This window comes from Electrophorus electricus, chromosome 10 (assembly GCF_013358815.1).
Source record: "Electrophorus electricus isolate fEleEle1 chromosome 10, fEleEle1.pri, whole genome shotgun sequence".
Lineage (NCBI taxonomy): Eukaryota > Metazoa > Chordata > Actinopteri > Gymnotiformes > Gymnotidae > Electrophorus > Electrophorus electricus.
In genome coordinates, this window is record NC_049544.1 from 22457633 (window position 1) to 22514341 (window position 56709).

Consider the following 56709-nt stretch of genomic DNA (forward strand, 5'->3'; position numbering starts at 1 on the left):
AATTCTTTGCCAAGAAACATAATAAAAACGTTACATAGTTCACATCCAAACGTTTTGCTATGCCCACGTTCGTTTCGGGTTGCGAATGCTCCAGATCAGATGGATGGTCTCCATCATTTCTGGTGCAATATCAGCGCCGGGCTTGAAAAGATGGGAGATGCATCGTTGCCTGTGATCAGCTTCCGGATCACGTGGCTTGGTGAGAACGCCCTACCAGAATGAGCACGTGACGATTTTACGTCTTTATCGACCACATGCCGTCGGTAATACTGTAATACTGTAATACTGATACCCGTCTGCAGTGCTCTGAGTGATACGTGACTGGGTCCCCGTACGCTCCCTGGTAAATTTATGCCTCGGTTTCCACGCCCCTTCCCGGGATCTGTAGTGATTTACAAGCTGACAGCAATGCAAGTCAGCAATGCAAGTGTATTTGTACACTTGTGGACGTGAAATACTATAGTAGTTGTATGCTACTGTTCGCTGTGGCTGATAATAAGCTTATATATATATATATATATATATATATATATATATATATATATATATATATATATATATATATATATATATATAGCTGGATGGATGCATCCGCCTGCTCCCCTTTCGTGTAGATATTACACACTATATGCCCAAAAGTATTCGCTCGTCTACCTTCGCACGCATATGAACTTGAATGACATCCCAAACTTAATCCATAGGGTTTCATATGATGTCGGCCCACCCTTTGCAGCTATAACAGCTTCAACTCTTATGGGAAGGCTTTCCACAAGGTTTAGCAGTGTGTTGATGGGAACTTTTGACCATTCTTCCAGAAGCGTATTTGTGAGGTCAGACACTGATGTTGGGTGAGACCGTCTCCTGGCTGGCAGTCTCCGCTCTAACTTGTCCCAAAGGTGTTCTTTTGGGTTGAGGTCAGGACCCGATGCAGGCCAGTCAAGTTCTTCCACACCAAACTCTTTCATCCATGTCTTTATGGACCTTGCTTTGTGTGCTGGTGCACAGTTATGTTGGAACAGGAAGGGGCCATCCCCAAACTGTTCCCACCCAGTTGGGAGCATGAAATTGTCCAAAATCTCTTGGTATACTAAAGAATTAACAGTTCTATTCACTAGAACTAAAGGGCCGAGCCCAACTCCTGAAAAACAACCCCACACCATAATCCACCCACCACCAAACTTTACGCTTGACACAATGCAGTCAGACAAGTACCGTTGGTTGACAACCACCAAACACAGACTTGTCCATCGGATTGCCAGACAGAGAATTGTGATTCGTCACTCCAGAGAACATGTCTGTACTGCTCTAGAGTCCAGTGGCAGCATGCTTTACACAACTGCATCTGACACGTTGCATGGTGCTTGGTGATGTAAAGCTTGGATGCAGCTGCTCGGCCATGGAAACTCAATTCCATGAAGCTCTCTACACACTGTTCTTGAGCTAATCTGAAGGCCACATGACGTTTGGAGGTCTGTAGTGATTGGCTCTGCAGAAAGTTGGCAACCTCTGCACACCATGCACCTCAGCATCCACTGACCGACTCTGTCATTTTACCTTACCTACTACTTGGTGGCTGAGTTGCTGTCATTCCAAATAGCTTCCACTTTCTTATAATACCACTTACAGTTGACTGTGGAATATTTAGAAGTGAGGAAATTTCAAGTTCAAGTTCAAAGAGGTTTTATTGTCATTTAGCTATATACAAGTACACAATAAAAATGAGACAATGTTCCTCCAAGACCATGGTGCAACACAAAACAACAGTGCAACAGACAACATGCTACACAAGTGCAAACAGTCCAATATAGTGCAAAATGTCATAAACATTAAATAAACAATAATAAATACAGGACAGGACAAATACAAATTGAGTAGACAGTGCAATTATTTAGTCCAGTACACAGTACTGGGAATATGTAAAGTGAGTTGAGCATAGGAGTCAGTGACATGCTATACTAAACATAGCAGTCACCGGTAGCAGCCAGAACAGTTCAGAGTACAGTGCTGGTTTAGTACAGTACTCTAGCAGCAAGTAGGATAATGTGCAAGACTGCAACAGGAGTGCATAGTTTATTTGTGTGAGGTTTAATTTCAGCACTAATCCAATGCAAAACAATGTGTGAGTGTGTATATGGATATGTATGTATGTATGTGTGTGTGTGTGACTGTGTATAAGCATGTGTATATGTGTGTGTGTATAAAAGTGCCCATTTTTGGAATCTGAATTGGAATTGGAATTAGCCAGAGTTCAGGAGTCTAATGGTTTCTGGAAAGAAGCTGTTGCACAGTCTGGAGGTGCGGGACTGGATGCTGCGGTACCTTCTTCCAGATGGCAGAAGGGTGAACAGCTCATGTGAGGGGTGTGTGGGGTCTTTCACAATGTTGGTGGCTTTCTGGATGCAGCGTGTTATGTAGATGTTCATGATGGAGGGAAGAGAGACCCCAATGATCTTCTCAGCTGTTCTCACTATTCTCTGGAGGGTCTTGCGGTCAAAGGCAGTGCAGTTCCCCAACCAGGTAATGATGCTGCTCAGGATGCTCTCTACAGTACCTCTATAGAAGGTAGTGAGAATGGGTGATGGGAGATGGGCTTTCCTCAGCTTCCGAAGGAAGTAATGACGTTGCTGGGCTCTCTTGATGATGGAACTAGTGTTCAGGGTCCAGGTGAGGTTCTCTGCTAAGTGAACACCAAGAAACTTGATGTTCTTCACGATCTCCACTGAGGAGCCGTTGATGGCAAGCGGGGAGTGATCTCGTCTTGCTCTCCTGAAGTCAACAACTATTTCTTTTGTCTTGTCAATATTCAGATACAGGTTGTTGACCTTACACCAGCTGACCAGTTCTCGCACCTCCTCTCTGTATGCTGACTTGTTGTCTTTGTTGATGAGACCCACCACGGTCGTGTCATCAGTGAACTTGGTGATGTGATTCAAACTGTGCATCGTTGCACAGTCATGAGTCAGCAGTGTGAACAGCAGAGGGCTGAGTACGCTGCCCTGGGGAGCACCAGTACTCAGTATGGTCAAGAAATCCAGGATCCAGTCGCAGAGGAAGGTGTTCAATCCCAGTAAGCTCAACTTTCCAATCAGATGCTGAGGAACAATGGTGTTGAATGCTGAACTGAAGTCTATTAACAGCATTCTTACATAGGTGCCCTTTTTTTCCAGATGTGTGAGTGCCAGATGAAGTGTGGTAGAGATGGCATCATCTGTAGAGCAGTTGGACCGGTACGCGAACTGCAGGGAGTCCATAGAAGGGGGAAGCTGGGTCTTGATGTGTCTCATGACGAGTCTCTCGAAGCACTTCATGATGATGGATGTGAGTGCGACGGGATGGTAGTCGTTGAGACACGACACCATGGGCTTCTTAGGCACGGGGACGATGGTGGTGGTCTTGAAGCATGTTGGGACCACGGCGCAGCTCAGAGAGATATTGAAGATATCTGTCAGGACATCTGCAAGCTGGTCAGCACATTCTCTGAGCACACAACCTGGGATGTTGTCTGGTCCAGCAACTTTCCATGGGTTAACTCCACGCAGAGTACGCCTCACATCAGCCGCAGTCAGGCACAGCACCTGGTCATTTTGCGGAAGGATGGACTTTTCCGCTGCAATGTTGTTCTGTGTTTCAAACCGTGCATAGAAGTCATTCAGTGCATCTGGGAGGGTGGCATCATTGTCACAGGAAGGTGATGTTTTCCTGTAGTTAGTAATGGCCTGAATGCCCTCCCACATGCGCTGTGTGTCACTAGTGCCTTTGAAGTGTCCATGGATCCTCTGTGCGTGTGCACGCTTTGCTTCCCTGATCGCACAAGATTTCACGACTGGACTTGTTGCACAGGTGGCACAATATCACGGTACCACCCTGGAATTCACTGAGCTCCTGAGAGTGACCCATTCTTTCACGAATGTTTGTAGAAACAGTCTGCATGCCTGGGTGCTTGGTTTTATACACCTGCAATATAGTCTATGTAATGAACTTGTGCCCTTGCATGTTGATGTTATTGATGCCAGGTTTCCTCTCACTCCATATCTTTCATTCTCTGCGTTTGTAGTGCACTACTAGTCATAAGCTGATCAATATACACTGCCTGGCCAAAAAAAAGGTCACATATTCTAATATTTTGTTGGACCGCCTTTAGCTTTGATTACGGCACGCATTCGCTGTGGCATCGTTTCCACAAGCTTCTGCAATGTCACAACATTTATTTCTGTCCAGAGTTGCATTAATTTTGCCCCAAGATCTTGTACTGATGATGGGAGATTTGGACCACCTCCCAAAGATTCTCAATGGGGTTCGGCTCTGGATTGTGATGGCTGATCCATGTGTGAAAATAATGTCTCATGCTCCCTGAACCACCTACGCACAACTTCAGCCCAATGAATCCTGGCATTATCATCTTGGAATATGCCCATGCCCTGAGGGAAGAAAAAAAAAATCCATTGATGGAATAACGTGGTTGCTCAGTATATTCAGGTAGTCAGCCGCCCTCATGCTTTGGGCACATAATGTTGCTGAACCTAGACCTCACCAACTGCAGCAACCCCAGATCATAGCACTGCTCCCACAGATTTGTACGGTAGGCACTAGGTATGATGGGTGCATCACTTCAGCCAGTTCTCTTCTTACCCTGATGCGCCCATCATTCTGGAACAGGGTAAATCTGGACTCATCAGACCATATGACCTTCCATTGCTCCAGAGTCCATTCTTTATGCTCCCTAGCAAATCGAAGCCATTTTTGCCAGTTAACCTCATTGACAAGTGGTTTTCTTACGGCTACACAGCCATCTGGTACCACTCCCTTGAGTTCCCTTCGCATTGTGCGTGTAGAAATGCTTACTTTCACTATTAAACATATCCCCGAGTTCTACTGTTGTTTTTCTACAAACAGTCACCACACGTTTAAGTGACTGCCAATCACGGTCATTCAAGATTTTTTTCCCCACCACATTCCTTCCTTGAAGATTATTTTTAATAATGCGTTGGACAGTTCTTAACCCCATTTTAGTAGTTTCAGCAATCTCCTTAGATGTTTTCTCTACTTGATGCATGCCACTAATTTGACCCTTCTGAAACAGATTAACATCTTTTCCATGACCACAGGATGCGTCTTTCGAGATGGTTGTTTAACAAATGGGAAGCTACTCCCTGCATCAGTTAGGGTTAAATAATTTGTTGCCAGCTGAAAACATACTCACCCAGGCAGTAATTATCCCATGGGGGGGCTCTTACCTGTTTGCTTAGTTAAATCCAGGTGGTGACCTTTTTTGGCCAGGCCCTATCTTTAGCATAATATTGTTCGGGATTATGCGAGCGATTGGCAATGCTCTCAGCTCGTGTCTTTTTAACAACTCACACGTAATAAGATGGCGCCGATTTCCGAACCACGAAATAACACCAATTTGCTCACACTCTGGAGTTTTTCCTCGGCGACCTCCAAACCCTGTCGACAAGAAAAATTTAGGGCCAAAAATCATAGCGTGAACTTGCCATAATAGAATTACTTTAAGCGAAGTGTTGAAAGGACAGGCTCGAGCAAACTGGTCTCCGTTCTGTATAGAGCGATCACATCTATTCTCAGACACACGAGTAATGGATGCTGTAGATGGAAGGATTGATTACTGTCTGACAAAAAGGTAGCACATTTAACCATAAAATTAAAATCCCACTACAAGAATTGGACTCTGAACTCCAGCACTTTGTGTCAAATCAACAAAATCATGTCTTTATTGAATATTCCACTCATTTTAGTGTTCAAAATTACAGTGATTAAAAACCCAGAAGCCAAATCTAATTCAGACCTGATCTACAGGTTTATAATACAAAAGCCCAAGAAACCAATAAGTAAATCAAATATAAAATATACCACACAGAGCAACATGCACCAGCACTCAGACACAGCATAAAAAGGTCCAGGATCAGACTGTATCATGGCTTGATTTGGTTTTAAGATGCAGAAGCTGCATGCTGACTACCTGTTTTGGTCCAGTAGCATTACACAGCACAGCAGGTGACTGGAATCTCTGATTCAGATTAAACTAATTTAACTACTCCAGAGCTGTGCTGCAGAGGAGCCTTTGGCACTCTGGGTGGGGCTCACATCTAGACTTTGTGCAACAGGGCTTTGGCTGCACAGGAGGTCACTTGCAGGTTTTTTTTGGTTTTTTTTTAAGGCCTGGGTATTAATGCACTCTGAGTGCAGTTTGTCCCATCAGTTGGCAGCTGGTTCAGTACACCTGGAGCATGGAAGTGCAGACACTGATAAGTGACCCTCCTTTTCCTGTTTGGACATGTGTATGCTTCCTGCTTCCCAGCAATCCACTTCCTTGTTCAACACCGTGGTTTGGATTGAGAGTTCGCATAGTCCACAGAGAGCTTATGACATGTTTGCCCTTTCTGTGGTTGGGGTGAACATTAACCTAAACATGCATGTGCTGCTCTTTGGTTCAAAATTGAGACCCTCTGCCCTCACCCTTCAGATTAAGGTCCCTTATTGATGGGTCCTGTTCCTCATTTATTAAGCATCTGATCCAGGACCATCCCCCCCCCCAAAAAAACCCCCCATTATTTTGTTTGTTTTTAAATCACTAGTTGCCCCAGTTACAAACTCTGTCTTAAGATTATTTTATCTGAAAGTCCACAGTTTACACTTTAATTTTGGACCATGGTCTCCAATCTTAGTAAGGAAAATAAACTACAGACTTGCGTATAGATTAGAGCATGCCGACTGACGTTAGTAGGTGCAGAGATATTACTGATCAGCAGCAATGAACTGAGTTTTTGCAGCAGTATAGTCATTTTTGTTTATAAACTAAGAAGCACGCACATGCCTCCTGCTCTAAAGGCACTAACTCATGCCCAGGATCCGCAATTAAACTCCTGGGGCCTTGGGCTGAACCCCTGTAAGACATTCAGTGAGTGACTGGCTGGCGTGCGTGCATACGCACGCACAGATCAGCATGAACCACTAAAGATCATCATGCTTTATGAGCCAAGCCTGGACTCTGCCAAATCCAATGCAGACAGTGTTCAACTATAGTTACTTTGGTTTCAGCTTAAAACAAACCACTACAAGCAGGTCAATTGAATAGTTCAGGACCACAGTCTCTCCACAGAACACCAATACTCCCAATCTGTGCAAATATAGGATAGACATAGGTGTTATCCTACAAGAAGGACCCTTCTGAGCACTGTTAACTTTATAGTCACCACACTCACTTCTCCTTGGTATACAAACAACAAACTGATGAGTCAGCAAGCTAGTTTCATCCAGCAACACACAACTGCATGATTGTACTTTTTCCACTTTATGGTGAAAAGTAAATGGAAGGAATATGGAAAATGATTAGGTTTACTGGGACTGGACAAATGAAAGCAAATCAAAGTAAACTTGAAGAGGATGATTAGAGTCATTACCAGGAAAACAGCAGGGTATACATGAGAGAAGCTCATCAGCACAACTAGTTTCACACAGCCAAAATCAATCATTCTGTACCGCTTAAAAACAACGTTAAACAGATCCAAACACAATCAGCACTGCTAGCAGTCGCCCAGGCAAAGCCACTGGAACGGACCGACTGCGCACACTGCACAGTTACGACTGCAATGCAGTGCTGCGCTCTAGCGTCTCACTGGGAACAACCTTAAAAAAACAAAAGCACTCTACAGAAGGGCAGAAAATGAAATTGAATAAAATATTCATAAATGATGAAGCAGGGCCAACTATATATGGTCCTAGTACATGATTAGATGTGTATAGTATATAACAGTTACAGTGTTCCATACGTTTCAGAAGGCAAAAGATTCTGGTTATTTCAGCACAGAACCCAGCACCACAGACCCAGGCACTGTATTCAAGCCTTGCACTGCAGAAACATACTGGCCTCACCCTCACCCAATAAAGTGCTTGGTATTGGACTATACTAGAAATTTATAAGCAACTGATTTTAAATTTACTTAATGCATTCCTTGCTTACTGTTTCTTTATAAATCCATTTCTAAACTGTACTTGATGTACTGTATAGGTTCTGATTGTCTTTGTTCTTTGAGATAAAGGCTACATCATGCAGCATTTTTTCAAGACATTGTAGACAGGAGTGTGGTCCACACATATCCCCCACGCACAGAGCATCAACTGCATTGTGACTTTACAGACTCGCACAGAACTCTGTGCACATACTCTAAGGAGCTCAGAAACTAGGTGCAGACTGCTTCAGTAAACTGGGATGAGGTGCAGAGTACAGAGAAGAGCACTCTAGATTTACAATAAAAATCTGAGGAACTAGCAAATTCCTACATTAATTTTCCCCTCCCACTCCTGGATTAAAACCAACTACTCTACACAGGAGCAGCTGTTACTCCAGAGGAGTTAAATCATTTCCTCATTAAATCTCAGCCTTTCGAATGCCTCCCTCACAAAATTCTCCATGTCTCTAGCTATGGCCCCGCCCTCAGGCCCTCCCACTCCCAGCACAACACTCTGCGATACATCATCCTTGATCTTCCGCTTTGTCAAGACCACTGGCTCCGCCCCACCAAGCCCCGCCTCATCCGTCAGTGATCCATTGGCTCCAGACAGGACGAGGTAACAGGCATGACGACCTCGTTCCAACAGAGCAGCTGCAAGTATACAAGGACAGTTTTCAGTTTTGATGGATTTCTTAAAATATTGCACAAAATCAGTCGTCACTTGACTAGTTGAATTGCAAGAGTACACTTTTCATTTTACAGTAGTTGGCTTTATCCTTTGTGGGTTGAGTTAGTGTTACATTTTAAGAGCAGTGGTGTGAACAGTTAAATGTGTGAGTGTGTGTGTGTGTGTGTGTGTGTGTGTGGGCGGTGTTATACGCTACTTTTAAACGAGATGATGTTCTGTACAGGATTTCTTCTCTCCAGCAGGACACTAGAATAGTGGGGGTGGAGGAGGTACGAAGCCCACTCCTCAGAGATGCCCCTCTGTATACACACACAATGCATCATGTCATTAACATGACATTTATCTCTTACTTTCTCATTGTCACATTACTATGCGTTTTGTACGTTTGCACACGTGCGTCAGTGCAGCCATCTCAACATGTCATTGCTCTGTGCGTGTGAGAGTGAGGTACTCACTGTGACGTTGCTTTGTGTACGTGTCTCTCCCCACAACATGAAGACAGAGTAGGAATAGATGGTGAGAACAGAAGCAGGACTGGGGCTCTGGGTACCGAAGAGCAGACTTCCCGCCCACAGCTCCCGGCCCGTCTGCCCGTCCACAATCACCACCTACACATAGAAGCGCACAAAACCTCCGATAAGCCATCTAAAGAACCACCTTTATGCACAAACACAAAGCTAACCATCTGTACAATCACCTCCACACACACACAGCAAGACAGTTATACAGAATATCCAAGTCACCCATCTAGAAACACCACCTACACAAAACTGCCTGTCCAACCAGAATTACAACCTGCACACAATTAAACATTTAATAATGACAGTGTCTAACCATCCATATAACCAACTGACCTGATCAGTTGGTTCCTACACATGCATGAATGAACTATACACAACGCAATGCTTGACCGGCAATCCAGAATCACAAAACCACCACTTCACACAGTCAACCCACAGCGAGTTATTAGCGCAGTACTCACCCGCTTCGTTTCGTTACCCAGGTTTTCCTCAAGGACTATGTCAGAAACTCCATCTTTATTGAAGTGACCAAATGAGGGAATACTGGACATGGAACACACAAACACAATCAGCATGACCGCCATAACAAATACGTACGCGTGTGAGCGAGCGAGCGAGCATGTGTTCACTTGATCAGTTGGCTGGTGTTCTTGGTCCAGCTGATGCTGAGTGTGTTTGTATTTAACAACATTATGGTGGAGGCAGTCTGGAGAAGCACAGAAGGGGAGGAGCTTCCAGAGCCACCCTTCACCACCACCATGTGCTGCAGAGCCCCTGACCTAGAGAGAGAGAGAGCACGAGAGAGAGTTCACTGGATGGTGCTGTTAATATTGCAGGAATCAGACTGCTAGCAGGAGGAGTCCTGTGCATTTGTGAATGCTTATTGTGACAGAGACCATCACTTAGGGAGGTTAAATGGGTGCTCTGGCTATTGTGCCAGGGAGCTGGCTCTTTTGTCCAGTGGTCAGAGCTCATGTTTACCTTTCGTCAGCCTTGGGTTCGAGTCCCGAATAGTAGGGTGCCTACCTTCATAATTATACATAAAGTTGTACTCTCTATGCACACACAGAGCCAGTGTGATCATGTGCATGAAGTGATTGCTGGGCACAGGTGCGTTTGTGTGTGGTCATACCCGTAGAGTGGGATGAGTCCTGAGATGTTGGTGGGTTTTTTTTCCCAGCTGTTCTCCTTCTTCAGTTTGGAGGCCATGCTGATCTCAGCCCTGTCTGCCAAACGCCACAACCCCACCGTGTACAGGCCTCCGTCTATGGCACAGGCAAGGACAGATGTCGGTACAGAAATCAGGGAGGATGTGAGACCCTGAAGAAGCTGCAGTACCAGGAAAATGATTGTCGTCATGTTAACCAGGTAGATGGCTGTAAAATTTGGTGGTTGTGGTGAGCAGGTGCATGTTGGCCACCTGTGCATAGCAGCAGGTAGTGGGCTCCACTTGGCGTGGTAACCTGCAGGTGAGTCCTCACCGCTCCTGCATCCACATTCACCTTTAAGCCAATCACGTCACCCGATTTACCCGAGAAGAACACCAGCTCAGTCTGTAGGGGGGTTACAGTGTAATCTGCCAAAATGACTCCATACAAGGTGTTTGGTACTCTGAGACAGTAGTGCATGTGCTTGCATGTGAGTGCATGTCTGATGAGTCATACTGGTGCAGGTGTGCGAGGCGGCACGGGAGGGATGTACGACAGCACTGCAATATCGTCAGTTCCGTCACCATCAAGATCTGGCAAGAGGATCACTGGGAGGTGTCCATTAATAACAGGAGAACGTGGCCTCTGCCAAATGATCACACCTGAATACAGACACGCACGCACACGCCCCATTAGTTTAAACGGTATACATTTATTATAAATGTATTTTTACATATACTGTTGGGTACATAATCTTTAAGCTTGTGTGCATGAGTTAAAATCATTGCTATACACTGGCCAAGTGAAAGGGCTAGTCAGAAAGTACTGCAAGTGTTTACTTGGAAGAAATTCCAAACTGAATGCATTTGACGCACTAGACTCACTAGCCTGCCAGTGTGTTGCTGTGTGCAAATGTGAGATTGAGAGAGACTACATGTACCTGTGTGCATGTTAACAGCTGTGAGATTGTCTGTGTGAGCCACCAGACAGATTTTTCCTTTTGTCTTGACCCCACCCACTCCACAAACCGCCCAATCATATACAGCAGCTAGTGGTCGTTCCCATAGAGTCACCCCATCAGTGCCATCAACAGCCAAGAGAAACAGGCAGGGGGAGGGCAGACCTGAAACACACATTAACAATGAAATAACAGAAGCTGGTACTCGTGTGTGTGTAGTCACTCACCTTCACCAATGCAGCTTTGGTTCATGGTGCCCTCTGCACTTTTATAGATGAAGACAACATCCTGCACTTGGTCTGGGTTAACATGCCCCACAGCCAGGAAATCATATGTAGCTGAGGGTGAGAGAGAGCTATATAAAACCATTGTCTATGAGCAGGCGTGGGGTTACAGAACAGGTAACAGTGCATCTCACCTGCAGCAGGTACAATGCGGTTCCAGGTGGGCTGGTACTGTGGGCGAACGGGGCAGGGCAGAACAAAGGAGAAGGCAAACACAATGATGAGGCAGATGAAGAACGAGAGGAGGAAGGTAGCCGTGCGCCAGGTCGACAGCTTGGACACGCCCAGCCCATCTGCACAGTGACGGTCGTTAGACACACCCCCTTCTTCTGACACACCCTTCAGAGGCTCCTCCTCTCTCACACTTTCCACTGTGCCCGCCATCTCAAAGCATCACAGCCTTACACGTCTAAAGAGAGAAATAAGTTAAGTCTATTAATAGAACTAATTTAAAACAAAAACACTGACTGAAGGGCTGTATATAGTTGATAACATCAGGAAGGGGAGGAAAAGAGGAAAAAACAACAAAACAAAAACAAAAAAAACAAAACAAAACAAAAAAAAAACCACACAATCAGACGCCTGTCTGGAACAAACTCTAGAGTAAAAGGTATGCTTTATGCCTGTACTTGAAGACTGTGATCGAGGGAACAGCCCTAAAACTCAGCAGCAGAGCAAGACTAAAGGTGAGCCTTCAGCTCAGGCAGAGAGCGTGGAACAGGTAGCAATAGCTGTTCCAAGGAGCAGAGTAAGGACGGAGGTGGCCAGCACAATCAAATTGCACTCATCCATTTAAGGCTTTAAATATTAATACCATGAAATACACAGGGCCTAGTGCAATGGCATTAAAGAAGGGGTGATCCCTTTTCCAGGTGCCAGTGTGCAAATGAGCCACAAAAATGGTTCAATTTATTATTTTTGAGTTGACAAACTGCTTTTAACAAGAGTATTTATAGATCAAAGTTTTCTGGATTTCCCCCGCCCACCTTTTTTTGTCTGACATACCATCAGTACTTATGGGATTCTCACCAGATTTCCAGTCACAGAATGAGGTCAGTGTTACTTTTGTTTAACCATTAAAACAAATAATTTAGTTTGCCATCCAGGTCTTGATATCCTCAAGACAGTGGGACACATTCATGACAAATCATTTGAATTTAGAGAAAGATACACCTTAGTATCATCATCATCATCAATAATAATGAAACGAGAGAGGTTTTCTTAAAATATTACATATAATGAACAGGACCGGTCCTAATATAGATCCTTTAGGACCCCAAAGCCAATAGCAGCGACAGATGAAATAGTTGCCCACTACAGACCTTAACAGGTCCTGTGGCAAAGGTAGGCTATAAACCCGATGAGTAGCCTTTCCCGTAAACCAATCATATACACAAGGCTTTCAATGATGATAGCATGAACGACAGTGCCAAGTGCCACAGTGAAGCCTAATAAATTAAAGGACAATCCCCAGAGTCACCAAGAAGCAATGAATAATTTGTCTTAAAAAAAAAAAAAAAAAAAAAAAAGTTATGAAGAGCCTTAAAACCAGACTGCAACATTTTAAAAATATCATTATGCTTAGGTGCAGTGACAGTTAAGCCGACAAATTTACCAAAACCTTTGAAAGAAAATCAACTAGGCTAAAAACTTCAGGGGATCATATGATTGAAACCAGGTTTTATAAATGGTGGCTGTATAACTGCATGGTTACAGCATTTTGCGACACTAGCAATGGTTGAACTATTAATAATGGTTAAAAGACTTGGACCAGTTATAGGCATGCATCACATGACTTGAGACAAGGCAGCATGGGGTTACAAGTAGAGGTAATGGGGTTCACATCAAATATAATCTATTTTAAAAGGTAAGAGATGGTTTTAAACTATCAAACACAGTAGGTGAAGAACTGTGAGCAGAAGTTGTGAGCCCTATTATTCCCAATCATTTATAAAAAGAATAAGCAAGTAGTAGGTGATTCAGCAAATCTATAGCAAGTACAAACATGTTTAGTTGCATTAAATAAAATTTTAGGTATGATTGTAATGTACCAAATGTAATAATCCCAGTCCCTTTTGACAATCTGTTTTTTAGAATCTCACAGGAAATGAGTTTCTCATTTTTGCTTATGCCACAATCAGGAGTGATTTGAGTTTTTCACATGGTTTTAATCGGAGCAAGAGTCACGTATTGTGGAACAGGATGAATGAAAAACTATGATGAACTAATATGTTGAGTGGATGAGACCTCCATAACCTTTGCTACGAGGCTATGAAAATATGGTTTGGAAATTAATGTGCCAAAAAGTGACCAGAGAGAGATGATGGACAAAGTAGTAAAATTCTAAAAATAACTGGTGTATGATCGAAAATCCTGCTTCTTCCATGTCATTCAGGCAGAGCCCAAGTTATAAAACAAGGTCTACAGTACGGCCATGTCTATGGGCAGCACCGTGAGGGAATGTTCAATCTCTAACGAATTTGCGAGCCAAAACAGGTTAGACAAAACCGAATTGACAATCGGTTTAGAAGGTGTTAACCAATACTCTGCTTTTATTGCAAACCGGTTTCCAGATTGGCCCCAACCCGCAACAAGCAAAACACCAGAGTTCGACGCCACGCGTATTTATAAGCATTCAACTTTTTCAGAAAACGTGGCTGTAACAAAATCCTGGAGCAGCAGAGTAGCAGAAAGCAAGAGAGCAAATTTTACGAGAAGCTTCTGGGCAAAATCACAAGTTATCTCGCCAAACTGTGGTTTGACGAACTAATACGCATCAAGACGAAATATTAATACATTTCAACAGAACACAAGATCAACCTTCACATAAACTGGAGTTTTGACTGCACGCTGACTAACGCTACAGAACATGCCTTACTAGAGACAACGCCGTGGACAATATCATTATGTACAAGTCAAGTGACAAATAGCTTGAAAAACTGTTCCGTGTCCAATTAAATTGCTAGTTGCAAGTATAACGCGAAAATAATTAATTACCGCAAGCCATAAAAACACGCTGAAATACAGCTGGCTAAAGTGCAGCTCAGTCCAGGACAACTAACTACAGCACATTTGACCATTTTTGCGTTATCTACTGACAACCTTCTGTAATAACAGAATGGTAATCACTACGCTAAGATATAACGTAGCCTAGCTAGCGTCTCACCAGACCCGTCGAGTACAGACGTTCAGTTTGGCTAACGTTACACATAGTGCAGTCGCGCAACTCAACCTTGAAACGTATTACTTACGTTTAACGTTTTATCGCTTCCTAGATCGGTTAGGAACTCGGTGGGATCGGCGTGACGAATTAGACAGACGTTGCACCTGTCATTTCCGAGGATCTGCTCAGACACCAAACACCCCACTGGTGGTTTAACGCACCCCCGCTGCTCTAAAACAGTTAGCTGGTTAGGTTAGGTTAGCGTAGCTTCTCCTCAGAGGTGATAAACATACTGAATATGGTGCGTCAGATAGGGTCTTATATTTTAACGTGACGATGAACGAAATGGCACGAATATTAATTAAAAAAAAAAAACTAATTATATAATCGACCTAGTTTTATATACGTACCGCTTGAATGATTAAAACCTGTAACGTTAATTAAAATTACGGTCTTTTTTCATGACGTAGCACGCTTTCATTGGCGTTCGGCTGCGTGACTGGTTCCGCATTGCCAGAGCGGTCGCGACGCCTTCGAAAGGGAAGAGACGGTGGCGACGTCGACGGCACAGAAACGTTTGATTTTTGAATAATACACCGATAGAAAATTTAAAAACGCGGAGTAGTAAAAAACAAACCCCCACAAGACTTGTAGATTACGCGTAATTAATCGACCGAGATGTCTGCCCAGGCTCAGATGAGAGCTTTGCTTGATCAGTTAATGGGGACTGCGAGGGATGGTGAGTAACAAGCTAGCTTAGCTAGCTCGCGAGCGCTCTGAGTCGCTGAGAGGTTGTGTCGCGCGCTGTAGCCCTTGTGTGTGTCGTGTTTGTGTTTTAAGTCTAAATTAGTCGCACGTTTAAACGTGTTATGTCTAGCGACGGGCGTTCAGAACTGGATAAATGGGCCACGATTTCCTCTCGAAATGCACCATTTAATGTTTGTGTTCATCTGTAGCCAGTGACGTCAATGGCCAAATCGGCTTGTTTAGCTAGCGAGCTAGCTGGCTAGGTGCGCTCAGGTTAACCAGGGAGCTATTGGACCGCGTCGTAGTTGGGCCTAGCTAGTTAGCTACTGCCTGCTAATGCCGATTCTTTGGTATTACACCGCGGTAATTTTACAGTTCTTATTTTTGTGGAGTGTGAATAAACATTTGAATTAGTGTGATCTTTTCTTTTTATTGTTCGAAGGATTAAGTTGTTTCTATCTGAGGAGATTTCTAGCTAAACTAGGGATGTTAGGAGCTAGGAATATTAACGCTAGCTAGGTAATTCGAAGTGAAATGCTATTCCAACGCACAACAACGAAAAAGCCTGATTAATTTTAAATCCTTGTCGACCGGTTCGTCTCTCCTGCATAACATGCATAATTAAACAGAAGTTTGGTAATCGAATGTAAGCTTAGTTTGGTACTTTTTTTATGGCAAGTGCTATACAAATACAATATATCGTGGATAAAGCGTACACCGCTGCCTCCCTATCTAGGTTAGCTAGCTAATAACTGGTTGCAAGCATTAAATTAAGAGTGACATTTCCGAGAGGGAATCGTGCCGTAGGTGGTGATCTGTGTACGGTTTTGGCCATAATCATCCCAGAGCGAGATGACTAGATAAAGTGGTGTGACTTGGGACTTTCGCTGATCTACATGTTTTTAAGTGACGTTAACTGGTGGTGAGAGATGTCTCTCACGCGCCGTGTGAATGACGTTGTGTCTGTGTGAGTGATGAGATGAATTCATTTGCTTCCCGTACATGTGTTTCATACAAACTGAACAATTGTGGCCCCTTTATTCTATTCATTAAGGTTCAGTGTATCTTTGCCAGCCTACATCAATCTGCAAGGGAGTTGCAGAAAAGCCTCATGTTCATCGAGCCGTGAGTCACAAATGATTTTTAAAGCTGTTATGAATATCCAAACAATTTTGTTTTCCAGAAGTAGCCTAATTATTCTGTAGCCTACATCAGGAGACTTGGTAAAGCACAGTGACGGTAAAGTAAGAGATCAGCAACAAGAAAAGGATGGTCTCTTCAGCAGGTGCTGGGTCTACACTGCTAGCATGGTGTCCTGCCTATGCACTGTTGGACTAGTTTGGCACATAAGAACGAAGCAAAATAGCTAAATAAACAAAACAAAAGCAAACAGGAAATCCTCCACCGACGGTCTTCACTTTGACTCTTGTGTATCATTCCCAACTTCCTCATTGCAGGTTTGATCAAGAAAAGCTTTTCCCCTTTAATCTTTATTAAGACCATGGACCAATAGACGCTCCAGGCTGGGTACAGTATGGGAGAGAGAGCTCGCAGTGTGTATAAACTAACACTTCTAGTTTTTGGTTTTCTGTTTTTTTTGTTTTTTTTTTTTACTTTTTTTCCTCCCCCCACCATTTTTATTTACTGAAGGACTGGAATGTGTACAACAGACTGGCCCAACGGTTTCAAACATTCAATAAAATGTACTGAGAATGTCTAAGCTGCAACTCATGCAATTCAGTTCACACCAAAGGTAGTCCCTGCCCTAAACGCATCTGTCTGTTCCTGTCAGCTCTTTGAAGCCAGAGAGCATCACCATTCACTGTTAGTTAATGTTTCCATTATACCTAAACACAACACAGCACAGCCTGCCTGCAGAGATAGAATCTTACTGTACATTATAAATACATTATCCTGACCTATTAAATGTCACTCTGTCTCTTGTTGTTTTAACCCTATCTGATATTGCCCTTGATGGTTAATCCTAAAGGGGTAATAACAAATAACTACAGTGGCCAAAGCAAAACTGACCTTATGTCAGACAGTATGTAGCTTTCGCCATTAATGGGGCTAACATCAAACTTGTTAAAGGTGCCTTCCATAGAGTTATACACACATTGTATTTGATAACATTTGCTTGGACATCCTTTGTCTAATGGGGACCTCTGATGTAAGATTCAACTCTCGTATTATGTAGTGAGGTTGCATCGTGACAGAGCTGGTTCTAGAGACTAATTAGCTGTTTAGTTTTAGTACAGTTGGCAACTTCACTCTCAAGCTCACTTTCTTAACTACAAATCCCATCATCCCTTTTGCAGCGAGAGGCAGAAATGTGACCTTGGCCCCCCAGACTTAGCAGTGTGTATTGTTGAAGTGCGAGGTGTGTGTGAGACAAAAATGTATGTGTGTATGTAGTTCCACTCATTGCATGCGTTTTGCTCTTGCAGGAGACGAGTCTCGGCAGAGGGTGAAGTTTACAGATGAACGCGTGTGCAAGTCCCACCTACTGAACTGCTGTCCACACGACATCCTCTCTGGCACAGTAAGAAACGTCTGAGCCAGGCCAATGCCGCTGCAAATTCTGTAGCCAGTTCTGATTTATTCATTCTCTCTCTCTCTCTCTCTCTGTCTGTTTAGCGTATGGACCTGGGTGAATGCTCAAAGATTCATGACCTGGCCCTGCGTGCAGACTATGAGATTGCTTCTAAAGAGCGGGACCTGTTCTTTGAATTGGATGTGAGTGCATAATTCCAGCCAGGCCTGCAGTCTTCTGACTGCATGCCTCAGCTTCCACAGCTTCCTTTGCTGACAGAAAAATCACAGCAGCCTTAAAGTTATTAAATGCCTCTGTTTCACTAAGCTGCTTCTTGGATGAGGTAAGCTTGATGTTCTGTGTTGTGCTGAAGGTTTGGCTCTTCAGGCAGTGTCGCCATCACTGCGCTGGAGAGATGAGCACACGCACAGTCATCCCTGTCTGAGCATGCACCTCGTTTTCTGAGCTGCCCCATGCGGCTTTGATTGGCTAGAAAACCAGTGACTGACATCGTTTGCGAAGGGGAACTGACTGGTCGTTGGAGGGTCATTAAGAGAGAGGCTGTTGCAGTCTACAACTCGTGTTTTTCCTCAGTGCAGGCTGTTAATATTGGAACTGAACTCAGAATGACACTGCAGGCCCTACTGAGCATAGTAACACTTTTGGAAACAAACTCATTTTAATGGGGTAATAAAAATTTGCTAACTTGGAATCTTCAGCCTATAGCAATGTGCACACTTTATTATTGATGTACGTTGGATTCTTCATACTGTTATGAAGACTGGGCACTGTTGGATGTATTTGTGTTGGCTGTATTCATGGTGTCTGTCCTGGTAGTTCTAGGCTGATGTTGGTCTTTTCTGCTATTCAGGCGGTTGACCATCTGGAGTCCTTCATTGCCGATTGTGACCGCAGAACTGAGCTGGCAAAGAAACGTCTCGCTGAGACACAGGAGGAGATCAGCGCAGAGGTTGCTGCCAAGGTGTGTGGGTGTGCGTGTGAAGTTAAGCGTGGTGGAAATATTTCAATAAAAATTCAGTTTCGTCTTGTTTGGTGGCTTTGTGCAAGAACATGGATTCACAGAAGTGGAAGAACAAAGTGTATGTAAGGCTGCATCAGTTTCTTGCTTCTTGCTGTGTTTGTGCATCTGTGTGTGTGTCTGGCAGGCAGAGAAAGTCCATGAGCTTAACGAGGAGATTGGAAAGCTGCTAGCCAAGGCCGAGCAGCTGGGTGCAGAAGGCAACGTAGACGAAGCCCAGAAAATCCTGCAGGAGGTGGAGAAAGTCCGCAGCAAGAAGAAAGATGCGGAGGTCAGTGTAGCCAGCACAACTGTGTGTATGTGTAGTGGGGGGTTGTATGCGTAGTGTGTGGCTGTATTTGGGTGATGAGTTTCCCTAGAACTGATGTCTTTTAAAAGGATGGATTAATGTGAGTATGATTCCTCCACTGGAATGATCATGTACTGGGTGTGTCCCTGTAGGAGGAGTACAGAAACTCGATGCCTGCCTCCAGTTTCCAACAGCAGAAGCTTCGGGTGTGTGAGGTGTGCTCTGCCTACCTGGGTCTCCATGACAACGATCGTCGCCTCGCTGACCACTTTGGCGGTAAACTGCACCTGGGCTTCATCCAAATCCGAGAGAAACTAGAACAGCTGAAGGTACGTTTTAGTTGGCATGGTTACAACTTGAACCAGCAATACAGTCAGACTATGTAGACCCAGCATGTAGAATGCAGCCAGTTTAATTATTTGCTCAAAAACTCCATACAAATTCAATTCAAAAGCCTTTAAATGAAGTAAAACCACGCTTCATCTGAAATGCTCCTGAATCTGACACTCCTGTGCCAGATTTGCTGTAGTAGTGTCTTCACTGGGAGACAGCATCAGGGATCTAGAGCAGTTCGCTTACAGTGACCTGCATTCAGAAACATCTGCTTCTGGTATGTGTGTCTGTGTGTGAGAGAGAGACATAAACAAACGCTGAATCCAGATGTAATTGCAGAAATCAGTGCTAAACATTTCAAGCCTAACGTGGCAGTAACGGCTTCCATCTGTTGTGCTGTTGATATGGGCTGTCTGTATAAATCTGAAATTCACAGCATTCTAAAAAAGTTAATCTAGGATGTCTCACTTTCCATTCTTCCTTTCTAGAAAACTGTTCTAGATAAGCAGGAGCGGCGGAACCAGGAGCGCTTGAAGCGGCGGGAGGAGCGAGAGCGGGAGGAGAGGATGAAGAGGAAGTAAGGGCGTTGTTCTTCATACCCCGGCCCCCTTCCCACACTTGGATCAGATTGCATCTTGTGACTTTTCCTTTAATCACTTTGTAACTATCTCTCCCTTCACCTTGACAGGACCAGGTCACGGAGCCGGGAGCGCAAAAGGTCTCTCTTGCACACAACCCCCACTTCTCTTTTGGGATCTCTGTTTGCATATATTTAAAAGATTATAGTTGTCTGCAGACGTTTCTACGACCTCCCCCTCTATCGTTGCTGACCTAAACTTCATGCACATGGTTACTGTTTAATGTGTAAGAGACTGAAGTTGGTGTGGTGGGTGGTCTGCTCGGTTTGCAGGTCTCGATCCCGGGACCGTGATCGTGACCGCGAGCGGGAACGAGAGAAGGAGAGAGAGCGGGAGAGAGAGAGGAGAAAGCGGCGGTCCCGTTCGGTATCGCGTGAGAGGCGTCGATCCAGATCACGTTCCCGAGAGAGAGAGAGACGCAGGAGGCACCGATCTCGTTCCAGATCCCACTCTCGCCAGAGCCGGGAACACTCACACAAGTACACACACACACCCACACCACACTCGCCACAGCAGGGAATACACTTGCGCATTCTCAGACAAGTGTCTGTCTCTCCATCTTGTGCTCTTTCTCTCATGCTCACACACACAACTCAGTGTGTGATAGCAGATCACAGTGGGCTCCTGTTAGTGAGAACTTTAAGTTGTGGGAAATTATGGTTAAAAAAGTCATTAGTTAAAATCCTCCTTAACAGATGCTCTCAGGAAGCTTCCTACAAGTGCTTTTGTCTTCTCTCACACACAAATAAGCTGTGTGTGTGTGTGTGTGTGTGTGTGTGTGTGTGTGTGTGTGTGTGTGTGTGTGTGTGTGTGTGTGTGTGTGTGTGATGTTTCAGGTCATCTCGCGATCATGAACGATCTCGGGAGCGTGAAGGTCGGCGTTGTTCATCCGATGGTCTCAACGGGAGGGCGGAGTCTCGTCGCTCGGGAGACAGAGAGGCTGGAGAGCTCTGAGCATCATTACCCAGAAGCCTTTCTAGCACACTGCAGTTACCATGGAAACTCAGACTTTTAACATGTGCCCCTTAGCTGACTGTGCAATCCTCCCAGCACCACGTACATTTATTATTATTATTATTATTATTATTATTATTATTATTATTATTATTGAGTCTTGTCTTAAGTCACTGTTATTCATTAACAACATTAACACAGGTTGTAAGCTGTGTTCTGTCAACTCTGGGTCAATTTACAAAATTTGCATTTTCTCAGCCATTCAATACATTCTATCCAGTTTGTTGAAGCAGAAATAAAATCAATCAGCATTGTCACTGGGTATGAAGATCACTGTGCTTAGAGGGCCATGCCCATTTTTCTTGCAATTTGTGCAGCGGAGGATTGCATTTAGCATAATTACCACTGTCCTACTTAAGTCCTCTTGTTTCTGTTTAATCTTAGACAGCTCAGCTTTTTATTGTACATCTCCCATTAGATATAAGTTGTCAGATGGGTTGGTTGATCTGATCTGAGGTCAGTCTGACATCCGTGTATGTAAACGTAGCTACAAGAATCCGCAGACAGATGGGGCACATCCACACCTGCTGTCTCAGTAGCAGACAGCTAGAGATCAGTACAAGTGTGATTTATCGCCAGGTTGAATTCTTAATGGTTTTTTTTTTTTTTTTTTCTTTTTTTTTTTTTTTTTCTCCCCAGTTTGAAATGTCTGTTTTATAATGCAGTTAATCCATGTTGCCCTAATCAAGCTCATTAAATGGATTTTATGAATTTAAGAGGTTTTGCATGCATTTCGTCTCAGTGAGCCAAGGGTCCCGCTATTATCGGGTTCACTAATGTGAAAAATTCTTAATTCAGGGATGTTTAAAAATCAATTCAGGCCATAATCCATTGATGATATTCTAGTTTATAAACCATCGTGCCTGTAGTGTGGCCAGATCAGACAGGTAAAGGGTGGGATGCGGAATGTTCTGCGATGTTTTGTTGAAGTCCTGCCAGAAAAGCCGCAACTTAGTCTATCTACCACTGATAACAGTATGTGAGCTGGGACAGGATTTGATTTGGGCTGCCAATTAGTTAAAACAAAGTTTAAAATATTTCTGCATTATGAATAACATCAAACACGAAAATGGAGGGTTGTTAAAAAAAAAAATTAAAAAATGACGTCCACGCCCTGACGTGATGACGTCCCCGGAGTCCGTTTAGGCGACGTGATGTAGCCAAAACAAGCTGAGAGATGGAAGATTTTTATACAGTGAGATAAAAATGCGTAGGTTTGCGTACTGACTTGGTGGAAATGGCAGAGTTTTCAGGTCTATGTCACTACTATTACAGCGAACAATGAGTCTGAGGATTCTTTAAGAGGTGGTGGGGAGGGGACGCACGGCCTTATAGAGCAGTTAGTCGCCGGCTAGCGAGCCTAGCTAGCATACCAGCACCCCCGACGTCTCCTCGGGTGTGTGGCCGTGGCAGGAGCGGCGTTGTCGGGCGAGTTCTGTGTTTACAACCGGTATGTTTTTGCTTTGGGCCAATATGCTTGTCGTAGCGTCCGATTTAGAACTTCTGAATACGTCCGTTTTTGCCGAGACAACTTTCAGCTAACAAGCTAACGTGCTAACCTAGACAGTTAAATGCCATTGACGCTAAATTCGCCGTTGCGGGCCTGACAGAAAGCATGGCTGCAGGTTGTTTGAATATTTGTTTTGGCTTTACCGGTAATATTACAGGTAAACTACATTGTCATCGATTCCTGCTGCCGTCGCAAGGCTAGACACTTGAGTCTGTGCGGTTTGGTCGGCGAGCTTGCGCCACTGGGTGTTGCGCCACACCGAAACGCCGCATCACCGCGTATCCTCTCCGCAGGTCGAGGCAAGCGTCGCACGTCGGTGTTCAGCCGGAGACACGGGGAACAGGATCGGGAAGCAGGGGGGAGCGGCCACCGCGGAGCCCGTCGAGAAGATGGCAAGCAGCCCGGAGAAGAGCTCTTCGGCACAGGAGCTCAAGGAACAGGGCAACCGCTTGTTCCTCTGCCGCAAGTACCAGGAGGCCGCTACCTGCTACAGTAAAGCTATCGTGAGTGTGGAGGGGAGTGGGTGTGGGGTCGCCCCCGGCCGGACTTAGCGGGAAGATGTGTATCAGGCATAGTTTTGCATAGTCGAATAATCCGTGAGCTGTTTTTTCATCTAAAACCGCTGTGATCCAGCCCTCGGTTTTGCTAACTGTATGTTGTTTTCCACTGGAATTACAAAAAGCATGAATCTCTCTGTGTGTGTGTGTGTGTGTGTGTGTGTGTGTGTGTGTGTACACACGCCTCCACTCACACATGCAGCTCTGTATAGATACAGTGAGGCATAAAGGTTGGGCCACACTTCAGTTCTCTAGCCACACTTGGGCAGGTATTGAGTTTTCCCATACCTGGTGCTAGGTACTGTCATTGACTAAATTGTATCGTAGTTGTTATGTTCAGATGTAAGCTGTGTTGTACTTAATGTGTGTGTATGTGTACTGGGGGTAAAGGAGTTGACAGTGGTGGGTAGGTGTGTGTGTGAGAGATATTGAGATCATCATATCCCACCGTGATCCCTCCCACATCTGTTTCTAGCTGTACACTCAGTGCTGTGGTTGACCAAACACAATATTCAGCTCCTGTAGCCTACTCGTTTATGCAGACATGACAGTCGGTATGGCATATTCAGAATATTTACAACTAACACCCGTCTGTCTGTCTTTGTGTCTCTGGCTGTCTGTGTATGCGTGTAACTGTGCACATGTATGTCTGTGCGTGTCTGTCTCTGTGCGTTTCGGTCTCTGTCTGTGTGTGTGTGCACATTTGTGGTTCTGTCGTTCTCTGTCTGTGCGTCTGTCTGTCTGTGCAGAACCGGAACCCCTCAGTAGCAGTCTACTACACAAATCGGGCGTTGTGCTATGTGAAGCTTCAGCAGTACGACAAGGCACTAGCTGACTGCAAACATGCCCTCGAGCTCGACAGCCAGTCAGTAAAGGCGCATTTCTTCCTGGGACAGTGTCACCTGGAACTGGAGAACTTCGAAGAGGCCATTGGCAATCTGCAAAGAGGTACACACACACCACACACAGGGTGTCAGTCTGTAGAAGGGTACACAAAGGCACATGCCACTGGGCAGAGATGCATACACGCACAGGTACGCATGCAAGCCCATGTTCATACAGGTGGCGTCTTGCAGAGAGGTACACACAACAAGCACTTTACGCTCCCACAAACTGATCGTTGTAGCCCATTGTTTCTGCAGCATATAACCTGGCAAAAGAACAACGTCTGAATTTTGGTGATGACATCCCGAGTGCTTTACGCATTGCTAAGAAAAAGCGCTGGAACAGCATGGAGGATAAACGCATTAGCCAGGAGAATGAGCTGCATGCTTATCTCACCAAACTCATCCTGGCCGAGAGAGAAAGGTAACTCAGCATTCCTTCAGCCATGACTGTTTCAGCCGCATAACATACAAAATAATCACTCTGTTTCTATTGTGTGTGTGTGTGTGTGTGTGTGTGTGTGTGTGTGTGTGTGCGCGCGCACGTGCAGGGAAATGGAGGAATATCGAGACAAACAGGGCGAAGACAATCAAAGCGACAATGAAATCAGCAAGATTAAATCTAAACATGTCAGTTTTACACACGTGCTGCCCTACAAAAGTTACAGTTTAATAGAAGCAAAAAGGTTGACCTTAATGATCTCTGTCTGTACTCTGTTGGAAGGATAAATATCTCATGGACATGGATGAACTCTTTTCTCAAGTGGATGAGAAAAGGAAGGTGAGTGAATGAAGGAATATGGTAGAAGGAATAGTACACTTCTCTCTTAGTGGATTTGTGTGTGTGTGTCTGGCTGTCTTTGTCTCTGTGTGTGTGTGTGCGTGTGTCTGTGTGTCTGGCTGGCTGTCTGTGTTTGTATCTGTTACATTTGAAGTGTAATTTTATTGACCTGAAATTTTTCATTTATTTGCTATGGCTTGATTATTTGTAGTTAGTATAGCTTTATGAAAAGGGATGCAGCACTGTGTGTGTGTGTGTAGAAGCGAGAGATTCCAGACTATCTGTGTGGGAAGATCAGTTTTGAACTGATGAGGGAACCATGCATTACACCCAGTGGCATCACCTATGACCGTAAAGACATTGAGGAACACCTACAGGTACCACACATTCCCCTCTGTCTCTCTCTACCCTCCCCTCTGTCTCTCTGTGTCTTTGCCCCTTTTCTGTCACTTAACTGCATCTAGAACAACCTGAAAATGCATTGAGGTGTCACTGTAGCTATATGCATCTTTAAATAAAAATTTACCTTAAAGCAACTTAAAGAATCTTAAATCACCTCCCTGGAAGATATTTAACGTCAACACAGGGAGTTGAGTTTCCTTGAATGTAACCTAGGCATTATTCTGTACATGTCACTACCTACTATCTAAGGTCCAATATTGTTGGTAACACTTGTTTGATTTTAGACTAAATGAACAACCAGTAAAATGTGTTTGAAATCAGTGGCCTGTGTAGTCGTGCATTTTAGTCAGTGTTTTAACCTAAAAGCTTTGTTAGCAGGCATCAGGAAGATGCTTCAGTGTGGTGTTACGGCAGTCGTAGCAGTGATGCTTTAGTGAGTGCGGTGTTACGCCCGTCGTAGCAGTAACCCTTCAGTGCGGCATTACGCCCGTCGTAGCAGTGACGCTTCAATGCGGCGTTACGCCCGTCGTAGCAGTGACGCTTCAATGCGGCGTTACGCCTGTCGTAGCAGTGACGCTTCAGTGCGGCGTTACGCCCGTTGTAGCAGTGACGCTTCAGTGCAGCGTTACGCCCGTCGTAGCAGTGACGCTTCAATGCGGCGTTACGCCTGTCCTAGCAGTGACGCTTCAGTGCGGCGTTACGCCTGTCCTAGCAGTGACGCTTCAGTGCGGCGTTACTCTCTACTGTACAGTCATGTTAATGTAAATGCACAGCACCAGGCATGTCTGGAAATAAAAATATTTCTCTCTCTCTCTCTCTCTCTCTCTCTCTCTGTAGCGTGTGGGCCATTTTGACCCTGTAACTCGTAGTCCCCTTACGCAGGATCAGCTGATTCCTAATTTGGCTATGAAGGAGGTGATCGATGCCTTCATCCAGGAGAACGGATGGGTGGAGGATTACTGAACGAACACACACACACACACACACACACACACACACACACACACACACACACACACGGATGGACTGAATGGGATGGTGTGAGAGTAGATCATAATGGTCTCCTGTGTGTATGTGCACTTTAAGCAGGGGGAACCTCACTATGAAACATGAAACACTCCTTAATGCTGGAGTCTCTCAGGTCTCCTTCCCTACTTTTGACTGCCCCCCCCCACCCATGTCTCTCTCTCTCTCTCTCTCTCTGTCTCTCTCTCTCTTTCTTTCTTTCTTTCTTTCTTTCTTTCTTTTTCTCCCCCCCCCCCCCCGCCCCCAATCCCATGAGCTCCTCATGTATGTGCCACAAACCTACGTTCATGCAACAATATGACACATTTCTTCCCCCTGTCCTTATGTCTTCATGCAGTGCTGTCTCATTGTGAACTGGATTAAGGTGAATAGTCCCTATCATTTTTTGTTTGTTTTGCTTTTGTTTGGGGGTTTTACTTGCCTCCAAAGTATCATTTATTAAAGCGCTCGCACACAGGTGCTCATGTCTTTCTCCCTCCAAAGTCATGACAACGCTGGTACACCTCTCTTAGGACCCCTGCCTGAGATTTCAGTCCTCTCTCCAGGAGACTGGAGCCAAGTGTCAGAGTTGAAGAGGATCAGAATTTTAATTATTTCAGTGATGGGACATCAAAACCATTAAAAAAAGAACCTTGCAACGTTTTTAGAGAGGAATAAATATGAGAGACATATTTTTTCTTATCCATATCGGCATGGAATTGTGTGTGTGTGTGTGTGTGTGTGTGTGTGTGTGTGTGTGTGTGTGTGTCCACATATTTGGGGAATGATGGAGCGCTATTGTGATATGTTTATTACATGGATATTAAAGAAGTAGAGCGTTTAATAAAATTGTTATTAACGGATCAGCATGCTGGCTAAATGTTAGTTGGCTTCAGCTGGAAGGGGCATGGTTGTTCATCAGTGTGCGAGAGAGAGGCTGTGTGTACATGCATTAGTGGGTGTAGCTGAATTTAATTTTTCATTCACTTAGATTTTTTCCCCTAATCTGTTAAGAGCATTTCTTTAAGATGCATGTTTTTTTTTTTAAACACATTTAAACACACAGATGCAGACCTAAAATAGTGAGATTCAGTGCTTTGCAAGATTGCCAATCAAGAAACAAGCTTGAGAATCAGTGACCACATGCAATCCTTACTAATGGAGTGGTGACACTCCTTCCTTTGCCTCTGTGTGAGTGAGAGTGAGAGAGTGAGGCAGAGAGAGAGAAAGTGAGACATGGGAAAGGGAGTTTTTGCTGTTTGGGTCTATTGGAGTATTTTTTTTCTCCAGTATACATACACTTTTTAAAATTATTATTATTTTTTTTTAATTTAATCTCTGTCTTTTGTCAGAGAGCTTAGGCTAGCTGTTAAATAGATGAGTCCATAAAGATACGTAGCTATTCATTCAGCTGTTACTGGTTACAGCAAGTATTCCAATAAGAGTAAAATTTGGACACATGTTAAATAAATCTTATTTTTTCTAAAAGCTCTGTTTAATGTTGTTTTTCTATGCATTCACTGTGGGTATGCAGACCAGGGCAACAATGTTGTAACATTCTTCTTTATTTTAAAATTTTGTTTTATTTATATTCTTTAAGAGCAAGAATCACTTTTAGCTTGTCAAAGCTAAGTGACATTAATGCCTCAGAAGGGATGTTATCCCTGCTAAGGGGGAAAGGTTTTCTATATAGAATATGCAGTTAGAAAACCTTTTTATTTTTCCTCGTCTGCAGTTGACGTGTAAATCTGTAGCTGGAACGGTTCTGAAGAATGTTCTCTCTGTCTCTTGCGTGTGTGTGTGTGTGTGTGTGTGTGTGCATGCTCTCATTCTCCCCTCTGTGTGTGTGAGTGCAGGTACAAGTATACATATATAATGAGATTGGGGGATGTAAACAGAATATTGGTAAACACATTAGTGTTGTTTCAGTAGAGCTGGCCTAGTATGGTTTATTGTATTAAATGTAGATATTGTAAAAAGAAATGTGCCTACTGTATTAATTTTCAGGATCATTTCTACTTTACTATTGTATCCCTAAAACTAAGACAGTTGTGTTGACTGAAAAACTACTGACTGTACTTCTGTGAATTGATAGGTCGTGATCTCACAATCACTTGTCATGAAATTTTTGAAATAATTGTAACAGATAATCAGGCATATTTAAATGTTTCTGAAGGTGCATAATGTTCCTGTTAAGCACCTTCAGAAACATCTAAATATGCCTCGGTGCTTGTTAACAATTATGTGTGGAAATTGATTTAACATCCTGATGACATTCAGAACGCCGGCCAGTTTGCTCCCTGCTGTCCTGTGCACAGGCTCTGTGTGCGTCCTTGAAATATCCAAGCGACGTCACGAGAGGGACTGGCATCATGATAAATCTCAGTGTGATTATCTTCCTCTGCACCGCACTGTTAAACAACCTCAGCAACACTGCTGTGTCTTATGTACTGTAGAGCAGTTCAGTTAATCCGTAGCAATGGTGCTACCATGTCAGTGCTTTGTTGAGAAAGGTCTACTACTCATATAAAGTCCCCTCAGCAGGGAGCAGAAACTAACCAGGGAGGAACAGGTTTTAGGGTGCCTATCAAACTGCATAGACAACAGATTAAAAAAAAAAAAAAGGTGACGCATCTAAATTAGGTTGATTAGACGGAGTTTAATACAAACTTCTAAGTTTAAGGTTTTCCCTCAACAGCCTCGTGTAGACCTTTTCTTTAGTAAAGATGTATTGTAAAACATGGGTGTTATTTGTTAAATAAGACTTCATTTATCAATATGATGCAGGTGCCTGCTGTGAAGAACTGCAGGGAATTCAAAAATGTCCATAAGTTTGTTCATGCAGCTCATGAGAGTTTCAATCACGAACCAACATTCCCATTGTCATTTCCAGCTTAACGTTTTCAGTGTCCACTCACAGCCAACGCATGTTTTCTAGCAGCGGTTTTCTAAATACCGTTCAGTTTAATTTGACTGGCTCTGAGGGTGCATTTCATGGTTGTCTTTTCTGAGTTCACTTGACATCCTCGTAAATTCTGCCGTCATAGTGCCTTTTAGAGTGTAAATATGCAGTTGTGTCTGAAGGTTGCTCCAACACGATATCATCTGACACAAGCCCAAATCACATTTATAAACATGCTTTGCTTCAGACATACAAATTATCTTTTTCCACAGTGAGATTGTGTACAACAGCATTTCTTATAGTAACAATAAGAGCGAAAAAGAAACCCTACCATAAGTGACTGGTACTTTAAAAATAGAAGGAAAATATCGTAAGAGTCATGAGTGTGTCTATGTCCCTACTCTGGTTGGCGTGTGGACTATAGTACCCAGACATGAGTCTTGTGGAGCGAGTATTCATACGTTTGGATTTCATTTATCAGCTGATGTGTATCCAACTAAGCTCTGATACACTGGTTTTGTACAAATGTCCTCTGCACTGCTTGTGTGTTTGTGATGAATTTAAATGGTTTAAATAATTAATGAAATAGATTCATTGATTGCAGTAAGATGCAGTTTGTGACCCATCTTCTGGGTTTAATTCTTCTGATGGTAACCCTCATACCTTCTGTAAATTCTACTTGTGGGTTGTCTATTGTAAAAATATTTAGTCTACTATAAAATTTTATAAATGTCCTGTAGTCTTGTATACTTAATGCACACCCTACTGCAATCCTACCACGATGATGTAAATATTAATGTTTACCTATAAAAATATGGTGTTTATTATTTTAATGAATTTAAAAAAAAAATCCAAGCCATTTCCTTCTACCTGAGAAGCAGCTTGAGCAGTGACCTGTACGGATTGCCTGCCCTTACCCTGTTCCACTCCAACCTTTGTCTCACCTGGGACTCTGACACCGGACTTGCTGCCTTCTGGTATGAATTGTGTCACACTACGCTACAGATCAAACCGAAGAGCAAGATAGCTCCTGGTGTTTTTTGGACAGAATCCTGACACCTTGGAAGGGAGATTTGACCTAAAGCAGAGTTTTGTTGGTGAAATTACAGAAGTAAATATGTGGGATGATTTACTGATGAGCACTGAGATAAGTTTAATGACCACAGATGGACAGGGCCAAAAGGAAATGCGATTAACTGGGACAGTGTTGAGTATGAAGCCCATGGACAAGTGATAATAGTGTCAGAGCTGTAGTTCTACTTGCTCATATGTAAGGTGCTGAATATCTGTAATAAGACCCTGTAACCAGTTACTAAATCAGCAATTTATGACAAAACCAGACCTAGAGAAACTTATCCATGCTTTTATGTCCAGCAAGGATTATTACTGTAATGGGCTTTTTGAGACTTCAAAAAAAAGACAAACCGCTTCAGTTGATTCAAAATGTAACTGCTAGAGTTCTCATTAGGAGAAAAAGAAGAGAATACATAACCCCCATTATTGCACTTGCTACCTGTATACTGCAGAGCTGACTTTAGTAAAAAACTAAGCATGGAGAGGCAGCGTTCAGCTATTATGTTTTTAAATGGAACCCGTTGTGAGAGAATATTAGAGGAGCCCCAACACTAGATGCTTTGTAATCGATGCGAAAAACTTTGCTGTTTAACCAGGCTTTCAACTCAGTTTATTCTCTTTATTTTATGGTTATCTTTTAATTCAACACTGTACGTTTACTTTGAACTTTTTAAAATACTTCTTTTATGTACTAGTCTATGTAGATCTCTATTTGAAATTTGTTCTGTTTAAAACAATTTTTCATTTTATCCTTTCCAATTTTTAAATCAATAATTTTTGTAAGGGGCCACCTGCAATGCAGGCCTCTGGCCACTAGAGGGGACAGCATGTGCTGTCAATCAGCAGATGATTTCTGTGCTTATAAGGGCTGGACACAAAGACCAGACTTTGCAAGGCCTTGGTTCCAGCCACATGCACATCCAAGTCCACGGCCTCCCTGATGAACAGGCTGCTCTCACACGGCTTCTGCAACAGGTTGCGGGCAGCCAACTCCGCCTCGGGGTCCATGGCCTTCCGCAGCCGGACGAACATGTGCGCCAGCGTTGCCATGGCGGCACGCGACACCGTGGAATGCAGGTTCTTCACCTGAGACAGTGGACACAAAGAAGGGGAAGGGAGAGAGAGAGAGAGAGAGAGAGAGAGAGAGAGAGAGAGAGAGAGAGAGAGAGAGACAGAGAGAGAGAGAGAGAGAGAGAGAGAGAGAGAGAGTGAGAGAGAGAGAGAGAGAGAGAGAGAGAGAGTGAGAGAGACAGAGAGAGACAGAGTGAGACAGAGAGAGAGAGAGAAAGAGACAGAGTGAGAGAGAGAGAGAGACAGAGTGAGAGAGAGAGAGAGAGTGAGAGAGAGAGTGAGAGAGAGACAGAGAGAGAGAGAGAGTGAGAGAGAGAGAGAGTGTGAGAGAGAGAGAGAGTGAGAGAGAGAGAGAGTGAGAGAGAGAGAGAGTGAGAGAGAGAGTGAGAGAGAGAGAGAGAGTGAGAGAGAGAGAGAGTGAGAGAGAGAGTGAGAGAGAGAGAGAGAGAGTGAGAGAGAGAGAGAGAGAGAGAGAGAGAGAGAGTGAGAGAGAGAGTGAGAGAGAGAGAGAGAGAGAGAGAGAGAGAGAGAGAGAGAGAGAGTGAGAAAGAGTGAGAGAGAGAGGTGGAGACAACAGTGAGCCACGTGTTGGTCGTAAAATAGAGCAAGACCAGCTGGGACTACAAAATGTCAAACTGTTTGATTATAGAATCTTTGGTCCCTGAGTGGCCCCTCCCCTCCTCCACCACGGCCAGGCACACGTGATGGGGCTTGGGCAGCAGGACGTGGGCGTGGTTCTGGGCCAGAGACCGCACCAGAGTGAGGCCGTCCGTCTTCTTCTCCCTGATCCAAAACAGCGTTAGAACACAGTGTACATACCTGCTGTTGTGACATTAGTGATGCTAAACAGGTTTCATCGATAAAATCTAAATTTAACAACACAGAAACAATGTCTTCCTTGTCAGAGTGCCCCTGACTTTTTTATCTTTATATTTCCAAAGCATGCAATTATTTTTAGGTATCCTTGGTAATTATGGCTCTTTGCTGGCTGTTGGACTAAAACACAATGCCTAGCTTGGTCTAATCTTTGTTCAGCGGTATCTTCAGTCTGTAGCTCAGTAAAAGCCTACCAGTCCTCATCCTCCAGGAGCTGAGATGCCTGACTGAGGGCCAGTTCAGGACTAGCCAGAGGCTGCTGCCTAATCAGGTTCAGAGTCTCGGCCACTTCTCCTTCACCCTGACCGCCTCCTGCAGCACTAGGGACATCGCTTTTCTCAGCCGGCTTGTTGTGGGATCTTGGTGCCGCCCCCTGACTGAACGAAGCTGTCTTCGGGCCGGCCTTGCTGCTGGCTAGTTTGCTAGTTTCTGAGCCCTGACCGGATCCTACTACATTCTGGATGGCCCGGTTGCCTACAGCCTCACGACAGGCCCCTGAGCCCTTCCTCTGGTTAATTTGGGCTCTCATACTACACAGCTTGCTAGCTACAGACTCCAGACATATTTTATTGTTCTTTACTGCCGCTGTTCCCACAGAGACAATACTTTCCTTCCTGCTCACTGAATCCATGGAGACAAAATTTTCATACTGTTCATTAACTGTCCATTGATTATTAATAATACTTTCCTTAAGGTTATGCTAGCTGCTGTGTATTTATGATGGCCTGAAGCTCTGTCTTTTCTAAATATTCAGTATTTTAGTTCATTACAGAAAAGGTTTATGTGTAAAACTGGGGAGCTGACTATGGCCCCTGTGCTGATCATTGTTACTCTAAGTGCTTTAAGTCTAAGTCTTCCAGCAAAGGAACTCACCTGGCACCTCACATGCCTCGTCCACAGCCTTGGCTAGCTTGTGCACAACCAGCGGCCTGGGGAGCCGACTGGACTTGACCACCACGTCAAATGAGTAAACCCCCCCCCCCCCCCCCCCCCCCCGGCTCTGAATGAACCCGAGTGAACAGGAAATAAATATCATCAGTAAACAATTGGTCTTTCTTGTCATGATGTTCAGGAATTGATTATTGACTATTTCTGATAGTCACCACATTATTCAATGTTAAGACTGGTGATTGCTGTGTCAGGATACACTGACTCAATTCTTGTACAACTCGTTTGTATACTTATATCATCAGACTAGTACTCATTGCCTTCTTTTTTAAAAAAGAAATTCTGAGCCCGCCCCAACAAACAAACAAACAAACAGAAACAAAACTGCTGAACATGCCTGTGACAATTGCTGGACGCTGCATGAATGTGTGGTTAATTAGTTAACTTTCTAGGTAACTACCTCGGTATGATAGCTAACGTCAGTAATGATGGTTGATTGATTTAGCATTCGCAAATTGGCCCATTTCCCCCAATAAATGTTGGTTTCCACTTCATACAGTTACTGACACTTTTAAGGAAAAATATTTATTTCTACAACTACAGTTTCGGCGCAACATGATGCGTTAACGTTAACGTTACCTTGTCCTGCATATCCGAGACTTGGGTTAGTCAGCAGTGGTGACCGTTATAATTATTAGTGTCTCATAAACAACAGATGCGAATACTGACGGATTGTTACTATTGTTACTATGACCTTCATTAAATTAATTAATCTGTGAATTGTAGATGCGTAGTATAATCTCCGAAGCAAAAGGCACCCGATCGGGCACCCAGCTTCCGACTGTAAAAATTAAACCTTGGTTATAACAGGTATTTGGCTATAATAGCCAGCGTATGGAAACAGTCCAGGACATATATGTATTTAATGAATCAAAATGATGCGTCAGACAGCGACTCTTGGTGTTGCATGTCTGATTATATTAGTAACACTGCAATGTAATGGGAGCGCTAATGACATCATATATATCTAGTAAACTAGCTGTCTTATTTACGTTAACTAGTTAGTTGGCCAATTAACGTTATCGTGCTTGCTAGCCAGGTAGTTAGTTCAGGGTATGACCCCTATATAGCTGAAGAACTACACAACTATGGCTTCTTCACCCAAGCAGTGCACTAAATATCATTGGCTTTCCTTTAGACATATAATGCTCTATTTGAGTAGAATCCATTACTTATTGACTTGAACTCGATGCATTTGAAAGGAACCATTTGAGATGAAGCCTTTTCAACCTTGCTAGCGGTAGAGATGGTTTATATGCACTATATGTGTGCTTAATTTGCTTCGTGATACGTTAGTGGTCTTAATAGCGGTCTGGACATAGTCTGACAATCTCGTGGTTTCCTTTTTTAGAGATATGACAGGAAGGAACCATATGAGTGAAATTCCTAGAGCTCTTTTAGGCTGACAACAAGGTCATGTTAATGCAGAAATAATGTACTTGCTCCATTTTCTAAACCTCTTTCTAAACTCATCTTCGATTTTGTAGTTCAACAGATTGTAGTCCGTTTGTAAATCTTCAGTGGTCAGGGCACAGTCCCAGCACAGAGCAGGTATTCTCAGCACTGCAGTGACGCTGACGTGGTGGCATGCTAATGTATGTCCTTAGTGTCCAGTACGCCTTTAGCTGTTAAATATTTTTGATGACACTGCTGGCCTGACACCACCATCATGTCTGTGTCACTACAGTGCTGAGAATGAACCACCATGCAAATCATTCCTGGTCTGTGGTGGTTCTGACAATTGAAAACGGTGCTAAAAAATGTTTATTCTACTGTCTGCCTCCCTACCAGCCTGTATATCTTGCCAGGATCAACCAAAAAGGCTTGCCAGCCATGCAAAGTGCAAATATATATTGGCTGTAAAAAGTGCAAGCTCAATTCAGCCAGACTTCTGGTAAGTTAACTGACAATATATAATCAAAGGGAAAATTTAGTAGGTGATTTTTAATATATTAAAGTGTACTTATTGTTGATTTACAGCTCCACAGGTTTCACACATTTGAATATCTCCTCCTTCTTCTTCTTTGGAGGAGGAAGGCAGGGTAGGAATCAAATTTTGGGGCAGATGTTTTTGGTCCATACCAGCTTTCTTCAGAAGTGGAGAGGACCGCATTTTCTTCTTTGGTTGCTCTGTGAAGGTGTTTTAAAAGGCATGTTAAAATTAAGTGCATTTTGGACTCTCTTCTCACATATGTTTTATTGCTATACATTTCTTGCTTGCGTGATTCATTTGAAATTTCAAAACTTTTTTTTTCAACTAAATTTCCTGTGCACTTGAATGCAGCGAACATCTTATTTTGATTCACTCACTCCATAAATAATATTCATTTTCTATGTTTATCTCATACCTGCCCATTGATTCAGAATGAATGAATGTTAATATGTCAGTTACAGGACAGTAATTACTGTAATATTTTTGCTTCCCTTACTGGATCTTAATCTGGAAACTAATTCAGTTCTACTGATGGTCTTGCAACCAACCCCAGCTCTTCAGATGATCCTGAGACCAACCCCAGCTCTTCAGATGATCCTGAGACCAACCCCAGCTCTTCAGATGATCCTGAGACCAACCCCAGCTCTTCAGATGATCCTGAGACCAACCCCAGCTCTTCAGATGCTCCACATCCTCCTGAAACTACATACACCTTATTTTCTTACCTTGTTACATCTGAAAATGAACCTTGCATAGGTAAACCCCTGTGCAAGAAAACAGTACTAAAAATCCTGTAAAATGGTAAAAATGGGTTGAAAATTAAAGTAAAAACAATATAAGGTGTCGTATTAAGGTACTGGGCTACCACAAGGTACTAGAGCAGCTTCACTGCTCCTTCGCATAGATGTTACATGCCTCTGGAGCTACATGAATGAAATGTAATGTTTCCTAATGACATTCACTCAGTAAAGGGTTTGGAAGATGGTTGTGAAGAGTGCCAATTCACTAGTCAAAACTCATACATGTTTAATTTCTTTGCGATCTGGTGATCATAAAGGCTATAGCATTTGAATTTATTTTCATCAAACCATCAGCGCTGATGTCACTTTATTCACCAATTGGGACTCTCCTACCATCCATGTCCCAGTAATCAAACCTCTTACCATCTTGATTCAAAACCATCATTCACTGGGTATGCTCAGCTTTCTTATATATGCCACAGAGCATGTTAAGATGTTAATTGCTTAATTGTTTCATGAAGACACTTATTGTCTAGTTCATCAGGTGCACTTGTTGTGCTATGTAAAATGACAGTAACCAACTATAGCTCATCTGTTGCTGCAAGATTTGTCAGCGAGCGTCTTCTCTGTCCATTGCAGTGCACCTGTCTGGGTGCATCTGCCCTTGTTTTGTTTCTCCACTTCTGTTCAAAAAGAATTTTGAAACAAAAGATCAGTGGGACAAACCAAAGTACGTTTTCATTATTCAATTGTGTGAAGCGAAGTACGGTTCAAATTTAAAGACCGATAAGAAAACATTATCAAAACAGTCAATCTATACGATTTTTTGGGGAATAATCTGGAATAATTTTTGGAATAATATGTCCCAAAATATCCCTCTCTCTCCAACTAACAGATGTTGGCTTGACCTCCTTTTCTTTGCCTATGAATGCAAAATCAAAAGTAGTAGATTTAATGTTTCCAGGGCTGTTAGACCCAAGTCCACTAAACTACCGGACAAATGTGCCTCTGTAAAGACCCGGCATAAAAATCACAAATTATTACTGAAATTAAGCAAGTATTACTGTAATGTTGAGGTTAAGCGGGATGCGGGGTCGCGTAAAACAGAACAACAAGTTTATTGAGACACAACACCAAGACAACGTAGCACATTGGCTGGCGTATGGTCAAACACAGACAACAGACAACAAAACAACAGGGCCATGCATACATACGTAAACGAAGAACATAACTACAAACAAGTGTGACACGGGAGGGGGGCGTGGCCACACAAACGAACACACACATGCACACAGGGAGACATTTAAGAAGAGGGGGCTGTATCGTGACAGCCCCTCCCCAACAGTGCGACTCCCGGCATGCCAGCCTATCGGGCTACGGCCCTCAGACCCACGACAAACGGTGAGGCTGGAGGACCAAGCGACCCAACACAGGCTAGCGCAGGTCCACCCAAAGCCCAGGAGGAGGACTGCCTCAAGGGCTTTGCCTCCATGACGGGCTCTCCCTGGGCGGCTTGCGATGTGTGGGCAGAAGTCCATCCCGGCACGTCTGGACCAAGGGAGGACGTGCCCCTCTGTGTGTCCTACAGGGACTGGGACATGCCTCCTATGCCTGTGCTACCAGCAGGCACTTTTGTATGTACGCCTACTGTGTCTATGGGCATACCACCTAGTCTGTCTTTGTGTGCGCCCACTTACTCTGTGGGTGAGCCGTGTTGTATGTCTCCGCTGGGTCCTGTCAAGGCTGCTGCCGTGGCTAATCGCTGTCGCGCTTCTGGTCCTGTTGAAGATGCTCCGCCGCTAGCTGCTTCTGCTGTCACTAGACGCCGTCTGGATGCTGCTGTCACTAGACCTACTGTGTCTGCATCCTGCTCCTTGCTCTGCGGCACTATATATGGAATATATATAAAACGAAAATTATGAAAGTGCATGAAATGTGCAATTTTCTAGTAGTGCTATGAGGTGTTGAATATAATTAGATCACATGCCCCTGGGTGTGGCCCATGCACTGCATGAGCTGCAGAGGTGTCCTTTGTGTCAGGGTACAAAACCACTTCACCCTATTCAGTGGCCGGGGGGACAGAGCATGGAAAATAAATGGGTGTATTTCTTTTTGTACTTAGGGACTATTACCTTATAGTGATAGTTTTAGTGACAATGACGAGTAAGTCACTTGGTGATGTGTACGTGGGTCTTTATTTCACGTCGTCATTGTGACGTCACAGCGCAGCCCATATAAAAAGAAGCGGCGGCAGTTGATTTTTAAAACCACAGACGGTATTTCCTCGTTGTGTAGACCAAATTAGTCAGAGTGTCTTACGACTCATTTTAGTTAGTGAAAATGACAGCTTTGTCGTAACTCTACACAGACCAAACTAGTGATGAGACCACATCTCCACGATTTCTAGTCATTACAAGTTGTTTCATTACGGTTTGCATAATTTGCGTATGAGAATCTGTAAATGATTAATACAAAATGATCATTATGTGGTAAGCTACAGTGGCCTTCACATAAACTTGGTAGTGTCCGTTATGATGTGCTTAATGATTTCCTCAAGTTATGTTATATTTCAGGATTGAGTCTTGTTTACTGAACTAAGTCATCAGAATAAGACAGACTAGTTTATACAGTATATAAGCCTATATGAGAAAATCAGCCATTTACTATCAAACAAGCACACACAGTCACTGACCTAAAGCTTCACAATTTTCCTACCTTTTTCACATATATACATAAATACTAATAGTTCCCCTTATGGAAAATTCTGAGAAATGATAAACTGATACCACTATAAACACGAATGAGTGATATACAAGCCAGGTCCATGGGCTGCTTAAACTCTAAAGCCTCTTGGCATAACGTAGTTTACAACTAATTGATGAATCAGTTGCCTGCTGTATTCTTCATTGTCTCTACTACAGATTAACACAGTTTGGCCAGGAGATCAGCTTCCTGCTGAGATCCCTGATGTGTCTGCCCCAGCATGAAAAGCAAGTGGACAAGCAAAACAAAAAGTGCTTTTCATGTGTGATTTACTGTGGTAATATCTTACCATATATGTGATGTGTTACACGGTTATTTATTGATGAGTATAATTTTATATAATTGACTTTTTTTTATAGTGGCATTTGTTTATGTGCAATCATTAGTGTCTGCCTCATAGACGCTTAAAGGGAATTTTTGTCTCTGTCTTTCACTGTAGCTCTTTGCTGTGCTGGAGTGGAGGAGGCAGTGAAACAGGATCTCAACGTGCCTCCCTGTGGGAGAGGAGTTGGAGTAACTTCAACCTCCGGAACTGATTCTGCAGTTCTAACTGTAGAGTAAGTACTCACTCTTCACACATTACCCATTGAGTTTTCAAATCTGTATTTTGGACATAAAACTGTAACCCTTTTTTTGAATTTCTTTTTCAGGCAACGGCAAGATCAAAGGAACAAACTGCCAAGCAGTGTGGGTACAAAATCCTCTGTCAATTTGCTTGTGTGTTTACTACTTGAACAATACTCATTAGTGTGCAAAATTGTAAGAACGAACATTTAAAGGATACATTCATTAAACATAGCTTAGAGAGTTGCATAACTTTTTAAATAGAGCGACTAGCTTTTTGGTTCTTTAAAGCAAAATCAGGCTCTTATACGACTTACAATAGCAGCACGTGCCTTAAGCCACGACTCTTCAGAATTTCATGACTACATGTTCTTTGCATTTGCATTTGACTTGTTAAAACAAGTCATCAGTTTGAGTTTTAAAAAGATCAGCTGTATCAGTCTTAATACATTTGATTTTAACCTAAAATAGATGGCAAAGGAAGATTTTGTGGAAATCTCTGGATGGGTCAAAGTAGCTTTAAAGAAGGTTCCAGCTCTTGAGTCCTCAGGAAGAATCTCGATGTTCTGCAGCCCCTGTAAAGCAATGAGAGACAAATGATTCTTCCGGTCAGGTGATCTGTAACATGTTGAGCAGAAGAGCAGCAGTTGTAGTGCCTCTCTTTTCCTTGCAGGCATGTCTGTACTAAGTCTGAAGCTTGGTAATGAGTATTTATTTAAGTAGAAATGGGACTCTGAAAAATTAGCTCAGTTAAATGCAGAGGCACTGGAATTAAAATCCATCAGTACAATAGTATAATAGTTTTTGCTGGATTTCTATTATAATGAAGCCCATGATTGCTTTATGCACTCTGTAGTTTAGTGTGAAACATTCATTTCAGTACCGGTTTTTATATGTGTCCTCGAGAAACAGCAGAACATCTCAACTAAAGCCTCTCAGCACCTTCTTTGGCATTAAAAAGGACAGGATTTTCAACAGGATCCCTAGAGAGATCACCTGGTTCATATGGAAAATGTTACCACCTAACATAAAATATTATCTGAGCATGAAAGCAACTTTCAGCCTCATGTCCGCTATTTTGAATGATTCCCTAAAGCAGGTGAGGGCCTTTTTGATCTAATTTATTACATTATTCAAAACAATGTTTTCCTCCATAGTTGATGGGTTTATAAATCCATTAGCAGTATATAAAATCTGAAAAAAAGATTCTAAATGTTAAGACCAAGATCTGATCAATGGCTATAATCTTGCTTACTGCTCTTGCATGTGTTACTGTTATTCTAGATGAACCTGTCTCTTGTGGAGATCTGTTCCAACGCTCAGGATCTTTTTCTGACTGGAAGTTCCAGTGAGGATGTTACCCAAAACCTGCTGCTTGCAGTTTTGACCAAGATGTAGGATTTTGTGCAGCTCTGCACATTGTCTGACTGGTTAAGCGGCACTCGAGATTCTCCCATCAACAATCACGAAGAACTGGAAGAGATGCTGCCCTCTGTCACGACTGCAGCAGTGGGAGTTATTGTTAAAAATATGCTGAGTGACTGCAGTGAGGGAACATCATGTGACTTTAAGGAATATGGCTCAAACAGACCCCTGTGGCACTTCCTACAGACTGTGCCTGATAACATCAACTCTGCCACACCAAGGCAGTCCACTCATGGAGCTTGTTGCAATTTCCATTGTACAGCAAGCTAATTCTGGCACAAAACAACGTCACACTGTGGGTGTCGCCCCGTATGACCCAATGAAACTGCTTAGGATTGTGCCTATAAGTTATTTGTCATACGAGGGCTCATCTGATGAACGTTTGACCCAGCTGTGCTCCAAATATGAAGAGATTGATGCTGTGGAGACACCAAGTCAAGTATCTCTCCAATTCTCCCAGAGCAGCTGGTCTACAAAATCAGGTGTGGCAGTGCAGGAGTATATGAAGCAGTCATTTATGACTGTACAAATGAGGATCACATCCGGGACACAGACACTACACTGATGAGATAAAAAAACACAGGTGCCTTTCTGGATGTCCTGTGAGACTTTCCAGCTTGAGGCTTCCAATGGGGTCATATCATTATGAGTGAGAACTCAAATATCACCAAAGTATTAGATACCACCAAAGCTCAAGACTTAAGCTTTAAAAAATCATATATGAGCACATCTCAAGTGTCTGAAGCTACACTGGAAAGCAGCACATTTGCTTCAGCAGCATCAATTGTACGTGAACTTACTTACGTGTTCAAACGCACCTTTGAGGAGGATTTAGACATGAAGTTGGTTCATCCTTTCACTGACCCAGAAAGGTACAGATCCCAAGTTCAACTGGTGTCAGAAAACTTCCTGAGGTCCACCCAGGATCAACTCAGGAAAGGTTTCTTAACAAACCTCCTCAGGAGAGCTGAAGCAGACTAAAACAATGCCAACCTGAGCTACAAACTCCTAACAAGTGCAAAAAACATAACAAAGAACATTATTAAATATATTGTGTCAATACTACCATGATCTGAAGTGCAGTTCTAGAGGGATAATAACCAAAGAAATCCTACAATCTTTCAATGAAAATCTGGACATTCTTTATCTAGAACAGCTTTTATCAACGTCTGCGATACATTTAGAAGCCCTCAGTGAGCTTAATATTGCAGATGTTTTTGAAAGGATTGCTAAAACAGTGACAAACAGTGCAGCCCTTGAGTAGTCTAAGTCTTCCCTGAAAGCAATGGACAGGATACTGTCCAAAGAGTCCATCAAGCAGTTCTCCCAAGAGCTGATCCCTTTAATGGGGAGGCTAATGCTGGAAGGGATCAATGCTCTGGATAGTGTGAAGGCACAAACAAGCTGTAGGGTGGCTCAGCCAGTGATCTCAGCTGACATCGACGACATCTCATCTTATCAGTTAATGCAGGAATGCACAAGCTCTAATATGGGGCTCCAAATTCCTTGGTCTACCAAGGTTTGGTCTACCAAGGCGGGACCACAGAGAACCAGAGGGCTCCAATGGGACCGCTGTGTAGGTGGTCTGGTAGAGTCGGATAGGTCCTTGGCGCTGTAGTAGCCTGTGTTCTCCCTCTTCTGAGTATCCTGGAGGAGGATTGCCTCAGGGGCTGTCCATGGGCGGTTGGCAATAGGTGGGCTGTAGTCTGTGGCGGCACGTTCGGACCCAGGGAGGATGTGCCGGCCCCGCAAATCAGTCGGTTGAGTCATGGCCACGTATTAAACCGTTTACCACTGTGATCTCGTCGATCATATCAGTGATGATTCAACGTTTATTCAAATATAATTCACAAGAAGCAAACTTAGCCTTTTCCCACTGGTATTGTGGCGTACCTCAACAATAGTAATCTTTTGAGTTTCTATCAGGTAACAAAGTTTTTAAAAATGCACAGTTTTCTCAAATTTTCTTAATGATTGTTTCATGCAGAGTAATCTACTGAATCATTTTTCCACAGTGAGAAAATCAATTTAGCCTTTTTCTACCAGTACAGTACAAAAATACACTTGCTAAATGTTGAGAAAGTTTAAAAGAACACCGCACCAACATCTTTACAGTATTTTACTTGACTAAACCTCAACTGTAATTTTAATGACAAACACGCTGCCCGAACTGGCCTTTTCCACGCATGCGCATTCCACTACTTTAAAAAGGTCGTTGTAATTTAATGTTTTAAAGTTTCTTTTGTATATATCAGTTATATTTTCATTTTGCAAAAGTTGCCGTTGAAGAATCTAACCTTACTATGTAAGGCTATCTGTTAATGTAATTAAATACAAGACATTTGCTTTGATGTGTAGCTATATAAAGCTATTTTGTGTCATTGCTCACAATTCATTCTCCATGTGAGGCTTTTGATTATGCACAGAACATAATCCAGACCAAGAGACATCCATCTAGAACAATCCAGTGATGAGGAAGAGGGCCCTGCTGAGGTTGTTAATACATTTTGTTCAAAGAATGGGAATATTTTCTGGTCTTCATCCCCACCTGAGCGTAGAGGTCGACTGTTGGATGAAAATGTTTTACCATATCCTGCCTTACTGACAGAATACTGCTCCGAACAGTTCTTGACAAGTCTATGGAAACTAAAGTGATTAAAAAAAGAACTTGGATTGGCGATGTTTTGAAAAGGTTTGAAAAGATGACCGAAAAAAGACGGACCGAACAAACATACAAGCAAATGTATCACAATCAAATCAAATTTATTTGTATAGCTCTTGTTACAACAGATGTTGTCTCAAAGCAGCTTTACAAATGTCCAAGTCCAAAGCCTCCAGTGACCAAGACTCAAGGGGGGTGGGGTGAGGGGGTGGGTGGTTGCTATCATTGGTCACCACAGTATTAACAATTTTAAGAGAAAACTAAAAAAATGAAAAAATAAGCAGTTAATTTCCAACTTTTTAGAGGTCGTAGTTTTGTCCAAAACCCATCCCGCAAGAGAATGTTCTCCAAGGGCAACGGAGAAGTAGTTGGCGGGGGTGGAGGTGTGGTGGGCTACAGCAGGGGAGTAGCCATAGCAGCTGAGACGGGTTGAGGCTCAGTAACAACATGACGTCAGGGGGAGGTGAACCTCAGCAGAAAGAGAGAATAGATTATTAGGCGTGTCCAGGTATGAGGGTGTGTAAATTATGAAACTGCAATGTGCAAACATGGACTGTGGCAGATCTAGCTAGGACCGCACAGCTAAAAGGAAAGAGCCAGAAGGAACCACAGGAATGAGGGCACCCTGGAACATCAGCAATCCACCGCTCTCAGTCAACAAACGAGTGACAAAAGAGAGGTGAAGTGAGAGCATCATAACATCCCAGTTTACCAGAACTCTCAATGGCCACAGACCCCCTGATCTACACCTTTACCTAAGAAATGTATAAAGCTAACTTAGTGCCAAAACTTCACAAATAATAATAATAATAATAATAATAATAATAATAATAATAACAACAACAAAATGGGATGGGGGGCGCTGAAATGTTTTAGCAGCTGTTTACAGGATTCAAGTGATGAAAGCGCTGAGTAAAAATGCATGTTTTAAAGGAGGAAAGAGAAGCGCAGGTAGTCAGAACTGAGTGGAGCAGCAGATTCGGCGAATCGGGAGAGGGCTTAAAGACACACGAGCGCCCACACCGCGTTTCAGACTTCCTGTTACACTTGTACCGCTGTCATCCAGTGGAAGCTGTCTGGTGCCCTCTAGTGGCTGGTTACAGTACAACCTCTAACCGCGCCCATTCAAATGTAAGAGAGTAGTTCAGACAACAAAATTTCATTACAAATTACACATCTAATATTTATTCTTCTGGCAATTGTGTCCTGTCAATTCTATAATGTCCTCTCATGTTAATATCTCTCCCAATATTTTTCTTTACAATAAACTGATTTTATATGTTACCCCAGATTACTTACTTATGTGTTCAATGAATTAAAAAAAGATTCTATTAGTTAATATTCTATTAGATAGTATTAGTAAATTAGTAAAGCATATCAGTTAACTGAACACATTGGGTTTCATTATTCATTTGAAGTCTAAAAATCATAATTGACAAATGACATCAAATGTCAACACCTAAAAGATGATACAAACTTTATAAACATTGCATAAGACACATTTTACAATGTATCATTGTACAAGCCCTTTGTAAACTGTTTGAAGATCTTGGGGGGTGTTTGTGTGCCTGTGTGCATGTGTGTGTACACGTGTGTCTGTGCGTGTGTGTGTGAAAGGCAGAGAGACATAATGCGATCAAGCACAGCATCAAATGATTGCAGGACTGAACACTAAACTCTTTGTCTACACAATGCTGTCACACTGGTACAAGGAGGACACTGGAGCAGTGTGTGTGTTTCTGAGAGCTGTGCAGCTTTTCCCAGTCGATAAACACCTTACAAAAATACAGTGAGTATTGCTCCTTATTTTAAAATAGTAAAGTTTATTGTGTATGTGTGTTTTATTTTTTAAACAGTAATTTTCTACTATCTTATTCTTGCTGTCACTGACTGGACAAAAATACAACTTTGTCTAAAATGTATTTATGTACAAGTCCTTGGCTGTAATGTGTTCATCATAATCGTAATCACCCCTCATAAAGCTTTGGTTTCTTGTCACAGTGTCTTGTTATCTTAAACTTTGTTTCCAGACAGAACTATTTTTCAGGCTAATGTAGAGTATCTAATGATTCAAGATTATTTGACAAGTAATTTTATTTCCAAAGATTTTTATAGCAGAACTGAAAAATGTGTCATGTAAACTCTGTGCACATGCATATACTTATTTGTTTGGTAATCTCTGTTTGTGTGTGTGTGTGTGTGTGTGTGTGTGTGTGTGTGTGTGCCAAGTCGGCATTAGGATGTTAGCTCCAGTAGTTTTGGTGATTTGTGTGTTCTCTCTGGCCTTGGGAAAACCAGGTGGGAATTTTTAAAATCCTGTCCAGTTAATTAATTATGTCAATCAATTTCTTGAATTACATATAGACTGTCTGCTTATATCTGATCAAGTTTTAAATAAAATGCTAGTTTGTAGATAAGAATTTTGATTTGATTGGCAGTGAAGTGTGTGTGAGTGTGTGTGTGTGTGTATGTGTGTGTGTGTGTATGTGTGTGTGTGTGTGAATGTGTGTGTGTGTGTGTGTGTGAGTGTGTGTGTGTGTGTGTGTGTGTGTGTGTGTGTGTGTGTGTGTGTGTGTGTGAGTGAGTAAATGTGTGTGTGTGTGTGTGTGTGTGCGTGTGTGAGTGTGTGTGTTTCTCAAACTCTCCCCATGCTCCCTATTTCTGATGTAGCGGGTCTATCTGGGAAGGTCTTGCTGTTCCCGTATGAGACGGATTTTAGCTTCGTGAAGCTCTCGCCACAGAAGCCCCTGGGGCTGTCTGCGTTTACACTGTGTTTCCGAGTGGCCACTGAGCTTCAGGGCGAGCGGCAGATCATCCTGTTCGCTTACCGCACGCCCAACTACGACGAGCTCAACGTGTGGCGAGAGAAGGACGGCCGCGTCTCCTTCTACCTGAGCGGCGACGGGGCGTTCTTCCACCTGCCGCCACTCTCCACCTTCCGCACACACCTGTGCCTCACCTGGGCCTCCAGCTCCGGCCTCGCCGCCTTCTGGGTGGATGGCAGACGCAGCGCGCTCCAGGTCTACAAACCGGGACACTCCATCCGCCCGAGCGGGACCGCCCTGCTCGGCCAGGACCCTGACAAGCACCTAGGTGACTTTGAGGCAACACAGAGTTTCGCGGGTGAGATTACGGATGTGAACATGTGGGATTATGTGCTGTCCGGAGCCCAGATTAAATCTCTGTACTTTAACCAGAAGCAGCGTGTGCCGCGAGGAAACGTCTTCGACTGGAACTCCATTGAGTATGAGATCCAAGGCAACGTGATGGTGGTGCAGGATGAATGACATTGATACCCTTACACTCACACACACTCTCACACACATCTTCGTATGGGACTGTAGTTCTAGCGGTTTGTCTTTCGAGTGCCAACATTAATTGCGGTTGTGTAACGTACTAATGATACTGACACAAACACACACAGCGCCCCAGTTTGCACGATGTAAATGATGCAGCACAACTAATGGCCACAAGATGCCGCTAGTGCATCTAAAATAGCTCCCTAGTACTGACAAAGTACCCCACGCTCGACCGTTTCTAGATTTCACTTCACTTATTGTTCCTTGTTGTTCCTTGATTTTCGCCACACAACGCTCCCTTGCAGTTTAAGCGTATCTGATTAATTATTTACAACTCTAACTGGGATATTCTACTGCATTGGTGGTAAGTGCTCCCTCTGTTCACATATATTTTGGTGAACAGGAAACAGGATTCCTCTGCATCCAGAACACCCGATGCGAATGTTTAAGTGCCGAAGGTCGTTTTGAAATAACGAGTCGCAGCTCCACACCAGGAATATTGCAATCTGCACACGGAGCGATGAGAATCGCAGACCTGTGCGCTCGTATCCAGGCCTGGGACGGGGTCCATTCCCGTGGACTGTGCGCTACGCATGTTGGACTGGGATTACCGCTCTCACTCAGTGATTAATATCTCTGTTGTACACTGAAATAGAAGTAATAAATAAAAGTATGTTGAATTAATAGGAGTTACTCTGCCTAAATGTATTTTTAAAACACATTTTAATAGTGAAAGTCAATAACCTATATATATGAATTGAGGTTCAAAACTATATATATATATATATATATATATATATATATATATATATATATATATATATATATATATATATATAGAGAGAGAGAGAGAGAGAGAGAGAGAGAGAGAGAGAGAGAGAGAGAGAGAGAGAGAGAGAGAGAGATTAGTACAAAGTAGTAAAGCTACAAACAGAACTGTTCGGACAGAAGTCCTTCATCAGCTGTTCAACCAAAGTGCTTCTGAATTATTAGTAGGAGCCAGTTTATATATGAAAAGGTAGATGTTTAAATCATAACATCCATTCCATGGGGCTCTAAAGTTCCAAAAGTGTAGATCAGATCTTTCTTTGAGTTTCCTCGTTTTATTGCTGCCGTAGCAACAACTGGCAATGCAAACAAAATATGTCATTGATGCAGTGGTCATTAGTATCCTTATTAATCTTTAATGCTGATGGTCCAAAGGTGTTCAACAAACTGATCAACTAGACTTCTCATGGTTTCTTCAAAAATAAAGACGATGACATCTCTTATAAGTAATACAGTAGACAACTCCTGCAGTGATGTGTGTGCGTGTGTGTAATTTTCAAAGCTTATATCTATCTATCTATCTATCTATCTATCTATCTATCTATCTATCTATCTATCTATCTATCTATCTATCTATCTATCTATCTATCTATCTATCTATCTATCTATCTATCTATCTCTCTCTCTCTCTCTCTCTCTCTCTCTCTCTCTCTCTCTATATATATATATATATATAAAATACAGAACCCTATATACAACCATACAATGCAAGATTTATAGCACATAATAAAACAAACATAACAACAATAATAATTATTAATAAAGTAGAATTGGTTTTACTAAATTTGAGTGTAAAATTTGGTATATTACTGAGAAACATTAAAAGTTTAAAATAATAAATAAATCAATTAATTAAAATAATGAGACAAAGAGATTATATTCTTATTTTTCTTCTTCTTCTTACTATTATTACTATTTTCCTAATGGACTTTTATTTTGCAGTCAATCCAAATTGTGTTACTGCCTTGCTTTGAGCAACAGCAAAATGTCATAAAATGTTCATATAACATTCTAAACAGGACAGAAATGAAAATAATTTGGGAAAAGAGCATATTTGGAATACTCACATCTTGATCTTGACAAATTATTGTTTAAATCCTGAAGACAAAGAGATTTATAATTCAAAAAATAAATATGAAACTGAAAGAAGATACCAGAGACTATTTCTGTAAGTAATGTTGAAGCTGCAATACCAAAAAAAAAAAAAAAGGTAGAAATTAATTTTAGCCATTTTAACATGGCACGCAAAATTATTCTATATAATGGGATGTAAGAAAAACCACCTCCATTTTATTTATCTCCATTTTTCCATTTTATTTCTATTAATAAACTGTACAACGTGGTAATATAAATATACATAAAAATAATCAGATGTTACTGAGTTAAATAAACTGCTGTCTTTTTGTATTTCCTAATATGTGTGTGTGTGTGTGTGTGTGTGTGTGTGGGCGGGTGGGTGTGTAAGGGTTTATTCCAGGAATGTGCATACGTGCTTGTAAAATGTTTTCCTTTCAGAAGGAGACGAACGATAGGGAGAGAAAGTGACAGAAGTGTCTGTGTGTGTGTGTGTGTGTGTGTGTGTGTGTGTGAGTGTGAGTGTGTGTGTGTGTGTGTGTGAGAGAGAGTGTGTGTGTGTGTGTGTGTGTGTGTGTGTGTGTGTGTGTGAGTGTGAGTGTGAGTGTGTGTGTGTGTGGGGGTGTGTGTGAGGGAGTATAAGTGAGTGTGTGTGTGTGTGTGTGAGAGAGAGTGTGGGTGTGTGTGTGAGGGAGTATAAGTGTGTGTGATAGTGTTTGTCAGTGTGGGTGAATGTGGTTACTAGTGTCAGTGTGTGAACATGTGTGAGCATGAGAGTGTGTGTGAGTGTGGGTGCTAGTGGAAGTGTTGTGGGCAGACAGCAGGAGAACGTTCTGGATCCCTCTGAGCAATTTCAAATAAATTTACAGGCAAAACATATTTGCATAAGTAAGATGGGGCTGAGAGCTATGCAGGGAGGAGAGACACACATGGGCTGAGCAGATGGTGCCTTCTTTAGGCTGTCCAGCCCAAATTCCATCTGATTAAAATATGGGCATTTGATTCGCTCATCAAGGCCTAAACCCCGCCCACAGTTCTGGCAGCGGAACAGGAGACTGCAAGCAGGAAGCCAAATGTCCTATTTGATGGAGCACCTCTACTCAAGAGCCTGTAACGTGTCTCTGAACTTTCTGTTTGCTTTTACATGGCCTCTGTGAGAAAAAGTGGAGAGGTTATTTCTATTCTGTAAGGATTCTAGCTTCTTTATCAAGATTTGATTGAATTATAAAGGTACAATAAGTTTGATATTTGATAAGTTTGATATTTGTTTTGATTGTGTGCATTTGTCATTGTACAAAGGTGTAAGCTCTACCCCTCTTGTTGTTATTGATATGTCTTGTGATATCTTTAAAAACATTTGTGAAGCCTTAAACATTTAGCTGTTCTACTTTAACTAAACGACCTGTCTGTTGGACCAGATGGATGCCCTGGTTCTTCTCATCACCCACGGGACACTCATCTGGAGCACCATGGGTGCTGAGGTGAAGAGTTTCTCAGCACTCTGGATAAACTTCTGTGATTGGTTAATGGTCTTATTTGCATATTGAAGCCTATGATGTCAGTATTACCATGGCCAATATTGCAGTTATGATTAGTATACAATATTGTCACCAGTGATGACAATGCGAATATGGTCCAGATCATTCAGAGCCTTACATCACTCCAGCTGTGAGAAGCTGACCAGAGCTGCACAGACGTCCTAATTCAATGAAACGGGGGACTTAGGGTCAAAACGAGCCGGAATGACTACTGCCAGCAAGCTACACATAGATCATAAAGGTCAAAGCAAAACTCCACATAAAGCAACTAAAAGTAGTGAGGCCAGACAGACTTTGAGATTTGGATGTCCTGTAGGAGCAGAACAGTGAAGGGCATGTGGAACAGAAACTAGCCTGCCACACACTCACACTCCAAAACCAAGAAACCTCATCAGCAGATACAGCACATAATATTGGATAGAACGCTATACAGAACTTTGGCCAAGTGCTCTCACGGAGACATCGAGCCCGAGACAGCGTGCCTAGCCTAGGTCAGGTTCTTTCAGAAACCGGATTTAACAGCAGACAGTGAGCAGCTGGCACTTCCTTCTGACAGGCACGACACCACGTGCCCTGCCCACCTGGGCCGAAGGCTATACTAGTGACGGAGGCATGTCCTCTGTGGTAGAGGCCATCCAAAGTGCCAGTCAGTAACAATATGACATTTCAGCAAATGACATAACCATAGACATTTCTCAAAGTGTGAATTTTAAAAATGTAATAAGTTCGAGTTTTTTAGTATTATTTTTGTTTTGGACCCTATTTATGTTGAGCGGATTAGAAGTCAGATGCTTCTAATCATCCAGCCAGTACTCTCGCCAACAGCAGTGTGATCAGCTGCTCCAACCCAGTGCTCATAAAGTTGGCGTTATCTTAGGATATTCTTACAGGAAAGGGAGTTATGTTAGGATATTCCTACAGGAAAGAGGGAGTGATGTTAGGATATTCCTAAAGGAAAGAGGGAGTGATGTTAGGATATTCCTAAAGGAAAGAGGGAGTGATGTTAGGATATTCTTACAGGAAAGGGAGTGATGTTAGGATATTCCTACAGGAAAGAGGGAGTGATGTTAGGATATTCCTACAGGAAAGAGGGAGTGATGTTAGGATATTCCTAAAGGAAAGAGGGAGTGATGTTAGGATATTCCTACAGGAAAGAGGAAGTGATGTTAGGATATTCCTAAAGGGAAGAGGGAGTGATGTTAGGATATTCCTATAGGAAAGAGGGAGTGATGTTAAGATATTCTTACAGGAAAGAGGGAGTGATGTTAAGATATTCTTACAGGAAAGAGGGAGTGATGTTAGGATATTCCTAAAGGAAAGAGGGAGTGATGTTAGGATATTCCTAAAGAAAAGAGGGAGTGATGTTAGGATATTCCTAAAGGAAAGAGGTAGTGATGTTAGGATAAGCGGTATTCCTAGATTATTATGATATATGATTTGTTTCCATAAAATATATGGAAAAAAAATTCCTAAACCCTGATCTCATATGCTGTCCTTAGGTGAAAATTAAAAACACAAACAAACACAATTAACAATCTATTCATAAACACTCCACAATTACTAAACAATCTGTATACAAGCGCTAGAGTATCACTACACAAACACTGCAAAAATACTACACAAACACAAAACAATCACTACACAAGTACTGTACAATATGTGTGGTTTGGCTGTTAAGTGAGAACTGGCTCAACGTATTTTCTGAGATGAGTTCAGTAATATTCCTTCACACGGGACACGGTTAAATAGGAACATTCTGAATGTCCTGCCAGCTGAGGAGTAAAAGTGAAAAAGGCTGTTAGAGAGAAAGTGAGAGAGGAGTAGAGGGGGGATGGAGAGAGGATGAGTGAAAGGGATGTAGCAGGTATTACATGCCATCGTTTGTTTAGTCTAGTCTCCCCTCTTCACTTTCACAGCAGCAGCTATGCACCTTATGGTAGAATCAGCTACTGTACAGTCCAGTTAATGTAAATACACAGAACCAGGCGTTTCTGAAAATAAAAATGCTCTCTCTCTCTCTCTCTCTCTCTCTTTCAGTATGCTGCCGCTCCCCTCTGGGCGAAATGAAAAATTCACCACTGGGCCCCATTAGAGTCAGAGTGAATCAGTAGAGTGAAAGCAGGTCTCACATTAAGACACACACACACACACACACACACACACATATTTATCAACACAAATGAAACATTCCAAAAACCCAGTCCCTACCTCCGTGCACTCTGGTGTTTCTGAGGTCAGTGTGAAGGTGGAACTTCACTCTGTCCTTATGTCATGCTCTGGGTGTGCAGCCTAACCTCTGGGAGACAGGTTTCAGGGATGAGGCTCTGATTACCGTGTTGCTACACAGGGAATGTCCTTATCCCTCCACCCATCACTAGCTGTTCAGTGCTGCTCGTGAGGTCTCCAGGAGCAATCGGTCGGCCCTTTAAAGCAGGTGAGCAGAATTAGGAAAGGCGTCTGTTCTGCTCCCTGACTGTTTAAAGTGGGAGGATTGATTATCTGACCCAATGACACAAGAACAACATCGTACCCACACAGTGCACTAGATCAGACAGCCGTGCACGTATCACTTTCAGTAGTGAAGGCAGACTTTGAAAGTTGAACATTTTCGTGTCTCAGCAGGACCTGGAAAACTAAGCCTTATCTTCAGCAGGCCGGACCACTGGACTGGTCTTTACACTGGCCATCCCACAGCCACGGAACTGAGAGAGCTGACCACATCACTTCTCAAATCCATGCACTGGCCACACACTCATTACAGAACTGATGTTAAAGTTCTTCTACAAACACAAGAGGACTGTTAGATCAATAGGAACCTCTCTGATGAAGTTATGTGGGCCACTGATGTTGTCAGTTGTTTTCTTGTGTCTAGCACTGAACCTTTAAAGCACCACCAACCTTTAATGCCCTTTTTATATTAATTATATCCCCAATTTAGGCTTTATTTTCATATTTTCTCTTAACATTTACTTTTCTAATTTGAACTCTTTTAATGTTTAGCATTTCTAGCAGTTCCCAGTTTGTAACATTTACTAATTTTTTCTAACTGTTCCTAAATTGTACATAATGTATTGAAATGTGTCTATTTAAACAAATCGTTTTTACATCTTTTACCTTTTCCATTTACAGCAATAGGTTAATTTATCTATGTGTGGTATTTTTGTTGCAAAACCCTTCCTGAAATAATCTTGAGCTGTAATAGAATCTTATGTGTATACTATTATGGTCTTGCCTTGTTTTTGAGTCCGGGGACACACCCCATGATAAAGGCTTGATCGGCGGGCTGCTTCTTTCTGCTTCTTCGGCATGTGGATTTTTGGGAGATGCTTCACGCTTGGATTCTGCCCCGCTGTGCTGGGTGAGGTGAACTGCATGGACCAATCGCTAGTTTGGGTTTTAGGTTGAGTGTAGGGTTAGGGTTTTAGGTTGTGTGTATGGTTAGGGTTGTAGTTTGGGTGTATGGTTGGGGTTTTAGGTTAGGTATATGGTTAGGGTTTTAAAGTCAGGTGCAGGGTTAGGGTTTGAGGTTGGGTGTTAGGATTTTAGGTCAGAGGTAGGGTTAGGGTTTTAGGCTGTGTGTTAGGATTTTAGGTCAGATGTAGGGTTAGGGTTTTAGGTCAGGTGTTAGGGTTTTAGGGTGGGTGTAGGGTTAGGGTTTATGCCGGGTGTATGGTTATGGTTTTAGGTTGGGTGTTAGGGTTTTAGGGTGGATGTAGGGTTAGTGCTTATGCCGTGTGTTAGGGTTTTCGGATGGGTGTATGGTTAGGGTTTTAGGTCAGATGCAGGGTTAGGGTTTTAGGTCAGGTGTTTGGGTCTTAGGTTGGGTGTTAGGGTTTTAGGGTGGGTGTGGGGTTAGGGTTTATGCCAGGTGTATGGTGAGGGTTTTAGTTCGGGTGTTAGGGTATTTGGGTGGGTGTGGGGTTAGGGTTTATGCCGGGTGTACGGTTAGGGTTTTAGGTCAGGTGTTAGGGTTTTAGGTTGGGTGTGGGGTTAGGGTTTATGCCGGGTGTATGGTGAGGGTTTTAGGTCGGGTGTTAGGGTTTTAGGGTGGATGTAGGGTTAGGATTTATGCCGGGTGTTTAGGTTTTAGGGTGGGTGTAGGGTTAGGATTTTATTTCAAGTGTAGGTTTAGGGGCCTAGGTTGGGTGATAGCTCTTATCATATTCTCCTTGACTGCCCAACAGTCGGGACAACATGTGTGAAACTGGGACACAGATGAGAAAAACTTTCTTCTAGACATACATGCATTGAGGGATGTTTTTACTTTGTGCACAGCATGCTCAGCCTGTCAAAGTGTGTGTGCACTGTGTCACCAGGCACCCTGACCCCTCTGACTGACTCAGGACCTGTGCTGTGCACTGTGGCACCAGGCACCCTGACCCCTCTGACTGACTCAGGACCTGTGTTGGGACTGGATGAGGTTTCTGTCAAACTGTGTCTGGTTTGGGAAGCACTAAACATGAACACAAAGAGGAGGAACTTTGATAGAGCACAGCTTCATTAGAAATTTTAGTGTAGTTAAATGTTAAGTACTTCATGTTTAATATTGTTATTCTAGTTTTTTTTTTATTTATTACAAAAGCTCCTCCCACCATCTACTGTACTGTAGATATACAGTCATACATAAGGACTTGTTTAAGATTGTACTTGCTTTGCTCTTTAGTGTATAATATTTTTCTTCTGTAGGAAAAACATTTCACAGTTCAATCAAAAACAATCACAAATAGAGGAGTTTCTTTGCTAAAGACACACACACACACACACACGCGCGCGCGCACAGACACACACACACGCGCGCGCGCGCACACACACGCGCACGCACGCACAGACACACACACGCGCGCGCGCACGCACACACTACAGCACTTGGTGCCACTGGGCAGGGACTTGCCTGAAAGATTGAAAGCAATTAAAACTATCATCTGCAGTGGCTTAGGGCTGACCTCAGGCTGCAAACATGAGCTGCCAGAACTAATCAGCCTCCGAGAGAGAGAGAGAGAGAGAGAGAGAGAGAGAGAGAGAGAGAGAGAGAGAGAGAGAGAGAGAGAGAGAGAGAGAGAGAGAGAGACAATGAGAAAGAACTGGAGATGGTTAAGACAGCAGCAGTACTAGATACGTGGAGAAGCAGATACATTTTCATTTTGACACTAGATGGCCACCAGTGGTAGACAAACAGTGGCAGAGACCTGACCTGGTGGGGAAGGGCGTTGTTGCACTCTCTTTAAAGGCAGGAACATTATTAAATGTTGAAAGAGATCAGAGGTAGTGAGGATCGTGTGTTGTGCTGTGCGCGTGCTTATGCACCAGTGGAACAGTGTGAACCAGTGCTGAAGAGTGATGTGGCACCAGCTGAGCAGAAGAGTGTCCCAGCACCAGCGGTCCCAGTAAGGCAGCTCCAGTGGGGCCAGTAAAGCAGCAGTAGTGTGTTAAGGCAGCAGTGCCATGTTCGGCAGTGGCAGCAGGAGTGTGCTCAGTAATTGAAGCCATAGAGTGTTTAATAACAGCAGTAAGTAATCAGTAATGGTAAGAGTAGTGCACTGAGTATGGAAGCATTGGAGTATTCAGTTATGGTAGCAGCAGTGTGTTCAGCAACAACACAACTATTGTGTTCAGTAAGGCAGCAGTAGTGTGTTCAGTAAGGCAGTGGTAGTGTGCTCAGTAAGGCAGCAGTAGTGTGTTCAGTAAGGCAGTGGTAGTGTATTCAGTAAGGCAGTGGTAGTGTTTTCAGTAAGGCAGTGGTAGTGTGCTCAGTAAGGCAGTGGTAGTGTGTTCAGTAAGGCAGTGGTAGTGTGTTCAGTAAGGCAGTGGTAGTGTGTTCAGTAAGGCAGTGGTAGTGTGCTCAGTAAGGCAGTGATAGTGTGCTCAGTAAGGCAGTAGTAGTGTATTCAGTAAGGCAGTGGTAGTGTGCTCAGTAAGGCAGTAGTAGTGTATTCAGTAAGGCAGTGGTAGTGTGCTCAGTAAGGCAGTAGTAGTGTATTCAGTAAGGCAGTGGTAGTGTATTCAGTAAGGCAGTGGTAGTGTGCTCAGTAAGGCAGTGATAGTGTGCTCAGTAAGGCAGTAGTAGTGTATTCAGTAAGGCAGTGGTAGTGTGCTCAGTAAGGCAGTGGTAGTGTGTTCAGTAAGGCAGTGGTAGTGTGTTCAGTAAGGCAGTGGTAGTGTGCTCAGTAAGGCAGTGATAGTGTGCTCAGTAAGGCAGTAGTAGTGTATTCAGTAAGGCAGTGGTAGTGTGCTCAGTAAGGCAGTAGTAGTGTATTCAGTAAGGCAGTGGTAGTGTGCTCAGTAAGGCAGTAGTAGTGTGTTCAGTAAGGCAGTGGTAGTGTGCTCAGTAAGGCAGTAGTAGTGTGTTCAGTAAGGCAGTGGTAGTGTGCTCAGTAAGGCAGTAGTAGTGTATTCAGTAAGGCAGTGGTAGTGTGTTCAGTAAGGCAGTGGTAGTGTATTCAGTAAGGCAGTGGTAGTGTGCTCAGTAAGGCAGCAGTAGTGTGTTCAGTAAGGCAGTGGTAGTGTATTCAGTAAGGCAGTGGCAGTGTGTTCAGTAAGGCAGCGGTAGT

At 43.0% G+C, this 56709-nt stretch overlaps 4 protein-coding genes across 10 annotated transcripts; 3 read left to right on the forward strand and 1 right to left on the reverse strand.

Annotated features, from left to right (window-relative positions):
• Window positions 1-5699: 5699 nt before the first annotated feature.
• On the reverse strand, window positions 5700-15232 carry fam234a (family with sequence similarity 234 member A). Of its 5 annotated transcripts, none has more exons than XM_027003142.2 (12): window positions 15143-15232; window positions 11704-11978; window positions 11513-11623; window positions 11268-11450; window positions 10844-10989; window positions 10600-10732; window positions 10312-10444; window positions 9809-9958; window positions 9641-9722; window positions 9114-9266; window positions 8855-8957; window positions 5700-8621 (listed from the first exon to the last, which is right to left on the reverse strand). In XM_027003142.2, exons 2-12 carry the CDS (start codon window positions 11951-11953, stop codon window positions 8371-8373), a joined length of 1695 nt encoding a protein of 564 aa, XP_026858943.2. In that variant the 5' UTR covers window positions 11954-11978; window positions 15143-15232; the 3' UTR covers window positions 5700-8370. The 5 variants fall into 5 exon arrangements, with proteins under 5 accessions (XP_026858943.2, XP_026858941.2, XP_026858942.2 ...); XM_027003140.2 differs by lacking the exon at window positions 15143-15232 and adding an exon at window positions 14821-15107; XM_027003141.2 differs by lacking the exon at window positions 15143-15232 and adding an exon at window positions 14736-14812.
• Window positions 15233-15255: 23 nt separating this feature from the next.
• Window positions 15256-22041, forward strand: luc7l (LUC7-like (S. cerevisiae)). Of its 3 annotated transcripts, XM_027003146.2 has the most exons (11): window positions 15256-15471; window positions 16534-16604; window positions 16937-18021; window positions 18117-18215; window positions 18884-18994; window positions 19179-19322; window positions 19493-19669; window positions 20162-20250; window positions 20362-20391; window positions 20584-20790; window positions 21148-22041. In XM_027003146.2, exons 3-11 carry the CDS (start codon window positions 17881-17883, stop codon window positions 21263-21265), a joined length of 1116 nt encoding a protein of 371 aa, XP_026858947.1. In that variant the 5' UTR covers window positions 15256-15471; window positions 16534-16604; window positions 16937-17880; the 3' UTR covers window positions 21266-22041. The 3 variants fall into 3 exon arrangements, with proteins under 3 accessions (XP_026858947.1, XP_026858946.1, XP_026858948.1); XM_027003145.2 differs by lacking the exon at window positions 16534-16604 and having other exon boundaries at window positions 17927-18021; XM_027003147.2 differs by lacking the exon at window positions 15256-15471 and having other exon boundaries at window positions 17927-18021.
• A 577-nt stretch (window positions 22042-22618) lies between these two features.
• On the forward strand, window positions 22619-26441 carry stub1 (STIP1 homology and U-Box containing protein 1). Its single transcript, XM_027003148.2, has 8 exons — window positions 22619-22775; window positions 23129-23338; window positions 24142-24340; window positions 24535-24700; window positions 24828-24906; window positions 25001-25057; window positions 25318-25434; window positions 26297-26441. The coding sequence occupies exons 2-8, from the start codon at window positions 23225-23227 to the stop codon at window positions 26420-26422; spliced, it is 858 nt and encodes a 285-aa protein (XP_026858949.1). The 5' UTR covers window positions 22619-22775; window positions 23129-23224; the 3' UTR covers window positions 26423-26441.
• An 18661-nt stretch (window positions 26442-45102) lies between these two features.
• crp1 (C-reactive protein 1) lies at window positions 45103-47410 on the forward strand. The gene is made up of 3 exons (XM_027003017.2): window positions 45103-45211; window positions 45652-45720; window positions 46093-47410. Exons 2-3 carry the CDS (start codon window positions 45663-45665, stop codon window positions 46707-46709), a joined length of 675 nt encoding a protein of 224 aa, XP_026858818.1. The 5' UTR covers window positions 45103-45211; window positions 45652-45662; the 3' UTR covers window positions 46710-47410.
• The last annotated feature ends 9299 nt before the right edge of the window (window positions 47411-56709 follow it).

Coding starts and splice junctions, on each gene's coding strand:
- fam234a (XM_027003142.2), bottom strand. CDS start 11,953: ATGGCGGGCACAGTGGAAAGTGTGAGAGAGGAGGAGCCTCTGAAGGGT. Junction 9,267..9,640: donor TGGGTAACGAAACGAAGCGG/GTGAGTACTGCG, acceptor TTCTATGTGTAG/GTGGTGATTGTGGACGGGCA. Junction 8,622..8,854: donor GAACATCATCTCGTTTAAAA/GTAGCGTATAAC, acceptor GTATACTTGCAG/CTGCTCTGTTGGAACGAGGT.
- crp1 (XM_027003017.2), top strand. CDS start 45,663: ATGTTAGCTCCAGTAGTTTTGGTGATTTGTGTGTTCTCTCTGGCCTTG. Junction 45,721..46,092: donor TCTGGCCTTGGGAAAACCAG/GTGGGAATTTTT, acceptor TTTCTGATGTAG/CGGGTCTATCTGGGAAGGTC.
- luc7l (XM_027003145.2), top strand. CDS start 15,411: ATGTCTGCCCAGGCTCAGATGAGAGCTTTGCTTGATCAGTTAATGGGG. Junction 18,995..19,178: donor GCGCAGAGGTTGCTGCCAAG/GTGTGTGGGTGT, acceptor TGTGTCTGGCAG/GCAGAGAAAGTCCATGAGCT. Junction 20,392..20,583: donor CGGAGCCGGGAGCGCAAAAG/GTCTCTCTTGCA, acceptor CTCGGTTTGCAG/GTCTCGATCCCGGGACCGTG.
- stub1 (XM_027003148.2), top strand. CDS start 23,225: ATGGCAAGCAGCCCGGAGAAGAGCTCTTCGGCACAGGAGCTCAAGGAA. Junction 24,341..24,534: donor CATTGGCAATCTGCAAAGAG/GTACACACACAC, acceptor TTGTTTCTGCAG/CATATAACCTGGCAAAAGAA. Junction 24,701..24,827: donor ATCCTGGCCGAGAGAGAAAG/GTAACTCAGCAT, acceptor GCGCACGTGCAG/GGAAATGGAGGAATATCGAG.